At 38.3% G+C, this 72,089-nt stretch overlaps 1 protein-coding gene across 2 annotated transcripts; it reads right to left on the bottom strand.

The window, feature by feature from the left end:
• Positions 1-13,469: 13,469 nt before the first annotated feature.
• On the bottom strand, positions 13,470-68,920 carry LOC145766426 (uncharacterized). Of its 2 annotated transcripts, none has more exons than XM_082578132.1 (5): positions 68,654-68,920; positions 67,863-67,913; positions 38,225-38,326; positions 26,773-26,998; positions 13,470-14,708 (listed from the first exon to the last, which is right to left on the bottom strand). In XM_082578132.1, the coding sequence occupies exons 1-5, from the start codon at positions 68,880-68,882 to the stop codon at positions 14,465-14,467; spliced, it is 852 nt and encodes a 283-aa protein (XP_082434258.1). In that variant the 5' UTR covers positions 68,883-68,920; the 3' UTR covers positions 13,470-14,464. The 2 variants fall into 2 exon arrangements, with proteins under 2 accessions (XP_082434258.1, XP_082434259.1); XM_082578133.1 differs by having other exon boundaries at positions 38,225-38,320.
• Positions 68,921-72,089: the final 3,169 nt, after the last annotated feature.

Below are 72,089 nucleotides of genomic sequence, written 5' to 3'. Positions count from 1 at the left end.
TGCATTTTCAGTTTAGAATTATTTAAAATGGCCATACCGTCTGCGTAGCTTAAGTTGGATATTACATAACCGCCGATGTTGAATCCAGTTGTACACTCATTTTCTGTTTCTGAGATTATTGCAGCAGCTACGATGCAAAACAGGATAGCAGACAAGACATCACCCTGCTTAGCACCATTTTAATATCGATTCGTTTGGTTGTTCCGATGTTTGTTTTGATTAGTGCTTTCGAGTCGTCGTACGTTGGTTTCAAGAGGTTGATGTATTTTTTGTTGATGGAAGTTTTATCCAGAAGTTGCCAAAAGCAGGGTAATTTAACACTGTCAAACGCCTTTTGGAAGTCAATGAAGGTGATATGGACGGTATTGTTGAATTCAATATACTTTTCTATAATTTGTTCCAGCGCTAGGATTTGCTCTATTGTTCCTCTTCCCGGTTGGTAGGCTGCTTGTGTAGGGGGAGGGATGCATATACAGTAGGTCATTTTTTACGCGTGCCGCAATAATAGCGACAAAGAGTTTGTATATATGACTGAGTAGCCTAGACTTATTGAACGGTAATTGCTGCAGTCGTGTCTATTGCCTTTCTTGTAGATTACAATTATTAGGCTAGAGCTTCTTTAAAATTGCTAGGCATCTTTTTGGTTGTTAAGATAGAATTGAAGAGGTGAAGCAATGCTGTGATTAAAGGTTCGCCTTCTGCTTTGAGGTATTCCGAGTGAATGCCGTCTATACCGGGACCTGTCTCATATTTTAAGTTGCTTATAGCATTAGATATTTCGCTTCTTAAAATAAATGGGATTTCGTCAAAGGCAGAGTCATCGATGAGTATCTGTTGTGGGTTGTCATGATAGAGTTCTTTATAGAAATTTGCCCAAAGTTCGAGGATACAGCTTTTGCTCGTGAGAATGTTTCCTTTTGCATCTTTAATTCTCCAACTGATGTTTTTAGGTTTTGTTTTAAGTTTCTTTATGGCAGCATAATAGATTTTGTGTGGAGGTAGGGTGTTGAGTTCATCAATTTTATCTTCTAATTGCTTTATTTGGTATTTTTTCACGAACTTCTTTGAATCAGATTTAGCGATTTTGTATTGTGTAAATGAGGATCCATGTTCTTTTCTAATTTTATGTTTGGATTGAATGCGATGGCTTGTTTAGTTTGTTGCGACATCCAGTTCGGTTGGTCTTGTTGCATTGTTCTGGGGAAATCATCTTCTGATGCTTCCCGTAGTCCTGCAGTTACAGCTTCTTGTATGGACTCTGGGTCTGTCATTTGCTGTAAAGTGGCATATCGGTTTTGTAAATTTACTTGGAAGTGTTCAGCGACTAATTGTTGTTTCATAAGGTGGGGTCTCTGGATTGGTTTCCGCTTGAGGCCATGAGAAGCTTATTCTGAGTTTTGTACGTATAATTCTGTGATCTGATATGCCGGGAGTGTTCAAGGTAGAGCTGTCCAGGACGTTAAGTCTAGAGGGCAAGATGCGTGATAGGATAAAGTCTATTTGTTTTTTGTCTTCCCGTGAGGGGGAGTCCAAGTGAACAACATGTTCTTATTCTTTTGGAACCATGTGTAAGTGACTTGGAGGTTGTTTTTTACGCAGAACTGGCCCAGTAGTTCTCCTCTTGTATTTCCGGACGCCAGAGTGTGTTTTCCAATTGATGACGGGAATGTTTTATGTAGTTGACCTAGTTTGCAGTTAAAGTCTCCCATAATGAAAAGGTGGTCTCTTTTTGGTACGTTGTCAATGATAGCTTGAATTTTGTCATATAGTTCTTGGACTTCCTCATCGCGGTTGGATGAGGTAGGGAAATAGCACTGTATGAGAACTAGTTTTGAGAATTCTCCTTGAAGACGCAACACATCAAGTCTGTCAGATATAGGTTGGTATCCTTCTACAAAGGGAGCATAAGACTTGTGTACCAGGAAGCCGACTCCGTTAGATCGAGAAGTTTCATTACTTGATAGGAACAGTTTGCGATTAGAGATGTTATGAATTGTAATTTGGCTTTTCATGACTTTGGTTTCAGCTAGACCGACCACATCCCAATTCACATTTTCGAGTTCATGTATCATTGTTTCAAGTGCGTGATTGTAGTTATTGATTGTCCTTGGATTGTTTGTGCATAGGTTGAATATTTGTTTATTTTTCTTCTTGTTTCCTCTGTTCACTTGTCTTACATCAGTTCGAGGCTGCTATAACTGAAGTGAAAAATGTAGAAATCATAATCATTATTCATAATGTGCCTTCAGTTGGCCATTGAAATCCAATGTAGCCTAACGGTCATCTGAACTTGGAAAGTTGTTTCGGATTTGCCAAACAATTCATGACGACAGCACAATCCGATTGTTGCTTCCGAGAGCATCACCTTGCAGCTGTACATTCACTGCCAGATTGAATTTTTTGGCTAGTCATATCTTCAAGTGATTTCATTTGTAGATGTGAACCAATTTGAACATTTAATGACTGCAAAAGATAGCTTTTTAACTCTTGCCAAAAGCTACAAAACTAAATTGCAAATAAATAATTGTTACGCTTGTAGGTACTGCAGAACAGCTACAGGAACCCACAAACGTAAAGGAATTGAAAAGAGGTCTTAACACTAGTAGCCTAGATCTATGCAGAGGCTTCGAGAGGGGAGGAAGTCGGGCAACTTTTTCCCCTAGCAAAACATTCTAAAGGAAAAACGAGTTGTTTTTCATTTTGTCACTTTTGAGGGGGGCCCATTTTTTCACTACTAAAATAAAACTGTACCAACTTAAAAATAAACAACCTTTTGAATAAAATGCGTGGTTTCAAGTATTTTTCAATCATGGACGGTAGATGCTACTTCAGATGTTTCTCATCGAAAAGAAATTATTCTCGTATTAAGGTAGGCTATGTTAAACTGCTTCAATACGTAAAATCTGATGCTGTTAAGCCTGCTGATCTCTATATCACTGAACATTTTATGTTGTTCTAACTCAGCGGTTTCCAACCTGTGGGTCGCGAGTCGCGACCCCAACTGGAGTCACCTGACAATTTGCCTGGGGTCACCCGAGGCCTTCTGAAAAGTTTAGAATTTCATTAGTTTAGAAATCTAAAAAGTTAACTCTTAACAATGGGCAGCTCACCACAGAGCGCATTGCGATTTTACTAGAGTCTAGTAAAAATCGCGATTTTACCATGGTTTGTCTAGTAACTAGACAAACCAGAACACTCTGGGCAAAAATAATGCATTTATTAATCAAAAGTTGGACTTGAGGTCGCGATTTTTGTTGATATTTGTGAGAAAAAAGTTAAATTTTCAAACATTGAGCACCTAGGATGCAAGTTGAGAGCTAGGCTATTATTTCTGCATCAGTTAATAGCCTAGGCAAGCCGGTGTAGCCAGGCTTTAAACAGCCACTGTAAAAGAACACTTCAAAATTCTTGAGAAAGAAATTTCAAGGTATTTTCCTAATTTACCTGACACACCATTTGCCCTTGCTAGAAGCCCATTTACCATCAGAGTTGAAGATGTTCCTGAGAATGCACAAGAGGAGTTCATTGAACTCATTACCAGTGATGCAGCAAAAACTGATTTTTCTTCAATGTCAGTTACCAAATTTTGGATCAAAAATTTGCAGCCATATCCCGTTCTGTTTGAGATCGCATTGCGCCTGATTCTTCCTTTTCCAACAACATACCTTTGTGAAACAGGCTTTTCAAGCTTGTTGGTTATCAAATCTAAATACAGGAGCAGACTTGATGCAGAAGATGATTTGCGTTGTGCTCTTGCAAAGGTTGCTCCAAGAATTTCAGATCTGGCTAAAAAGAAGTAAGCACAGCCTTCTCACTGAACAAATTGTTGTGTTGATTTGTCGTGTTGTTTATTTATTTATTTAGAAGTCAAATTTAATATATAGCCTAGCAGTTAGCCCCAAAAGTGTAGTGAAGGAGGATCAACCCAATTAATTTTATCCTTGGGGTCACCGCAACTTGGCAAATGTTATAAAAGGGTCACGGCACCAAAAAGGTTGGGAACCGCTGTTCTAACTTGAAAACTGGTGTGCTTTGACTAAGCGTGTAGGCTACTACTTTTGCTTGACCAACTGTAGGCTACCTTGATATGAAAATCTGCGTTTGCCAGGCATATGATAATGGATGCAACATATCTGAAAAAGTGTACAAGCAAGATGGATGGAAGTAAACCCTTTCTGCTTATGGGTGTCATTCCTTAAATCTTAAATGATTAGAGTTGGAGTTCATGGTGTGCAGTGTTGTACAATATTATATCATTTTTGAGTAGCCTAAATGATCGACTAAGCTTATTTCATTTTCAATTGCAGCCAAGCCAGATAGGAAATTCTAAAGAAAGCTATCTCATTTCCAAGCAGCCTACTTGAGCAGTGTCAAACCTGTCCTTCTCTGCATTATGTAGATTACAGTTCTAAGCGAGATTCACTCTACTAACCTATTTATGCTGCGACAAAGAACTGTTGAACGTTTTTCGGCCCCAGAGGTTCACACGACGACGACGAATGGACAATAAGCTGATGAGTTCAATGAAGTTAAAGGAAGATGTAACCAAAGTTACAGAAAGCTGGAAAGAGTAGGCTACTCGCAAGCTTAAGTTGTTTTAGGAGCTATAAATTAAAAATTATGGGGACGGAACGCTCCAACAACTCTGCTTCACCAGCTCAATTTTACAAACGAAATTTATTCTACCGTACGCTATGTTGCAAATGCTTCCCTAGCTGTTGGTAGTTTATTAATAAATGTATCAAAAAAACTCCAAGATATTATCAATAAGTTTGAAGTCTTATGGAAATATCATCATATAGGCTGCAAAACGTTATCCTACGCTCTACAAGTCTGTCACATTCTTCTTCGATAGCTTTCTTTAGAAAATGGAATTGGTCTTGGTTTAGAAAAAACGGGCTTTGCTTCCGGTTTTAAGTGTATAGACCCCTTTGTTTTAACACATTTCCCAAGATTAGACGAAAACACTCTGGAAAATTTGCAAGTTAAAGCTGAGACTTGCCTTCCCCTCTGTATTAGTAAAGATTCTTCTGTCTGCTGAACTTGTGAGTATACAAGATGTTTTTTCTAGTCTGAAACTTGATCTAACACCGAAATTCCCTGTCTGGTCAAGCCAAAACTGTCACTCCAGTCTAGACCTATTAAATTTGTGCCTTTGTTTCCATTTTGTACGATTAACTTCATCCTTGCTTTTATTTGAAAACTTATTTTTACATTTACAAAGCATTGACTTTTAACATGCAAACGCCTACCACTATATCAATGTAGTGAGGTTTCTGATGGATAGCATGTGGGAGAACATAACTCATGATATCCATCTAACCCTACCATGGAACATGTTGAGCCAGTGTCCCACTGGCACGTGAATGGTTTGCAGTTAACTTCGGCAAGGATCCAAATTTGCTTTCCGATGCGTTGGTAAGCTTTTGAGTTCCACTTTTCCTTCCATGGAGGTGTCTTTTGAATTTGGTTGCAACTGCTTACATGCCCTAGGCCTATTGCTTTTACTCGGTCTTTCTGCTGGCGTTGTAACCCCTTTGCCTGCGCTTGGTGACGTCGTGCCACCCTGTGAGTGGTTCGTAATTATTGCAGCAGGACTGAGTACCGTGCCCACGGCATAGTAATTTGTCACTTGTAGCCTACACATAGCTCTACTCATGTTAAGACCTCAAGACCTCTTTTCCTGGCACACAGATTTGATGTGCCCTTTTTGTCCGCACTTGTAAGTTGTAGCACACGTAACTTTTGAAACGACATTCACCCTTTAAATGTTTAGAAAAACAATCTTGACATGACTTCCACGCCTTGTAGGCTAGTGCAGTCGTGGGAACTTAAAAAGTGGTGTTTGTGGGAACATTTTTTTATCATACAATTTGGGTAGAGAGGTAACTCTTTTAAACCATAAACAGACATAACTAAGCAACAACACTACATTTAACATTATAAAAACAAAAAACAACAAGCGAACGTTTTCGGCTAGTCATATAGCCCTTTTCAAGCCTATAAGCAAAATACATTATTGAAAGAAATGCTAAAGAATCATATAGTATCACAGCAAAAAATATGGTCAAATCTAAACATTTGAGAAACTGCCTCGCTCACACAAAATGATAACTGAAAATTACACAGCGCAACGGGTCAAGTATTTCAGAGGTAAAATTAATTGATTGTTCAGACAAAAACTCAGGCAGATTACGCAAGAATGACAGAAGCACAAGAGATAGTGGCACAAAACAAAGTAATGCGAAAAGCACAAGACGTGATAATTTAATCAAAAAACTGTTAAAAGGTAAGAAGCTCCGCAAGCAAATAATTGCCTGTTGAGCCCTGGGTTTAAAGATTTGATGATCAATGCCTCATGAATGAATTTTGGTTTCGAATTCGGACAAACACTTACGTACAATTTTGAAAGACTGCAATGACGGTTTATTATTTGAGCACGATTGGCAGTTTCTAATATGGTCTTTAATTGCACTGTTTTTATTAAAATTAGCCAAATTCAAATGCTCTCCCACTCTCGTCACCAAATGTCGCGTGGTCATACCAATGTATGACGATCTCGCATCATGCGAGCAAGTGAACTTATACACGACGTTAGAACATAAGCGGAAAGGAGTTTTGGACTTTAACTGAAAATAATAACCAGCTTTAAATGTTTTATAAACGGGAAAAATCTTAACGTTGAACTTCAATGCAATAAATCTGGACAAACTTGTGGCAAAACGTTTGGATTCCTTGCCAACAAACGGGATTGTTAGAAAGTTTTTGAAATCAGGCTCCTCAACTGGAGAAATTAACCGATTATTTTATCAAGCTGATACTTTCTCAGACCTTCCCCATATTATGCAGATGGCTCAGAAAAAAATCCCCATCAATCGGATGATGGGAAACCCCCTTTTGGACCCTTTTTTAAATGACGTCACAATCTCTTTATGAAAATTTTAAGTTTTTCAAAATAGGACATATTATACATCATTTTTTAGCTTGTTTCAAGGGAAACAACTTTTTCTATTAACAAGAACCCTGAAAATGTACAGAAAAAGAGTTATTACCGATTAAGCAAAAGGATAAATCTGTGAATTTCAGGCAAATTTGAAATTATTCGTCACTGTTGGACTTATTCTTCTATATTCTATAACAAAAATTAAACAAAGTAAGCGAAACGTAAATTGAAGCTATCATCAAAAAACGACAAAGATGTTGCTTTCCTCCTCGTCTTGTCCCGTTTCATATCTTCATTGTACGAGAATTCCTTTTCTTCGGTACCAACATCGACGTTATGCAAAAGAGAAAAAAACCCTTCATTCTTCAGTCTTGTCTCTGGAGTATGTCGTTCATACAAATTATTACTTAGATACGAAAAAGATGTGAAACTATCTTTGTATTTCAAGCATACTTAGGCTACTATACTATTACAACATTACATTCAACACCATGACATTCACCACACGAAGTAACACATGCCATTCCATAATTGCGACAGGTGCAAGTTTTCGTTCCACATGGATTCTTCGTTGATTTCTTACATCTGCATCTAATTACTTTGGTCAATGCTTCTGGTGCTACAGGCATATCCGTCATTATTGGGACAAGTTCGTTGTTGCTATTGTTTCTCCATCCCCATTTACAAACATTGAATTTAAATTCTAAAGACGTAACCCATGGAAGTAGGCTGCTTTTTGGCTCGGTGGTAGCTTTTCCGATGCAATTATCCCTTTGCATGCCATATAACTTACATGTAACTTAATTGTCATGTCTAAAAGTAAACAAAGATAAATATTACATACAGGGTATCTAAAATTGGACAATATCTTAAAAGTGTAAACATTATTACATACGGTAATCTCTATGTAAAAATACATACCTGAGTTTAGTAAGCGTTGAATCTTCATTGCCACAATACCAGATCTTGAATGCAGTTATTGAGGCTTCCCGACCTCGTTTTGGGAACTCCAATCCAGACATTGCTGATAATTGCAGAATTCTCTTTCAGCGTTTCTGATTTTCGCAAACTTCTTTTCCCTTTTCCAAATATCGATGACGTTGTGTCGCATCTTGACCATGCATGGAGGAAAAGAAGATCTTCTTTAATATCTTTAATACTTGGGTTGGCTTCTTTGATTCTCCAGGCTTTGTTGAAGCGCTCCTTGGTCGAAGTAAATATCATCATGAGTGTCAGTCTTCCAATGATGCAGTAGCATAGTAACTACATCAGTATCATCAGCAATGACATTTACTGGACCTTTACGAAGAGAAGCATAATCAAGGAATTTCGCTACAATGGAACCGTCAGCATCATCACAGCATTTTGCCTCGCGTAATTAACCGCCATGCGATGTGCCTTTCTCCTCTGCTTTGCAGTTTCATTTTTGTGCATTTTGTTTTTCAATATTCATTGTGTAAATCAGTTATTTTCAATGTAGATGTTATTGTAAAATCATCAGAGCAGTTGTGAACTTCAACTTCGGATTGTCTCAGAAGGGTAGAAACAAACTTGATGAATTCAGCCTTGGTTTCGATGCAGCTGAGGTAGCGATCTTGAGTAAAAGGAAGCGAATTGCTCGGATCAATTTTCACAAACGTGCTCTGTGGAACGGAATTTCGGCGCAAGTGCTCGTGACTTTTAGTACTTTTGTCATGATAGACATCAAACATAACAACAGCATGGGTATAATGGTTTCGCATATATTTCACATACGAATTTCAAACTTCCGAAAACTTCATTCCTTTTTTCCAGCGAACTTTATGTAGTAGGCCTAATGCACCACCGTCGATATAATAGAAGTTGCTTGTTGATTTCCTCTAACTAAGGCATGCGACGAAGAAGCAGGCAAAAGAATTTTTCGAAGAGAGGGTTTGTCAGGCTTTCTCATCATGCCTTCCTTGAACATCGACATTGGCTCTGAAGTCAACTCGAATTCGAAAAATTGCTCAAGGCTTTCCTCGCTTTCAGCAACAGCAAACATCCTATTGAACATGACTTTCGAACCAATACCACTTGCACTATTTTTTGTTTTGTTTACTTCCATTAAGGATTCTAATAGTTTGATCAATTGATTGATGCGATAGTAATTGCTACCCCATCTAAACCTTTTTGGATATTTTGACCAATTTGCTCCGCTTGTTCACAATTGAAGTCATCTTTTCTAGCGATGGACACGAGACCGTTTGAAAAAAAAGATAGGTTTACATCTGGTACCAAGAATGGGATTTTCGTTGTTAACCAGGACAGAAACTTTTGCAATCTTTGTAATCCCTCTTTTTTCTTGAAGCACCCAACTCTTCATGCTGGTTAGCCTACTTCATAGAAACTGAGCCTTATTTAGTTGCGTCATTGCTTCATGAATACTTGCCGAGTGACTCACACTAAAAACCCAAAGGTGTCAAACACTTTCTATCATACTTTTCCTTCCGTCAATCCTCCACGCGACTTAATTGAGCGCATACGAGCTTGCTCGATCGCAAAATCTTTCCAAATTCCGGTGAAGCTTTTTGTTGTTCTCTTTACTATGTGCTGCTCGGTTAGGAGTTGATCATAGGCCTACAACCATAAATGAAAAGAGAATTCTGCAATTATCAGCAATATCTGGAATCATGGTGTTGAATATAATAGTATAGTAGCCTAAATATGCTTGAAATACAAAGATAGTTTCACATCTTTTTCGTATCTAAGTATAATTAGTATGAACGACATACTCCAGAGACTAGACGAAAGACTTAAGAATGAAAGGTTTTTTTCACTTTTGCATAACGTCGATGTTGGAACCGAAGAGGGGTGCTCTTACAATGAAGATGAAACGGGACAAGACGAGGAGGAAAGCAACATCTTTGTCGTTTTTGATGATGATGATAGCTTCAATTTACGTTTCGCTTACTTCGTTTAATTCTTGTTAACGAATGTAGAAGAATAAGTCCAACAGTGACGAATAATTTTAAATTTGCCTGGAATTCATAGATTTATCCTTTTGCTTCGGTAATAACTCTTTTTCTGTGCATTTTCAGGGTTCTTGTTAATAGAAAAAGTTATTCCCGTTGAAACAAGCTAAAAAATGATGTATAATATGTCCTATTTTAAAAAACTTGAAATTTTCATCAGGGGATTGTGACGTCATTTGGAAAAAGGGCCCAAAAGGGGGTTTCCCATCATCTGATTGATGGGGATTTTTTTCTGAGCAATTTGCATAGTATGGGGAAGGTCTGAGAAAAGTATCAGCTTGATAAAAAAATTTTCCCACAAAAAACCTCCCACGACTGCACTATTGGTTTGTGGAACCAACTGAAGGTTTTTTTATACTCTTAACCCTATCTGTAGCAACACGGGGTTTTATGAGGACGTCCCACTCTAGTAGTGAAATATTTCACAGAAGGAAATATGCTAGAAACGTGAAATTTCTTGACTTTTAGTTTTTATTATTTGCGAATTTTCTAAACCTACACTGGTCATTTTCTACCTTCCTGCCTTCGCGGCAAGCATTTCGTCTGAGGTAGCTAGACATTTTCGTGCAATGCTAATTATATATAAGTTAGGCCTATATGTTAATATTAGTGCAATATTAATGTTAGTGCAATTACTTTGAAATGTGAAATCTTCCATGACTAATTTCTGCAGAAAACCACCGCGACAATGTAATAATCCGCTCACTTCAGAAAACTGCAACGTAGATTCTATTTTACTTCTGACACCACTGTTACGCTTGAAGGTACTGCGAAACAGCTACAGAAACTCACCAACGTAAAGGAAATGAAAAGAGGTCTGACGTTTTTTAGAATGAAAGATTCTGAATTTGGAAAAAAATAACGCGTTGTAAAACTTATTTGTGTGGAGGTATATAAAGCACTTTTTGATAAAAAGAAAAGGCAAGTATTTACGTAATTTAAAATCGGCAAATTCCAACAATATGTTTACGATAAAACAACAAGGGTGAACTCGTGGTAAGATTTTGTCATAGAGGTGAATTGCGGAGATATTGAATAGTTGTCATTGTTGATGAAATCACCGATGTGACGTCATGGTGTAACGTTTTGCTAAATCGGAGAAAATTGAAAGCCGTCAATCGCTATTGAACAGAACCATTGGTGAAAGCTGCGGTGGGTTATTGGGTGGAAAACGATTTATCAATTACAGTAGAATTCGCCTATAACGGCTTCGTTTATAACGTCAATTCGCCTATTACGTCACATTTCGTTCGGTCCCGGCAGAATTCCTATCTTTTACGTACATTGTAGTTCGGCTACAACAGCATCGCCTATAACGTCAATTCGCATGTAACAGCACCCTTTATTGGTCTCCAGACGTCTTTTGTTCGTTTATAACGTCACTTTAAGCCATCACCTTCACCACCAACGGTCAGTCTTTTAATCCAGTTAGCGCTGCTGCTTGCAAAATGTCTTCCCTTTGTTTTGCTCCGTCGTTCGCAGCAGGGACTTAAATTAACTGAATTAACTTTTTTCCCGCTTGAAAAACTATCGCGTGTAAAAAGCAGCTCTACACTCTACAGCTGACCTTTAACAACTCAAAGCAACAGTTGTACGTGCAGTACTGTATAAACTATAAGAAACCGCAGTGTTACACAGTAGGCTACAGTTGTCGAAAGAGATCTCTGAAGCAAAATACCATTAATAAAAAACATTGTTTAGCAAAAGCTGAACGCTATGTGGTAGAGAAATCCGTGTCAAAACCGAAACAGCTGAAGATCAATGCCTTTTTTGCTAATAAACAATGAACTTCTCTACTACTGTATGTAACGAGCTGTATTGCGCAAATTTCCTGTAGGCTACCTTTCGCTGTAGGTTATTTTTTTAAAACAGTTTCTTTGTTTACTGTATTTTCTACGTGACTTTTGTCAGTTTGGTGGTAGCCTAGACAGTAAACCTGACTGGATTATACACCTCTTTCTTAAATCAAAAGGCAGTTTTGGAATAGTTTGCGGTAGTTCGTCTACTCCATAACGTCAGTTTTTGCAATCCTCTAGACGTGCCGTTATAGGCGAATTCTACTGTAGTTTTGTTCACCAACAAGTGAGTTTTTTAAGAAACGCAAATTTCATAGGAAAAAAATATTTTCCACACGGTTGAAAACAATGGATATCCATCACGGGTCCCTACAAGCCTCCTGATTTCTGTATAACTGAACGGATTCTATTGTTTTGACTTAAAAACTGGTGCTGCTTTGACAAAGCGTATAGCTTACTATTTTCGCCCGTATGCATTTTTAACACCGAATGTGATGAAACGTCGGCAATATGGCGATACTCGTGTAACATGTACCATCAGTGGCGGCTGCAGTCCCACCTGAAAGGGAGGAGGGAAAAGATAATTTTTTCTGTGTTGTTAAGAATTGCGGATCGAAAATTAAAATAATAAAAGTTTGGCAACACCGATTTTGGGCAAACTTATTTGGTAGCCACTTCAAGTCGAAATTCTGCCACTGCAAATGACTACAATGCAACCGCCAACCAATCAGAACATATTATAAGCTACTGTCCAATTGTGACCCCTCTAGCACTCATTCGGAGAGTTAATGCTTGTTTTGAACTTTATTTGGTAAATACAGAAGAAAAAGAGCAATAGCAGTGGTGGGAATCTAATCCGCGTCAATGAAATGACTACTTTCTAGCCCTAACCCCTAAGCCAACCAGCTGACAAAAAATCCATCACTTAATTTGCTTTCTATCATCTTCTTTTCGCCATTTTTTACGTCACTTAAACTGTAGCTTATGATTGGTTGGCGGTTTCATTCTAGTCATTTTTAGTGGCAAAATTTCGACTTGTTAAAGTGGCTACCAACTTCTTTGCAGCCCAAGATTCTGAATTTAAAGCGCTCTGATTGGCTAAAAATTATCCTTAAAGCTCCACTTCTTTTGGTATTTTACAGCAATTTTTGAATCTGTTGGGACTGCATTGAAAACAGCCCCACCTAACCAAATAACTTTACAGACTTTTTAAAGTTAGTTTTTATTTCACAGAGTGGCGATGAGCCATGAATGTAGAAGTGTTAGCTGTAGAGTTAGGGTATTCAACAGGTTATAGGAAGTGCTAGGGCATCTCAAAATCACTTGAACCTTGTATGCAACGGCTAGGCTAGTCAAGACTAAGCTCAATACTAGTAACGTTTGTCTCCAAAGCAATACTGTTAGTTTTTTTAAAATACAGCTTAGGAATACATCAACTTTTTAACAAAGTTTGAATGCATTTTTTCAAAATTTGAGGTAAAAACATGCTCAGAACGCACCAAATTTAATGCGATTTTTCAAATTTTTCTGGGGGGAGACTCCCCGCGAAGTCGTTTGCAGCCCCACTGCTCACAAACACCACCAGCCGCCACTGGCTGGCATGATGCATGACATGACAGCCGAGCGACATTTCGCAGTAACCAAGCACGAACAAGACTTTCACCTTCATCATGGCGACCTGCCTCAATGACAACTCACGCCTGGTGTGTACCTCGACAAATGACCACCACTTGTGTGTCACGTCACATACCAAATTGTAATGAGCATTCAAGTGGGCACGCAACCATTACATTCTGTAAACATCTACTGGCGTTTATTTAACGTAAAAAGCTCGAGTTTCGAAAAAAAAGTTTAACAAATTGGGCCCTGGGCACATCTTTCACAAGTAACCTTCAACTAATATGCCATATAGTACGTGACACCTTTCAACGCAAGAGCAACAACTTGTGCTCAAGCCCACCAAGTGGTCATCACGTCTTTTAAATCCAGTCAACAAGGGACATTACATAAGATGTCACATCGCAACCAACCCAGAACAGGCAGTTGTTAACGCTGGTCTTGAGGGGTGATAAAAGCAACCTTGCATAACATAAAAAACTGACAAAGTAACGGATCTGCGATGGTTCTGAGGTCATCCTTAGGAACAAACACAACGTCATCACCAAACAAGTGCAATTCCAAAGTGACGTCCGCAGGAAGTGAAGCGGCGAGTTGAGAGCACATATGTACAAATCGACCGTGCTTCGGTCATGAGAGGATTATCGTGGTGGCTCGCGGGGATATAGATTATAGAGGCTTTGTTGCTGATCGCTGTTTTAGGGCCAATCAACAATTTTTGAAATAAAGTTACAAATTAATGTTTAGGATGGTTACTTTGTTACACCGCGCACAACGCCAAGATAACAACGGAAGGGTGCTTCTCTGCTAGCAACGTTGAGCTTCTTTGTAAATCATCCTGAAAAGGCAGCTGCGTAATGTTAATTAGCAAATACATAAGAAAACAAATTGCAGACCAACCTCAATGTACTCGCCACGGGTTCTACATGAAGTCGGTTGCCATAATGAAGCCAACTTCACGTCACTGACAGCCGATTGCTAGTGGGCGAACAGATCTCCACAAATACACGAGTCAGGGTTAAAACGTCCTCAAATTTATCAAATCTTCAATATCAGTTTCCACAAGCCTGAAACACAGAACGCTGGACCGGGTGGAGCATTGCCAGTTCGCAGGTTTAATCGGCATCTTCACTTTGACTGCTCGCTGCTTCAACTTCTTCCTCCTCTTTATCACCGAGTTCATCTTCTGCATTTCTTTCGCCATCTTGTTTAACTTCCCCCTCATGTTCTTCCTCCTCATCATTGCTGGCCTCAACGCCATGTTCGCAGCAATCACGCGCTAGGTGGCCCAGCTGGCCGCAGTTGTAGCACTCGTCGCCGTTGGGGCAGTCTCGGGCGATGTGGCCTTCCTTGTGACACCTGTTGCACACAATGTTGTCAAAACTAGGATTGTATTCGCAGAATCACACAAGCTGTATCGACCACAACCGCAAGTAACGTAAACTGTTAAACGTTTAGTAGAGAGTTTGCTTTTTTAAACCATAGACAAGCAAAACAAAGTAACCTTAGCAGTTTTAATACATTATGTTAAATACTGTATAATACATAAACTCACTTTGTTTTGCTTGTCTATGTTAAACGATTCCTGCTCACATTTCTAACTAAAATTTTTCATATATATTTTTAGCAAACAATAAAATAACTTCTTTAACAAGTGAACCCATCCATAATATATCTTATTATAACACTCTCCCACAGGCAAACCTCAGCATGAAACAAGGAAGCTGTTGGCACTTTGGTCAGGCACCTGCACCGGCAAACTGCACATGAATCTTTCATGCACAAGAACCATGCACGTTGCACAGTGTCAGGCTGTCAGCTAATATCATACTCTTGCCATAGCAGTAAAAAAACACTTCAATATCACTAGTTTTTGTTGACCAAGTAAATATAGAGTTGCCAGGTGATGGTTCAATATCTTACCGGACACCGCCATCCTTTCCCCAAAAGGACAAATAATAGTCACGTGTCACAATCAATATGCGAAGCCTCACGACAGGCTACATTTTGTCTTGATCGAGCGTACTGTTTTTGGTGGTGAAATTCTTATGCAGTATGTTATTATCGGTTACTGTCCGGTAGTAACCTCTGATTGCGAAATCTTTATTATGTGACGTATTTCTAGAACATTTTGTGGACGTGCGAGCCTGGAATATGCTTTTGTTTTTCACAATTGCCAGATGTTGTTTGTTATGATGTCTTCTTCTTCTTGCGTTTGAGGCCGCCACAGATCACGTTGTTACATCCAGGCGCAGCAGCCAATGGATTGTATATTCATCGAGCGTTGTTAGGTCCACATATCTATCCTGGGGTCGGTATACAGGAGAATGGTAGATAATGTGGTGTGCAGTTTGAAAATCTGAGCCAAACGCACAAGATGATGTAAAATTACGTAACCTTCTCGAAGTTATTAGACCAAACAACCTGCTATAAATAATGGTGTAATTTGCGTAATTATTATGCTGGTAATAGGTGCAGAGATTATTGTTGATTGAGAGTTGAAGTAATTGATACAAGTAGATGAGAGTTGGTGCTGATATAAATTGTGATCGAAATTAGAGTTACATGAGAAGCTGTGAGTGAACGTTGTTCTAGTCCTTCAAGAATTTTTGTTTATCATCTTATTAGTAGAACTATCCGACCATTTGATTGACTGCTCTTCGGTAATATCCCATTAAATTACGTCATTGAACCTTTCCAAGTCTCTTTCCTAGTAAGAGATAGAAAGAAACCGTGACATCACGTAAGGTGGTATTGTTGTTGTAGTTGTTAAGGTTGGAAACTTCTACAATTTAAAAAACGAACAAAATTCTTTTCTTTAAAAAAAATTGTGCCTGGTAACTCTGTACTTATTACAAATGTCAAAGACAAAATTGACTACATGTTTAAAATTACGACTATTTTTGCGTAAAATTTTACAGAAATACTCTACATAGCAGTAATCATCTTGTTGTGTGATAACTCAATTTTTGATTTTCACTTCGCCTTAGGGAACGTTCAAATATTACGTAACGCTTTTTTCCCGAATTTTTGACCTACTACCATTCCGTACTCGAAAGCGTTACGTAACGCTTTGCATAAACCCCCCCTCCCCCTCGAAGGCGTTACGTAATATTTGAACGTTCCCTTAATAACTATATCCACTTAATCCATTTCGACACTTTCACAGGCTTTTTGCCCTTTCGTGTAGTGCATGAATATTTCTGTAGTTATTTTTGTGCGAATGGGCTACATGTAAAACTCTATTTCAATCAAAGTCCCTAACGGTAAGATATTTATAATAGGCCTAGCCTATGCAACGCTTCTCCAAGGATAAAATTCGCTTACTACCAGACCGTAAATTGACTACATGTTTAAAATTACGACTATTTTTGCGTAAAATTTTACAGAAATACTCTACATAGCAGTAATCATCTTGTTGTGTGATAACTCAATTTTTGATTTTCACTTCGCCTTAGGGAACGTTCAAATATTACGTAACGCTTTTTTTCCCGAATTTTTGACCTACTACCATTCCGTACTCGAAAGCGTTACGTAACGTTTTGCTTGAACCCCCTCCCCCCCAATGTGACGCTAACGTAACGCTTTGCATAAACCCCCCCTCCCCCTCGAAGGCGTTACGTAATATTTGAACGTTCCCTTAATAACTATATCCACTTAATCCATTTCGACACTTTCACAGGCTTTTTGCCCTTTCGTGTAGTGCATGAATATTTCTGTAGTTATTTTTGTGCGAATGGGCTACATGTAAAACTCTATTTCAATCAAAGTCCCTAACGGTAAGATATTTATAATGGGCCTAGCCTATGCAACGTTTCTCCAAGGATAAAATTCGCTTACTACCAGACCGTAAATAATTTTCCTCAGAACAACGTCAAATTTTCCATGAAAATATTTACGTGAATTTTTTTTAAAAACTAGTTGTTTCATCATGTTATATATGTGTTGTATTATAAAATTACCTTTTAGACAGTGTGAAAAGTTTAATGGCAAGATCCGCTGTAGTTTATGTCCAGGGGTAAGCCTAATGTATGTAAATTAGTGAAGTTTGCTACTATTGCTAGAACAGGAAGGCAATTGCCTGCTCGCAATTACTAAACAAGTCAAATGTGCACCTATGGATATAGGGTCATGACTCATGATAGTCAAAACATTATCTATGGCTGGCCGGGCTTTTGATATGGTGCACGGTCGTTTGGTCGACAGACATTTGGTCGACAGGACGTTTGGTCGACAGGACGTTTGGTCGACAGGACGTTAGGTCGACAGAACGATTTGTTTTAGGGTTAGGGTTAGAGTCAGGGTTAGATTAGGGTTATGGTTAGTTAACTAACCCTGACCCTAAAATAAATTGTTCTGTCGACCTAACGTCCTGTCGACCAAACGTCCTGTCGACCAAATGTCTGTCGACCAAACGTCCTGTCGACCAAATGACCGGGTACCTTTGATATAGGGTCAAGCTGGTTGGTCTTCTGCCGGTGTACAGGTTAACTAAAAGCCGTGGAGCTAAAGCTCTCCATATTTGGCTTGTACTGTAGATCAAAAAACAATCGGGGGAATATGGCAGGTTTTAAGAACAGTTCATTCATTAGTGTTGCATTTTCTTGCCTGGAGTGCAATGACGTGCACTGTGAGAGAATTAAAAAAAGGCCTTCTGAAAGTTCACTCCACAGTATATAACGCATTGTCTATTGTCCTTTTGATAGATCCTTCTCAATAATCCACCTCGCGTCGACAACCATACATTACAACAACTTGCTGTTCGGCAGCAGTAGTCAGGCTGAACTTTTCAATTGATTGTTGCAGCAGAAACATACCAAAGGCAAGTCAATTTACGTGATTAAAGTGAAAATCAGCAGATAAAATAGACAGGTAGATGAAAAGAGTTTCAGCGAAGAATCTCAGAATGAAGGCTTAAATCAAAAATGCAAAATAAATATTTGCACACAGACGCCAAAAACGTTTTATCAGTTATCATAATAAACACAAGCTAAATGTGACTTTATTTTTTGAAAAGTACTTTTCGGAGAAAGGTTTTGGTCAATTTGCGGCGGTTTAAATATAACTGTTTGCATTAATGTTCCGTTTTCTTGTAGCCATGCGCACAATTGAAACTACCACTCTCCCGTGGTTTAAGATGAATCCAAGACCACAAGAAATGTTTGCAGCAGTCTTGCAACATATGTTAAAATTATTTGAACTTTAAATGCCATAAAAAAAGTGACGCACGTATACAATATCAGGTAAAAATTAATTTGATTTCACCCAAAAAATAATTAGAGGTACGGGGGGCGTCGAAATGTCCCGTTTCGGAGAAATCCCGATTCGGAGACAGCCTTTTTCGGAGAAATGAGGCTGAGTGGAAGAACTTCCTCCAACAAACAACGTCAAAGCGGTGAAAAAGCGAGATGTTCTTCAGCTTTTGCAGGCAATGGGGCAGAATGGGAAACTCCAGTAGTGGATTTTTACTAGGCTGTATGTGAAACAACTCGAAGTGAAGTAATTGGGAGTGACTGTGATGATGTCATCGAATTTCAATGAAGATAGGTGGTACATCACAAATCTGAATAAATAGTCCAGGGGGAGAAGTCCACCCCTGCGTTCGCCAAAGGGTTGAAAAATTACATTAAATTTGGATCGTTCTAAGCATGTCTTTACCCCAAAATTTGAAAAAATGCATTCAAACTTTGTTCAAAAGTTGATGTATCCCTAAGCTATAACTTGAAAAAACTAACAGTAGGGGAAGACGGGGCAAAGCGGGACATCGCGACTTCTCACGTTTTGTATTCTTTGGCTCCCTCTAACCGGAAGCACTAGTTAGGCAACTATAAACTGTATTTGCTGTGAAAAAATGGCGACTGGCAGAGCACAACGCGTGTCGTGAGGAAGCAAAATGTGTTTTGGCATGGTTTGTTATAAGAAAGAGATGGAAAAGTAGCTACCGCATTCGTTAGCATAAGCGAATTTGGTGGTAGCTTTGTTTTTATCTTAGACATTGAGACAGTATTTTTTGGTAACAAAAGCAGCTTTTACCTAAAACTTTACGGGTTTCAGCAGAGATGTTATTTTCTAAAGGCTATACTTTGGGGCAAAGTGGGACAGCTGTATTAGGGCAAAGTGGGACAGTGCATTAGGGCAATATGAGACTCTAGAAGTCTAGATTGCATCTGTGGTTCTTCTGTTGATTGAATTTTTGTTTACAACTCTTTTAGCCTTCAAGATTGTAAAATATTTATCAGCATTTATTTATATTGTACCGGTAGGCCTACACAATTTAATTCTGACAATGGTTCGTCGCTATAAGAGAAAAACTGAAATAGGTAAATGGACGGATAGACTATCAATATTAAGAATGGAATAGAAGATGTGAAAAGCAAGAAGTTGTCTTTGAGAGAAGCGGCTAAACAGTACCAAATCATGCAAAAATGAAGTATCCCGCTTTGCCCCAGCCGGCTGGGGCAAAGCGGGACATTAAAAAAAATAATTCTTTTTTGATTTGTACTATAACAGTAGAAAGATTCTGCTTGATCTTCGAACCAAATATGCTGACCAACTAAGGCTTTCGATTAAAAAAGAAATTAACTAAATCCAACCATCACTGTTGCTGAAATTACGTTTTTACGAAAAGAGTCCCGCTTTGCCCCGTCTTCCCCTACCGGTAGGCTATTGCTTTGGAGACAAACTTTACCAGCCGTTGCATACAAGGTTCAAGTGATTTTGAGATGCCCTAGCACTTCCTAGGGTCTGCTACTATTCGGTGAGAGCCTTTTTCGGTGAGAGCCCTATTCGGTGAGTTTTTTTTTTCAAATTATTGTGAGCCGTAGCCTAATTATCATTGCCGTTATAGGGTTAGGGGATAAAGGTTAGGGGATAGGGGTTGGGGGTTTTTGGGGTTGGGGATTTTTGTGTTTTTTTTTGAATTTTTGTTTGAAAATTATCGGGTACCGTAGCCTAAAACCCCTAACCTAAACCCCCAACAACCGCAAACCCCAACCCCCAAAAACTCCCAACCCCAAACACCCCAACCCCTTAACCCCAAAACCCCCTAACCCCAAAAAACCCAAACACCCCAACCCCAAAAACCCCCTAACCCCAAAAACCCCCAATCCCAAAAACCCCCAACCCCCTAACTCCAAAAACCCCCAACCCCAAAAACCGCCCAACCCCCAAAAACCCCTAAACCCCAAAAAACCCCAACCTCAAAAACCCCCAACCCCAAAAACCCCAACCCCAAAAACCCCCTATCCCCTATAACGGCAATGATAATTAGGCTACGGCGCGCAATAATTTAAAAAAAAAAACTCACCGAATAGGGCTCTCACCGAAAAAGGCTCTCACCGAATCGGACTCACCGAATCGGGCCATTCCGCACTTCCTATAACCTGTTGAATACCCTAACTCTACAGCTAACACTTCTACATTCATGGCTCATCGCCACTAGCTGCGAAATAAAAACTAACTTTAAAAAGTCTGTAAAGTTATTCTGTTAGTTGGGGCTGTTTTCTATGCAGCCCCAATAGATTCAAAAATTGCTGTAAAATACCAAAAGATTCACCTTCAAGGATAATTTTTAGCCAATCAAAGCGTTTGAAATCCAAAATCTCGGGCTGCAGAGCAGTTTGCCCAATATCGGTGTTGCTAAACAAAACTTTTAATATTTTAATTTTCGATCCCCAAGTCGTGAAAAAAATAACCGGGTCGGACAAACACAGAGGAAAACATATTTTCCCTCTTCTCTTTCTTTCAGGTGGGGCTGCAGCCCCATGGCACGAGCCGCCACTGGGTAGGCTATAAAAACACCTTAATCTTTATGTTAAGAAACAGAAACCAAGATTGTTAAAACTAACCTTTAAATTGGGTGATCATTCATTTCATTCATTACACTGGTCAACACAAATTTTTTGGCAGACAAAGTTAGAGTGTGCTTGGGGGTTTTAAAGGGCGCTGGTTACGAATATGGCCATAGTTTTCCCGAATTGGCTCTAGTTTTGGAGATATGACATAGGGTCATTTTGAACAAAATCCCATATTTGAACCTTATGCGCTAGATCAAAAAAAAACAACAGTTTAACCATATTAGATATATTAGAAATGCAATTTAAAGTGCCCCTGAAAGGTCGGTACTACGACAGTTTATCGAAACGACAGTGTATCGATCGACCATTAATCGAACGACAGTTTATCAAACGACAGTTAATCGAAAACCTAACCCCTAACCACTAATCCCAACCCCTAACCATTATCCCCAAGCCCTAAACCCCTAACCTCTGAGTATTCCATTGCATATGTGCTTCGTCGTTTGATAAACTGTCGTTCGATGAACTGTCATTCGATAAATTGTCTTTTGATAAATTGACGCGTCACAGAAAGGTCGGATCCAAGTATAGTAACTTTTTTAAGCATTTCCTAGCGCAGAATTATACTAAGCGAACTTTTTATTCTTAATCTCGAAGCTCGACTGGTTAGGACAAAATTTATATCAAACGACTGTTACGCAGCGCCACCACTGGCGATAACTCCATATTGCACTGCTCTGGCACGACTTTGGTGGTGTTACGTCATCCTAGGTGGGCGTCGTTAGCGACGGATGGAACAAATGCTTCCTAGATGTAACTGGTGGATCACAGTTTGGTCAGAGTTGGTACAAGCGGTTGCTTTTTTCAAAAATTTAATGTTTTTTGCAGTTTAATAAAACTGTACTGGATACGTTCCTACAAAACCTAAAATACACTTGAAGTGAAAAATGAAGAAATCGTACGAATCATCATTCGTATTCACTATTCATAAATAAATAAAAGTTCTCTTTCTCTCTCGTATTGTGCCTTCAGTTGGCCATTGAAATCCGGTGTAACGGCCATCTGGACTTGGTAAATTGTTTTGGATTCGCCAAACAATGCATGACGGCAGCACAATCCGATTGTTGCTTCCGAGAGCACCACTTTGTAGTATCCACTCCAATAACCTACATGCATGTAGGCAACTAACCGATAGCCTACTGCCCGCAAGGAAATAAAATCACTTCTTTTAGTGTGCATTCTTTATCGTTTAGGGTATTTTTAGTCTAATGTAGCATCCTTACTCGTTTGATAGGTCTCCCTTTTCTTTTCTGGATTTTATTTCCAGTTCTTCCCGCCCCTCATAAAAAAAAAGTGTCAGAACTGCAGGATGTAAATGTGCCTCAAAATCGGTCAAATTTGGGTACGTTTTTGCAAACGTTGTTGTTTAGAAGTGCTGGAATCATCATCAGCAACTGATGGCATCTGTGCTTTAATAGATTGGTAGGCTATGGCAGATTTCTTCAAAATGTAAAGTTTGCTCAAGCCCATTATACTTGAGTGGTGTTAACAAAATCATCTCCAGTGAAGTGAAAAGAACATATACGACTAGTATTGGTCCATCTCACTTTCAAACACTTGAAGAAAACTTTGACCATTTTCTTCTCAGCACCTTGTTTTGTTTAAAAGCGCGAAAAGATAGCACACAGTCTTTGTCACTGACACATCAACAGCACTTTGCAGGCATTACCTCAACCATAAATTAAGGGTGTGGTTTGTGAGATACTGTTGTTACACTGCCAATGGCTATAGCCAGATTAGTACAAATAAAAGATTATTAAAATTGTAGCCCAGGGATATCTAAATAAGGGGATACGAAGGCTTTTATTACGTCTGACAATAGAAGGGCTTTTGTTTATCATAAATAATCTCTGTTTACCGTAAAATAACAATTGGCACCGATAGTAGTTTAATAAATCTTGTTATGATAACTTGCATTGCGTTATTAGCATCAGGACTGGATGTTCACAACATGCTCATGGTTGCTTGGTAATTCAACTCCCCGTATAGTTGCTTTACATCTAACCTACTGCAAAGGCTTTTTTAAAAAAACAGCTTACTGGTAACTTTTCAACTGTCTTTGTAGACAAGTATTCTTTAAATATGCTCTACGTAACATTTGCTAACTGTCTTGTGTAGCTCATTGTACCAGCTGCACTACAAAACTTTCTGCCATTTTAAAAAGAACTACATGTTTAAAGCACTACAAACTACCGCCCTGGTAGTGTCATGAGAATAAAGCAATCGCTGCGAGCCTTCATATCCCCTTCTCTAGACATCCCTGTTGTAGCCCTACAGGAGTTTAGAAAAACGGCAATTTTAATTGAATTGAGATGTTGTTCGATAAAATAAACTGAATCTATTTGATCTAAACCTGATAGTAATAATAAGTTGACTTTTTCGTTTCGGTAATTCTCATCTTGCACATGCTTTAGACCAACAGAGCCCCACATATTCACGTTTTGCATTAGTCGTACCATACCTTACAAAGTCACAACTGAAAAAGAATGTATTCTTCTCACCCATGGTGACGTCACAGCGGTGTTGCCGTTTTTATTTTCGCAATTGAATGAGTGCCAGATTCGCTGAAAGTGAACGAAAGTTTGCAAGCGTGTAACTTAGTAGTCTGTTGATATTTTTTACGATTTGCTGGTCAGGAAAGTTTGTTAGTGTCATCTTTTTGGTATCTTAGGTAAATAAATTCGTAAAATTTACCTGTCAGAGGCACTTTAATGGTCAATTGTGAACAATAAAGACAGTTTTAAGTTTAAATACAGCAACATCACGACATTTTTAGGGATATTTGTTATACTTCAAAACTTGATGTTACTGATGCCATATACACAGTAGGCCTATACACAATACAGTAGTGTAAGTACATAAAACACTAAAAAATGTTGCATTAAATCAGTCAATCAATCTTGTATCATAAAATTTAGATAAAAGGAACCACATTATCTTTTTTATTGTAAATTGAAAACAACGGTATGAAATACAATAAGATTAATACTATTAACTAATTTTCGCAGAAAAAATGTCTCTCGTAAGATTTTCGCTTGTGAGAAACTTTTGGGCAGTTTCTCGTCAGGTTCCAACAATAGTCTGCCATCATGTGCTCATTCTATCTGCCCTGATATCTTTCTTCCATTGTCTTGGTGGAACCTTTCCGCCTGCTCCTCACTGTAATCACCAAGATTGTCAGGAAATCTGTCAAGATGGCTGAATAGGAAGTAAACTTTAATGCTTATGTTAGCTCCAAGTTTTCCAAATGCAGAGAACATCTTCCGAAATAATTATCTGCAATTAGGTGCTTTGTGATTCCCCAAGAAGTTTTGTACTACATCCTTGAAAGAGTTCCATGCAGTGAATTCATTGCTGTTCATGTGACTGGTGAAATCCGAATCTTTCAATAACGTTCGAATCTGAGGTCCATCAAAGACACCAGCTTTAAGCTTTTCATCGGAGAGTCCCGAAAATTGACTGCAAATGTACTTGAAGTAATTCCCCTCCTTGTTTAATGCTTTGACGAACTGCTTCAATAACCCTAATTTGATGTGCAGAAGAGGAAATACAATTCTATCCCCGGGAACTAAAGGTTCATTGATTACATTGGCTGTCCCTACTTGAAGACTGATGCGTTCTGGCCAGTTTTTCTTGCGCCAGTGCTGGGTTCTCGCCCTGCTGTCCCACAAACACAGGAAGCAAGGGTAGCCTACTTGGTATATCCACTTTGTTGACCAATTTGAATATTGACCATTTTTATGCCAACACAGATGAGCCACTTATGGGTATTGTAGTCAAGCTTTCCAAGGACAAGTTTGATGGCATCATACCCTTCTTTCATCTTGGTAGAATGTCCAATTGATACAGGAGCAAAATTTGTTTCTGTTGTGCAATAGTACAATTTTTTGGCTTGTTTAGAGCTATCTATAAAGAGCCGCCAATCCTCTCAGCGATACGGTGACAGAAAGCCTACACTAAAAAGATTTAGCACAGTACCGTACAGCAGCAGTCCTGGCTGAAGCTGCCAGTACCCGAAAGAACAAAGAACTCAGAATCCTGTAAAACATAAACGGCTAGCAGGCGAGACCAACTGTACACAATAAATAATGAAAAAGGGAATGCGGAATGTAGGACTTTACAGTAATTTTTACATTAGCTTTCGTTACTAAATTATTATGTTATATCAAACAAAATTGATAAGATTTACGTTTTTTTGGTGAGATGTTTAGGGGGTAAATACACTAATTTGGGCTAATCTAGGGATATAGGTATCTTTTAAACTAGAGTCAATCTGGCAAAACCAATGTCATATTCGTAATTAGCGACCTTGAAAACCCCAGAAAACACTCCTAGATATCCTGAAAAAAAAATTCTCATTTTGTTAACCAGAGTTATCATTCATTTCTTCATTGTAAGCTAATTCCTTTCAATATACATATGCCGCTGTAATTATACAATTCTTCGAAAAAGGCTTGTCTCCGAATAGGGATTTCTCCGAAATGGATTCTCCCAATAGTAGCAGACCGGCGTTGGACGAAAATTTCAAAACCGTTTTACAGTACAAGAGATCTTTGAATATATATCCTGTTGTATCCTAAAATCAGGGCTAAAGCTAGATTTCAATAAAAGGATAATTACCCCCCCCCACTGCAAGTTTCTTGTACAAATGTTGTCAGAATTTGCTTCTAGTTCTATGTAAAAGATTCTCTCGTATTTACCATTTAATTGTGTAAGTAGGCTCATGAAGCGACCCATCACAGATTTCAGTATACCGGTATCTTTTTTTTATATATATATTAATGAAAGGTTTACAAATAAATATTGCAGCAAAGATTAAATGTTTCACTAAATATTTGTATTAAAGCCACATTCTATTTTCTTCTAGGATCGTGCCAAACTTCCATATAGCAGCCTGACACAACTAAGGCCGCTGTAGTGCATTATTGCGGCATGTAACTGGGTGCTTATAAAGTATTTAGCTATTGTACTCTTGGTCGTTAGCAAATCATTTTACAGTGACAGCACGCCTCTTGACTGTTTAGGATTAGTGTGACCTGGAAATAAAATTAAATTAAAAACAGACATGGATGGTTGTGGCTTTCCTGCTGTTGAAACCCATGCTGAAAATACAATCCTCACAGAGTGAAATTCCCTGACACGTTTGTTTGAGACTACGAAAAGGTTTGTGACAGCTTGGCTGACGTTATCCGGTTCTTTATATTCGTGCAAATCCCTATTTTCCCTCATGAATTTTTTAAAATCAAGTACACGGAATCATCTCAGCTCAGAAATGAGTACTGCATGGCAGCATGTGTGAAGCTAAAAAATACGCATTACCAATCAAGGATAGTCAGACCTGTACAAAGAAAATGCAGCACCACGTTTCACATTAATCTAAACAACATGTAATTAAATGTATGGACTCACTGTTGTTTTTTGGGGGGGATTAAGGTCTCTTTGTGACTCATACACCCCTGCTTTAGATAATCCCAGGCCATTCCAACACACATACTGCCTCATTCTTGCTCTTACAACACGAAGACAAGTTTCAACAAAAATAAATGAAAGACTTAAAAGATACAGACCGGTAGCAGACAGCCTCAGGGCACTGGGCTTGGATGTGGTCAGTGCTGCGACAGATGTAGCATTCCTTGAAGCCAGGATCTCGTCGTTGGCTGCGATACTCTCCACCACCCTCGACATCTTCAGTGCACCGGCGAGCTAGGTGGCCTATCTTGCCGCACCGGTAGCACTCATTTTCCTCTGGGCAGTCCCTAGCAAGGTGCCCCTCACGGTGGCAGTTGTAGCACGCTGCAGAAGCAATGCATGGTGATTAGCAGCGGGCAGCAACTGAATATAGAGATACCGTAACAGGTTACTCACACACCTGCAATAAACCAGCAAAGTTAAAATGACGCCACCAAAACTGAGCATTAGGGTGTTGCAAGTGCCCAGAGCTGCATGAAAAAGCTCACATTTTTTTCCTGTGGTGGTTTTGTGTAAAAACCCCTGATTTATTTTTAGAAAAATCGGATAAAGTAAACAGGGCCACTTTAGCATTGTAATTGCACTTTCGTCTATATTTTTTATAAAGAAAAGATTTGTGAAATGCCCGATTGCCCGGTTTAAAATAAATTTGAAAGTTCAATTAGCCCCACAGTAAAATGCAAAGAAGAGTGATTAGAGCTTGACAATCTAACCAGAAATCTTTCAAAAATACCTTTTTACTCTTGTTTCACCTCATTTGTGTGATTGTAATTAGAGATGTAAACGCAAAAAAAACATGTTTTTTTAAAAAAAAAACTTGGGCCGAAAAAAACAATCGTTGTTTTGTTTTTTTCACATTTTTCTGGAAAAGTTGCAAATTTTTTACAATGCACGGCTTAGTTTCATTATAGTGCTCTTGAAAAACATTAAACTAGTAAAAATGGTTTTATGGTTGTGCTGAAATTCCTAAGCGTTTGTGCTTGGCAGCAGCATATGTTTTTGTCCTACGTTGTTTCACTTTCTTCTTCATTCTCAGGCATGTTTGTGGCAGTAGACCTGACAAACATTGAATTAATGCAATTTGATACATGACATAATGTAGATGAGTTAATTTCTTTTTCCTTTTAAGGAAGTTAGCCTACAATGTTAGTCTACCGGGACTGGTTATTCTTGTACACACTCAATGGGTTGACAAAATTTTGGCAAAAACAAGATGGCAGTATTCAGAACACACATTACCTTATTTGTGGTAATTTACTAATGCAAGCTATTGCCAAGAGCTTGTTTCAACATGTTTTTTAATTGATAGCTTAACAACGATGTATATATATGCTTTATAAATGTTGAAACAGAAGTATTCTTTTCGTGTGTTGTAACTTGTAAAGTCTTAGACACTTTGTCATTGATGCTTCTTGCAGATCATTTGTGACATAATGCAAGAGATCTTATCACTGATATTTTTAGCTGTCAAAAGTAAGTTCATTTGTCAGAAAAGGTTTAGGTTAATGTTCCTTTCAAATGCCCACCACCCATGTTGACTATTGCTAGTAACTACCAACCCTGAATGAAGAAATTTTCCCTTTAAAGTGGAGTTTTTCAGCACTGCGCAGTGTTCACATAGTGAATAAATGCTTCATAACACTTTTTCTGACAAGTATAAAGTTTTACCCATATTCCCGCAATGCAGGATAAAAATACAAAACAAACATCAAAGATGAAAACTTATTTTATTTGGGAACGTGGCCTACTACTTTTTGAGATAAAAATAAATTGACCTCTTGTCATTACGCACCAATAAAACCATGATGCGTAACTTTAAAACTTGTTTTTTTTATTGGGTAGAGGAAAGATTGACGAAAAGTTTGGCAAAAACAGAAACGTGCTAAAGTCTCAAAGTGCTGCAAACTAGTTGAAATTGGATGGATTAAGTGCAACCATACTTCTTACATGTCTATGACAGCACAATGGTGTGATTAAGCGAAAACAAACATGACTATGACATCACAAAGGAGTATTGAACCTCTTCAGGAAAAATAAAAAAAACATCAAAATGTTTCCATTTTTCACTACATTTAAATGTGATTTGGGCTAAAAGTTGGGACTTTGGCACTCCACTGGTTTTGCCAAACTTTTCATCAATCTTTCCTCTACCTAATTAAAAATTTTTTTTTAGATAGATAATTGTTTATTGGCCGCTGCGAAAAAGATGTATAACAAATCAAAACGCAATGTACAGTAAAACTAGTGGATAAAAAAATAACAGTTAACCTCTCAAGTACATGTAGCTCCACACAGAGTGAAATTTCCATGCCTTTTGACTCTTTTTATTTCTTTAATTAAATGGAATGGAAATTTCACTCTGTGTGGAGCTACATGTACTTGAGAGGTTAACTGTTCTTTTTTTATCCACTTGTTGATTCATTCATATCAGTTTGTATCCTCTGTGGATCCTTCTCTAGTATCATGGGCCAATCCTATAAATGTTTGCTGGTACACCCTTTCATTTTCTTTGAATTTTAATACAGTAAAACTGTTGAAAAGATAACAATAAAAAAACGAATAAAAATGATGATAGCATCACAGCAGCGGGAGGCTGCAAAGTGACCGTTCAAGGTCTTCAAGTCAAGCAGCCACCCTTAACTCATCAATGATAATTATAATTGGATAATTGAGACAAAGAAATAATAATAAATAAATAACGGTGAAGCTGTCCAAGATGATAGGAAATTCAAAAAAAACAAAACAGTTTAGGTAGGCCAACCTAGCCTTTGTTATAATTGCAAGTATGATTAGTAGGTTAATTTAGCATTTGCCTAATATGAGTCAATAATCTTCTTTTCGTACATTCTTTTAAAAGATGTGAAGGAGGATTTGCGGGTTTCAAATTATATATTATTTCTAATTTTTGCACCAGAGTATTTTATAGAGTCACCGTTAATAGTCACCGTTAATACAGTCTTTTGAGGTGGTAAGTTGGTGTTCAACTGCAGCTCGTGGACTCGGCTAACTCCAGTGGCCCTAGCACTTCTGGTGACACTCTTAGTGCTGTAATCGTAGTACCGATCGAATACTAGGTGAACGTCCACAACTTTTAGTCTCTTGGCAATGGCATGTTTTAAGTTGTTTGCGTAGTCTGTAGTGGTGCCCTCCGCAAGCCAAGGAATCACCCAGAGTAGGGTGGAACCATCAATCACAACTACTGAAGTGTCACTTTCTGTTGTCCGAGCAGATACCTCAACCTGAAGTTGTCGCTTTAAGGAAGACTTTGATGTTGCAGCTCTCATTTCTCCTGTAGGGTCAAACATAGACGTTGGTACTTGGGCCACTTCGTAGGATAGGACATCTTTTATGTCAACATCACGCCCACTAGCCTGTTGGCATATGACCCTGGAGTAGATGACATTCATGTCGTACACTTTACTACCTCCCACATTTACATGTTTGTTTGTACCCACCATGGTAGTCATGGTCTTGTGAATTGTTTCATGTAAGCCATCAGGTACATTCTCTCCAAATTCGCACATCTGTTTGAATCCTTTCTGCACAGCCTCCTGCACATTCACTGCCGGAGTTCCATGTTGACCAGTTGCAATGTTCACTAGATCCTCTGGATGTTTCTCGGGATCAAGTGGATCCATACATTTTTGAAGCTTCGTCTTTATGGGTTCTCGGTCCTTGTTGTCATTCTCTATTCGTGCCTTCTTTTCTTCCTTAAATGTCCACTTCCCTGGTCTCCAGAATCTCCAAGCATTTCGCCCAGAGCAGCCTCCACAGTACTACATGTATGAAGACTCAATGCCCAGATCTTGAGCGTATCCGGCTTCAAGGTTATTCCTATGATGCCATTTGGGGCATGGCCATATCTCATGAAAGTAGTTTCTATAAACATATCACTCCACAGGCCACTCCATAGTCAGCGCTGGTGCCTCATCACATGCTCCCCGTTCATGAACCGGACTAGTACCTCTTCTGGGAGGGCTTCCATTGCCCTTAGGTAGCACATACCATACCTTGCATAATGCACATGGCAAGCGAAAAATAATAGGGAAGCATTTGTTTGCATGCCTCAAGATGCAACGGCCAATCAGCCTCCCGCTCAGCTCGGACAAGCCTTATGATAAGGAACACTGGTTTGATTAACATGTCCACTAGAGTGCATCAGTTGCCCCTTTATTTTTGAAAAATTGGAAATTCAACTCGCGCCCTTAGTAGTTTTGTTCCCATTCACCAAAAAACATCATAGCCAAAATTTTATTGAATTTGAACTTCATTAAAGGGGTCAACAGTGAACTCGAAATTTTGGAAAATTAACGCATCCGTTATCACAGTATGTACACTGTACAGCAAGGTAAGGAAAGAAAAGTGGAATAAATACACAGTAACTTCCATATGGTTATGTGTCATAGCAGCTTCTCAGGCTGTTTAAATCGTAAATCAGTGTGCACATAAAACAAAATATAAGAGGTGGAAATGTTGAAGTGATGTCATTAAAATTAGAGAATTGCACGTCAGTGAAGCACTTGACTACTGACTATGTTCCAGGCCTGTGAACGCGTTACATAGACCAAACTAAGTTTTAGTAAAGTCTTTAACTAAGCTTTAACAAATTTATTGTCACACTGACTTTAAACGAGTTCACTGAGAAACTTGCAGCTGGATTCTTTTCCGGACGACTTCTTCTGTTTTAGAAAGAAATTGTTCGCCCAAATACGTTGAGCCAAAAAAAGCCATTTTTGAAGCTATGAATTTTTTCAAATATGAAATGTCATCTTGGTTGAGAAGTTTTCGGTAAGAATCGCCAAGATTCATTTTTAAATACTTTGCTTTCAAATCCGTTTTCTCTTGAAGATCAATCAGTTCGTTGGATATCAGCTGGTGCTTTGTCAATGTCTGTGTTGAATGGCGAAGAGAATAAGATTTGAAGTCCTTGAAACTAGCCAAAAAATCACTCCTCAGGATGCATTCCATAGTCTGTCGAAGTTGGAAAGTGGAAAAGATTTTCTGTCTGTATATGGGCTTTCCAAAGTCGTAATTTGTTTATAAAGCCTTTTATGTGACCATACATTTGATTTGCATAGCCTACACTGATTTTTTCGCTGCAGTCTTGTATTGAGATCATTCAGGTGCGTAGTTATGTCAACCAAGAAAGCTAGATCGCATTTTTTGTCTTTTGTCTTCTGTCTTTTTGTCTAGATCCACTTTTTGTCTTCCATTTCAGCTTTTGGGTACCCTTTAAGTTTCAAAAAATTCACGACTTCTTTCCACAGTTTGTAAAATCGTCGCAACATGCATCCCTTTCTGAACCAATGCAACTCGAAAAAGTAGGCAGTAGCCTACATCTTTACGAGTCGTGTTGAGACCATCAAGAAACTTTTGAAACTGACGATGGTTGAGCTCTCGTGCTCGAAGGAAATTACTGCCTTAACCGAGGGCTCAAGACGTGTTTGAATTTCAAGGATTTTGCGCACAAATTTTGCTGGTGAATAATACAATGAAAAATTGCTATGTCACCATCGATTTTTCTCTCCTTCAAGGCAGACTTCAAGAGACCTATGAATCCAATGCCAGTTCCGGACATGGATCAAGCACCATCAGTTACGATTCCGCATAAGCTGGACAAGTCCAGTTCTAGTGTCACAGTTTCTTTCTATCTCTTACCAGGAAAAAGACTTGGAAAGGTTCAATGACGTAGTTTAATGGGTATAACCGAAAAGCAGTCAATTAAATGTCGAAAAAGTTCTACTGGTGAAATGATAATGAAAATTCTTGAAGGACTTTAACGAACGGCTTCTCAAATAACTCTAATTTCGAACACAATTTATATCAGCACCAATTCTCATCTACTTGTATTCAATTACTTCAAATCTCAATCAACAATAATTTCTGCACCTTTTACCAATCCACAACTCATAACACAACTCTCATAATCAACTCAATAATCAACTCATAATTCACACCACTATTTATAGAAGGTTGCTCGGTCCAGTAACTTCGAGAAGGTTATGTAATATTATATCATAAAGACTCATTGTCCTGTCACATTGCACCAAACGTAAACAAGCAAGTTTAAGAAGTTTCTAGATTGTCACGTAGGAGTAGAAGGTTCTAGAAAACACGTTACATGATAAAGATTTCGCAATCACAGATCTACTGTTAAACATCCTTATGACGTCATGACAAACTTCACTCGGCAATTGTGAAAAACAACAGAACATTCCAGATTTGTTCTGAATGAATGTCCCGAATGCTCTGGAAACACGTTACATAATAGAGATCTCGCAATCAAAGGGTACTACCGGACAATGACCGATGATAACCTATAGCAAAAGAATTTTACAATCAAAACAGCACGCTCGATCAAGGTACAAAGCAGCACGTCGCAAGACCTCGCACATTGATTGTGACATCTAGCTTCTCAAAAGCATCAATTATTTCAGTAAAGATGTCAGCACCAGTTGTCATACCCTTCATAGACTGTAGTGACAGAAGCTCTTCCGTTTCGTTCAAGTCTTTGTCCACTCCTTTTTACATATATGGCCATCTGTGTTGTGTCCTTCTGGTCCGAACTTTCATCGATCGCAAAGCTCCATGAAACAAAGTTCTTCCCTTATTTCACAAGATAGATTTAAACGATCTGTCTTAGCCTGATGCTGCGAGTTTGCTGTGGCAATAGTAAGTTGTACTAGCTTTCGGAACACAGTTCCCTAGTCAATCTTCTTCCATTATCCCTGAGAGCGTCACTGATATCACAAGCAAGATCATAGATACGCCTCGCTATCGTCCACCGTGACACACTTATTTTCTCGAACTCACTCTTCATTTTAGAGCACATTTCTTATGCGACATCGATAAGACACTGCTTCACAAAATTACCGTCAGAATACGGTATTATAGTTTGAGTTGTTCCCCGTGCAATTCTGTGCCTCTGATCTACTGACGATCCAAATAATTAAATACAATCAGATTAGCGGTGGCTGGTGGGAGATTTCTAAAATGGTTAACAGAAGGTACGAAATGTAACCTGCAATAATCCGCTCTAATGAATTCTTCGCACGTAGACTACCAGACTAAACTAAATTATAAACACGTTTCGCGGGCCGCACACAATTCCAAATTGGCACATCTTCGCGGGCCGCATTTGGCTCGCGGGCCGCACACCCCTGGTTTACATCATCATCATGACCCATCCCGTCGGTTTCGACTATGGGTTCAGCATCTCTCACAGTCCTTGATATGAGTTACACAAAGCTTCTTTCTTCTGGTGGAGAATCATTTACACTACATATGAAATCAATATTACGATAAGAAGAAGCTGCTATACTAACAGGTGCTTTTTTACACCAAAGCTGGGGTTAATTATAACACCAGCTTAATATAAGCATAATTTTTAAACAAGTTAATGGATTATTGTATGTGATAACGTAAATACAGAAGTACCATTTCCCAAACGTGACTGACGTGGTGCTTTCAAGTGTGAGGCAATGTTGCGTTGCCTTGGAAAGGTCAAACCGCTTGGTAAAGATTGATCGGTCTGTTCTGTCAATCGGGACATTTTCTCAGCATGTTGCATATATTATCAATTTTTGAGGTGGTGGTCAACCCTTTCGAAACGTTATTGACCAGACCTCGATAAACAACGAAGTATCCCTTTGTACGTTGATCCAATGTCTCATTGCTTGTGATAAACGCAAACATGAAAATAACACACTCAAAGACTTCAACTTTCTAGAAATGCCACTGTGTTTTCAAATCTTTCCTTTGAGTCGTGGAAAAAATTGATCTGTCAGTCGGGAAAGTATCCCAGCATATTGCATAATGTTGTTAACTTTGGAGCTGGTGATAACCTCTGTGAAATGTTTGACTCCACATCGATAGATAGTGATTTTGTATGATGGTTTTTGCAACGTCGTACTCCATTGAGTAGACGCAAAAAGCCCTACATAAATATAACTGTTTATAACTTTTTAATGAGCAGGTGAGAAATCATTTCAATTTAGCTAGAATTTTTTCGTTTTCGGTAAGTATTGAGTAGCTTCGGGGGCGTATCCTCAATGGAAGCAAGGGAAGCCTCAAACCCTGTCAAAATTGAAAAAAGAGAAGACGATATTTTTCAGTGAAACGATTTCGTAATTTCTTAAACTGAATACGAATTAAAACAGCTTCCAACTCAGGCCTCGACACTGAAGCCGGCCATCGCAAACATGGCCGCGCTTTACCTACAAAACCGACATTAGTCCGCTAGGTCTCGCACTTCCGTCGGCAGCATTTGTCCGCCATGAAGTTCCGAGAAAATTTTACGCAAACAGTCTTGTGAAAAAGTACTTTGCCACTTTTAATCACAAAGGATTAGAAAGCAGCCAAAGCACCCTATAAATCACAATACACACTGTCTATGCTTGAATTGTTAACATTATTGATTGCGAACCAGGTGACAATTGGAGGAAAGTTTTAATAGCTACAAAGCGTGGCATACATTGGCCAAGTTTGGCAGCTATTGCTAACACTTTGCTGACTTTTAATGCAGAGAACGCAACCGTACAACGTGAATTCAGTTTGCTTTCTCGGTTGCGAACTCTAACAAGAAATCGCTTGCGTTGTTCAACTGCAGATACCAGTAAACTTATGTGTTTGAGGTTAAATGCTGCATCATATGAAACATTCAATTATGACGTGGCATACGCGCACTGGCACAGTAACGCGAAGCCAGCACGCTACAACGTGAGCGGTGAAATTGTTGAGGAGTTAATTCACTTTGTAATTGCGAACCATTAGAGCGTAACGTGTTTTTCATTTGGTCATTCTTACTTGTTTAGTTGTTTTTATTCCTTTCCGTTGTACCGTATTTTTGTTTTGCGTTATTTTTAAACGTGTGTTTAGTGTGCAATAAAATATGTCTGCGGCCGGGTGTTGCAAGGTTTGTCTGTTCTAACTTTTCTCAGATAAACACGACAACGTTTCTCAGCGAAACTTAATGTTGTAGCTAGTCAGGAAGTGCAATTTTTTTTAAATCAGCTACTTGAAAGGAAGTATATTCATCAGAAAAAATGACCAAAATAAATAAAAAATGACCGAATTTTTTCAAGTCATTTCGGACAAATAACCGAAGTCTCAGCGAAAAAAAAAACCTAGCTGCAAGCTGTAGTGTGTGTACTGTGTAAACTCTTTAAAATTCGTTGCATATGTGGTCATCAACCCATCATGTAACGTAAAGGCGATTTTAGTGTCTAAAACTTTTTAAAACTTTTTGTAGCTAAAATTTAGACTAATAACGGACTAGAAGATTTCTTAGAAAATATTTTGCATGCTTACTACTCTCATTAGTTATAATTCATGGTAGAACCAAAGTGGAATCAAAAATGCATGTTAATATATTTAATTACATTTTCTTCAAAATTGTCAGATGCATGGCCATTTTTGAGATGAAAAATCATTATATTTTTCTGTTCTTATAGGTAAATTTGATCCAACTGAGCTGAAATTTGAACTAAGGTGTTTTTTCATAAAACTACGTCAGGAAAAAAGGTAGGGTCAAGCGGGGTCAAATGGGACGCGGGGGCAAACGGGCCATTCTGTTACTCTGTTTACTTATCACATTTTTTTCCTACTTATTCTTTTCTAAAATCGGAAGTTAATAGCTCATTTTAAAGCTGCTTTCCCATAGATTTGCATCATGTAAAACAAACACAGATCTACATTTGGAAAATATACTTTAGATGATGCAAAAAGTGGCCAAAAAATGTGAAAATATTAAAATTTGAAAATTTACCAAAAAAACTTTTGTATACCACAAAAACTAATTAAGCTGGTATGAAAATTTACTGAACAGCATACACCCCAGAATGCTGAATTAGTATGTTGAAAATATTAATAGTCCCACTTTTTTACTTTTTGTAATTTTTCTGTTTAAATAAAATGGGGTCAAATGGGCCACATTGGCTTTTTGACAAGTTATAGCTCACTTGCATAACTTTTTTAATTCTATTTAATTTATATGGTATTTTTTAGGTAAACAGGCCTATTATTACTATTAGACTTAGCTGTTGGTTGCATGATTAGCTCTAGACATGCCTTTTCTTCTTGAGCAAAAAGAAAATAGAAAGCATAAAACTGAAAGTGGTAAAGGCTTTGAAAAGTCCAAGATTTGAGAACCCTTCTAAACGTGCCATTGTGGACTTGATGACTGTCAATAGGAAAGAACTGCAGGACTTCATCACAGCAAACAACACACGATTTTAAAAAATTATTGAACTGCATTTTGACTTTTTGAGTCAAGACCCAACTCTTTCGGAACCCAATGACACCTACATTGCTACAAAATCGACTCTACTTGGCATGAGAGTTGTGAATGACATAACTGAATGTGGTGTGGCGAATACAAATTTGAGCATGATGTGCGAATACAATTTTCTGCTCACCAATGACAAAGAGCAAAAGCAGTTCCTCCTCATGACAGTCTAAACCTTTAGACAGCTGTATCCAGATAGGAATAAGTCTACACTGATGCAATAACTATAACTAATAACATTCTGGACATCTGTCAACACTGAACTAATTAATTTTGAGTAATTTTGTCATTATATTCCTATCATGTAATCCCGTGTTGCTATTAGTGTATTCCGTGAAGCTTTCAAAGTAGGTAGCAACCTTAAAAATGTTTTCAGTTGCCCCAAAAATTTGACAGGATTATTTTTTCAGGTATTGACACGATGCGAGAGGGTGTCAGACTTGAATTTCAAACTTTTAACTTTTCCCCAATTTATGAATCACCCTATTGTAATTGTATAGTATCCTCTTTTAATTGTCAACTATAGACCCTGCTGTTTGACTTGGCCCTTTTTACTCTGTTTATGACTGCCCGTTTAAAATTGAACATTTGTAAAATGTTTCCTTATTCATATTGTTCAATTTTAGTTGCAAAAAAGAGCAGTGCAAATTATGTGTTCTACCTTTATCTGAAAAAGGCGTAGAAGGCCTTTATTGCTAAAATTGTTGAGCATCACTTGAACAAAATACATGCCACCCAACAGGTATGTGATAAAATAGCAAAATTAAAGTTCTTTCCTTACCATTTAGACGTTTAGAAGTTGTGGCCCATTTGACCCCACAGCTGATGGGGTCAAACGGGCCACACCTACCCCAGCTTAGCACATTTTTTTATGTTTTTGCAAGTTTTCAATTTTTTTTAAAAATGTCTTATTTCATTGCTGAAAGGTGTAATGCTCTGTGGTAAATATTTTTTTTTTAAATTTCATCATAGGTTTTATGTGGCATTCAAAAAACTGAAAAAGTGTCCCGTTTGACCCCGCATGACCCTACGAGTGATCGGACCAAGTCTATTTTTTCGGGTGCATCTGCAACACCCTAATGGGCTTTTAAAGATAGGTTAATCCACAATCCACATATCTAGGAAGGACAGAGGGATCAAAATATATTGTTATAGTTGAGTTAAATCTACTCATTAAAAACATAAGACTAAAACAGGGCGACCACACAACCTTGGAACAGTTTATTTAAGGTCACGATTGTTAGTAAGTTGCTGTCTGCACAAACCGTTTTCATTGGACGAACAGTTTCTAGCCATATGACCAGCTTCGCCACATCGATAACAGTAGTTGCTTCGGGAGCGTTTGTCCTCAGAGTAGCTACCTTCCACTGAAACAATAAACAAGCAAAGTGACACCGCCAGCAGTTTCAAAGGTGAAAAGGTTTTGTGGTTGTTAACCTACAGGTACCAATCAACAAAATGATAACTCAAACAATAACACTGGAATTGCCCGTTTCGGCTAGTCCGATTCGGATAGTTCCCTATTCAGCTACAGTTTTGAATTGTAATTTATTCCACAATATCGTTTCTTTTGCATTCCGACAAAGAAAAATAAATTGAAATGAAATTTGATGCAAAATGTTTGAACTATTAAATTGAAATGTTTGCTCAGCTAAAATCGACATGTATCCTACGTCACCGTCTGTATGCAAACTTAGAATATATTAGAATCCTCAACTATTACAAAATTCCAAATCCAACGACGCCTTCTGTTTATTTAGAGAATGTCGTATTTTATTCCACAATATCGTTTCTTTTATAGTTGAAATTATCGAAGCTTTAGATGAGTGGGGTTTAGACCTAGCCACTGAGAATTTAAATCATATTCATGACACCGGAAACATCCCTAGTGATACTTATTTATTTTATTTATTTGCAATCAGACTCAAAGTCCATAGAATTCAAAATTTCAACAGTCAACACACAAAATATCAGACTAACACAACATCAAGCAGGCTACATCAAACAACGTACAAAATACTGTTGTAGTGAATATAAAATGTAGAATTAAAATAGTAATCAGAAGACATAACATTGCGCAAAAGTGGATTAATTGATCTTTTGCAAAGTTCTACAAATGCATAGCAATTTTTTCTTAATAGAGCATCAAATGTTAACATGTCGTTCTGTACCTGATACACTCTACTCTAGCACTGTCGCCTCTCGACAGCTTGTGGATAATTCTGTACGAGTCGTTGTAAGCAACTCGTATGCGATTTAAAGTAGAAGTTTTATAGTTACACCATAGCTGTGAACATAGCCATCGAAATAGGGTGGGCGGCGCCCACCCTGCCGTGAAACGAGGGTGGGCAAAATATGTTTCGCCCACCCTGTTTTCATGACACTTATGAAGTGTTCGTTACAATTATTTCCGTTTTTGTTAAACGCTGAAATATCCAACCAACTGCAGCGCAACTTCTTGTTTTATGCTATGTCTCTCGCTAGGTAACCGACAGAACAAAGCAATTCCGCAACAACGCTGCGTTGAAAAAAATGCGGTGCTCACTGCATTGTTGTTGCTACGGCAACTGCCACACGCTGGCAATTCCTGGTGAGAGAAAGCCACGTTTGACCTTTTCTCCAAATGGTCTCACTTTCGTTACGTCACAATCAAACTTCAGTTCCGGGTCAGCGTAAGGGAATATGAATATGACATCATAATGAACATGACAATAAAATAACCGATACAAACTAAAGACATATATACTGAAACAATTGCTTGTTACAAATCTTTCCTCACAAATTTGTTACTGGGTATAAATTGAGGCATCGCGCGATGCTGTCATTTCATTATTGAAAAGTTAAACATGAATCAAGGACAAGCATCTATTCGCGCATTCTTAAAACCAGCTTCCAAAAGCCGCCATGATAATGCTGAAGAAGCCACGTCGAGCACAAATAAACATAGAGATGACATTGATGAAGAAAGCAGTGGTGAAATCAATGTCTCAAGCAATGCACCGGCAGTTGTAGAAGACAGCATGAGCAATGGATCTCTATCTGCTCCATTTGACGCTAGCATGCTGCCAGATCAGCTTCAGGCTCGGGAAAGTTTCGTCAGCACTGTCTCCTGTCCGAACATTTTGCGACAAATTTGAAGGCGTCACTTTAAACAGGTCACAAGTCACCCGCTTTTTAGGTCACAAAGGAAAATATAAAAGAAGTTTGTTTAGTTTAACAGCGCTCATAAGATCGCAAGGCGCAAGAAAGCAAACATCAAACCCAGTGGCGACTCGTGCCATGGGGCTGCAGCCCCACCTGAAAGAAAGAGAAGAGGGAAAATATGTTTTCCTCTGTGTTCGTCCGACCCGGTTACTTTTTTACTTTTAAGAATTGCGTATCGAAAATTACAATATTAAAAGTTTCGTTTGGCAACACCGATTATGGGCAAACTTCTTTGCAGCCCAAGATTCTGGATTTCAAGCACTCTGATTGGCTAAAAATTATCCTTGAAGCTCGACCTCTTTTGGTATCTTACAGCAATTTTTGAATCTGTTAGGGTTGCATGGAAAACAGCTCCACCTAACAGAATAACTTTAAAGACTTTTTAAAGTTAGTTTTTATTTTGCAGAGTAGCGATGAGCCATGAATGTAAAAGTGTTAGCTGTAGTGTTAGGGTATTCAACAGGTTATAGGAAGTGCTATCTCAAACTTAATTGAACCTTGTATGCAACGACTAGGCTAGTCAAGGCTAAGCTCAATACTAGTAAAGTTTGTCTCCAAAGCAATATGATACTGTGAGTTTTTTTTAAATACAGCTTAGAAATACATCAACTTTTCAACAAAGTTTGAATGCATTTTTTCAAAATTTGGGGTAAAAACATGCTCAGAACGCACCAAATTTAATGCTATTTTTAATTTTTTCTGGGGGAGACCTCTCAGACTCCCCGTAAAATCGTTGCAGCCCCACTGCTCACAGACAGCACTAGCCGCGACTGATCAAACCTATTAAAGCTTAATTGCTGCAGCGATGCTAAACGCAGTCTTCGTGAGAAAGACTAACCATTGCATATTTGCGAACATACACATTCAATGAAATCTGTTTGAAAACTCTCGCCCACCCATAATTCCTCTCTTCTAAGAAAAAATCGAAGCCTATGGCTACGAACCATACATTAGCATACAATCTAAATCTTTACCAAAGAAAACCGGAGCAACAGAATGTTCACTCCACAGAACAATTGGGTCTGCTACTATTCGGTGAGTCCGATTTAATGAGTTCCTAACCTCTAACCCAGTGTTTCTCAACCCCAAGTCCGCGGACTCAAATGAGTCCCCGGAAGGGCCTGGATGAGTCCGCGAGCACAGTTGCTTTTGCTAGTAGTCAGTTCATATTGTATTACAAATAAAACCTAAAATGCTCCTATTTCACCAACTTTTTCTTAGTGATGTCATAATAAATTGGCTAAAATTCTAAAACTGACTGTGTTTTGCCGGTGAGATCACAGTCAGTTTTAGATTCGATGCCTGGTGAACAGTGTCAGACAGAATTACTTAAAATGGCTAAAAAAAAACAACTTTTTGCATATAATGATGAATACTTGAAGCTTGGATTTACTTCGATTGAGGTGAATGGCAAAGTGAGGCCGCAGTGTGTGTTGTGCTTAACAGTCTTAGCTCACAGCTCTTTAATGGACACGAAACTTCGTTGGCACCTAGAATCAAACCATGGAAATTTTGTTAACAAATCTCTTGAACTATTCAGAGAAAAAGAGCATCACGTGGAGCGAAGTCGCAGTGATCGCCCAACTGCTTGGGCAGAAATAGTATATTCTCACAGTCATGCAGTGCGTGCTTCTTTTGCGGTTGCATGGAAAATCGCTTGTGCAAAAGCACCTCACACAGCTGGAGAAAATTTGATTAAACCAGCATCTGTTGAAATGGCCAGGATAATGTGTGGTGATGCTGTTGCTAACAAAGTGGAAATGGTTCCTTTGTCAAACGACACCATGAAGCGGCGTATCGAAGAACTCTCAAGAAATGTTCTGCAACAAACAATCGCTGCCATGAGATGCTGTGAAAGATTTAGTTTGCAACTGGATGAGACAACCGATATCGAAAGTGATGCACAGCTCATGGTGTTTGTGCGATATTTTGACACAAATGATTTCGTTGAGCAGTTTCTGTTTTGCCATCCACTTGCTAAAAATACCACAGGAGAAAAAATATTCAAGAAAGTGGGCTACTTCTTGAAGAACATCAGCTTGAGTTAGCTGCTTTCCAAGGATTGAACTTATTTGTGGAAGAGAAAGATATCAATTTGGGCGTCATTCTACCCATCTTTCTTGAGCAGCTCAACACATTTCTTTCTGAATTGGATCGTTATATTCCTTCCAACGATTATTGCAGGATCTTTAATTGGGTTCGGAATCCTTTTCAGGTGTCAGCGCTAGAACTTCATTCAGATATGGACTGCATTGCTGAACAGTTGCTTGAATTGCAAAGCCGACAGATGGGGAAAGACAAGTTTAAAAAGGCTTCTTTGACTCAATTTTGGGCAAATGTGCAGTCGATGGAGCCTAGTCTTTCAGATCTTTGCAAGCAAGCTGCAACAGCTCTTTTGCCATTTCCAATCACATATCTGTGTGAATCTGGCTTTTCAACTCTGACGATGATCAAAACGAAGTATCGTAATAGACTTCAACCGGAAGATGACATCAGATGTGCACTGACAACCATAATTCCGGAATTCGATGAACTTGTCAAGCAAGTTCAAGGACAAGGCTCTCATTGAGTGTGTGTTGAGTGAAAAACAGTGCTTGCTTTTTTTGTTGATACCGTATTAAACTCTCTTGGATAGAAATCAAAAAACCTATTTTTTGTTAATATATAGCTTGAGTCCGCGGATGTATAGGTGAGCTTGAGAATAGTCCGTGGGTCAAAAAGATTGAGAACCACTGCTCTAACCCCTAACCCTAAAACGACAATGATAATTAGGCTACGGTACCCAATAATTTAAAAAAAAAAACTTTGAAAAAATCTCCGAATAGGGATCGGACTCACCAAATCGGACTCACCGAAACAGGCCATTCCGCACCAATTAGCCCTGTGAATCATCTAACAAAAGATTTTACTCTGAATCATGATGATGAGATTGAGACCAAAGTCCAAAACCAAAATCGGAAATTTCAACAGCACAGTTTGGATTTATTCCAGACAAAGGGACCACACAAGAAATTTTTACATTAAAAATGATAACAGAGATGTATGTCCGATTCTTCTTGTTTATTTAGAGAATTTTGTATTTTATTCCACAATATCGTTTCTATTGCATTCTTGCATTTTATCCAGTGTTTACCTTTGAGTGCCTTCCCAGACGGCAAAATCCGCCATTTTTACGAATTTAAAAATGACAATTTTTTTTGTCTGGGTTCGTTCAAAATAAGTGTTTTACATCAAAACAACATTTTTCATGATTAACAATAGAGGTTAATGAGATAAAGTCTCAGCGAAAACGTGTCAACAAAAAAAGACAGTTGCCAAATAGCGTTTGACATAAAAGATGAAGTTAAAACCTAAGTGGCAGTTTAGAATAAACCTGGGTTTCGGCGTTACATGACCTAGATTTCCTTTAGTTACTTCCTTCGTTATGAATATAAAACGTACCATATCACTATGTTATGAATATAGAACGTACCATATCACTAGGGATGTTTCCGGTGTCATAAATATGATTTAAGATCTCAGTGGTTGGGTCTAAACTAGGGTGCAGTGAAAAATTAAAATTTTAGAATTTCAACAAAAAGTGTGTCTTAAATGGTGGCTCTACACCTAAAAACAGGTCTGATGGTGTTTTCGAACAAAAAACAGGTCTGATGGTGTTGCACCCCTAACTGTCCGTGCAACGTTGGAAAGTTGTATGTGGGGTAGACCTTCCCAATCTCTGGACTTTCTTTTGTTTTCATCTATATTGTGACTTTTCTGCATGGGTTTTCAATGCTGATTCAAAAATATGCATAATTTCCTTTTTCGATCAACGTCTGGGAAGTTATTCGCTGTTGCTTAGCAACAACTTTTCAAAAAAATTACAAAAATCCCCTTTTAAACCCATTTACTTTTAACCTAGTATGCTGATATCTAGATTATCTGAAAGCATTTCTTCTGCTGAGGAATTTAAAAAAAAATTTATTAAAATTGGACAATCGGTACCAGAGTTATGACCGTTTAAGTACCCATATTACGCACTACGCAGTCACGCATGATTCATTTTTCTTTAATTTATTGCCAAATGATACTAGAAAAATGGTAAAAGTTGCTGTCAAGGGGTTTTTGGGGGTAAGGAGTTAAAAAATATATTAAAAAGTGTCTCAGAGCAACAGAAAAAAAGTTATTAAAAAAGTGATACGAACAGTCATGCATGAATGATTTTGTCGCAGTTGCTTCATTCCTACAACGAGATGTATTCCTTAGGCACCACAAACGTTAAATGCCTGGAGTCATATACAGTATAACGTGGAACCGATTGTCTCAATGTAGCTAACATCTTGGTACCCATTGCACTTGATGTTAGAATACACGCTTCATTGCTCGGAAAGAGCTCTGATCAAGTGCAAGATGGTCACGGTCCGCCACAATTTCAATAGCATCTCTCACCCAGCATAATGTAGTCTATGTATAATATCTAAATCATGTGGCAAAAAATGGATTAAGTCAGCTGAACTTAACGACAACCTTCTGTAATGCATTTCAGGTTTCACTATTGATCAGTTAGCATTTTCTACTGGTATCTTGTATGATTATATAACGTATTGTATACACTTCTACTGTCTAATATTCCGTGTGTATTCATGTATCCATCATGGAGCTGAGGAAGAGTAAAATGAACAATGGTGGTTTGCTTGGTAATTTGCAGGCTTTAAAACATTTTAAGGAAGGACAATTTAGACTAACTACTGGAGATGTTCTTCAGAAATACATATATCATCTTCAATTAAATCCTCGTAACCACCAGAGTGGGAAGCTCGCAGCTTGGGATACAGCAGTATGTCTAGCAAAAGTATGGCAGCCTGCTTGCATCCCACTGATAACAAAACAAAATATCCAAAACAAAATTATTCGTTTGGTTGATGAATACAAGAAATAAAAACAAAATCAAAAAAAATTTTTTGCACGTCCCTAGGTATGTCCAATGTCCATAGGCACTTTTTAAACTCTAGTTCTGTTGTGTTACTTGAAAAAAGTCAAAATCACCCCAGTATAGCCCACTGCTAATTTAAAGTATTATTGAGCCTATAAGTATAATGTTCTGCCTTTATTCACTAGTACACTTTGTTTGCTTACAGTTTCTTTTTAATAATTCTGAAATCCGTTTACATGTGCGAAGTAACATAAATACACAACGGTTCATGCAATATCAATATGAGAATATAAATGAAAGGGACTCATGAATACTACAATCCTCCCCAAGTTGTAGATTTGGATTAAGGGGTATGCTTTTCATATGACGAGTACGATAAATTATAGTTGTCACAATTTTCCAGTCTGATGATAACAAAACGTTGCTTACTCGAATTACAGTTTTACACAGAACAAGAATTAATCAAACATGCTTGTCATCAATCTATACAAAGGTCATTTGTGACTGGTTTGAAGAATGAAGAGTTTCTTGTGACCACATGAGATCCTTTTTTTTGCAGTGATCATCGAACCATTTATGTTGGTCACTTTGTAAGGACGCAATCCATAAGGGAGTGATAGTTTACTTTCTCTTTTAACTTTCAACAAAACCAAGTCACCAATTGAAATATCACAACTTTTAGCATGTGTACGTTTGTCTGCATATTTTTTCATTTTACATTTTGCACGAGTGTCTTTCTTTCTCAACGATTGGTCATTTACAGTAGTGAGAGCTTGAGGAGTAGTAATATTAGCTTTCCTCCCAAACAAGAGTTCGGCGGGACTTGTTCTGGTCGTGCAGTGTGGCGTAGCTCGATAATTTCTCAAAAAGTTATTCAAGTCAGATTGCCATGAATTGTGTTGAACATTTGAAATGCGAACAGATTTGTTAAGTGTTTTCATGAAGCGTTCAGCTTTGCTGTTGCTTTTCGGCCACAACGGAGTTGTCTTTCGATGTTTGAAACCTAAACGTTGGGCAAATTGCTTAAAATCGTAACTATTGAATGGCGGGCCATTATCTGATTTAAGCACAAGAGGAATTCCAAACATTGAGAAAATTTTGTCAACTACCGGTATCACAGATGAAGCTTTGGTAGAATTGACAATTTCTACAACAGGAAATCGCGAGTACTCATCGACAATTACTAGCAAGTATTTATCAGTGTTATACGGTCCAGAAAAGTCAATACACAGTTCAGTCCATGGTGCGTTAGGCAATGGTGACATTTTTAATGGTTCAACAGTGTTTTTAATGGTTGCAGCTTGGCAATAAATGCAATTTTTAACAGCGTTTTCAACAGTTTTGTCAATGCCAGGAAACCAAACTTTTTCTCGAATCAATGCTTTTGTTTTCACGATGCCTTGATGTCCTTGGTGTGCAAGAGTTACGGCTTGTTTTTCTAACACTCGCGGCATAACGATTTTGTTCTGTTCAAGAATCAAATCAGAGTTTGTTAATGTCAGCTCGTTCCTGATAAAAATGTATGGCTTGATGTCTTGATCTGGATTCTTCATGGCAGATTTCCATGCGTTGCTTTTGATGATGTTGATGATTTTCTGCATTGTGTCGTCACCTTTGACAGCATTTGTGACATCATCAATTGTCATTGCTAGTGGAATTGCTGATTGAGAAATAAAGTTCACATATTGTTCAGTCGCATCACACAATGAAGTGCAATGTGTGCTTCCCACGGGATGTCGAGACATGTAGTCAGCAGGGTTGTCTTTTCCCGGTTTATACGTCACAACGAAATTGTAGGGTTGCAATCTTAAATTCCAACGCTCAATTCTTGCTGGAGGCTTGGATGATGCATTTCTGAATATGAGTTCTAATGGCTTGTGATCTGTAATCAAATTGAACGGTTTTCGCATGCCATATAGATACAGATGAAAATGTTCACAGCCCCAAACAATTGCTAGTGCTTCTCTCTCAGTTTGAGAATATCTTTGTTCGACAGGGGTGAGAACTTTACTTGCATATGCAACAATCCAGGCAGGTTCATTAACATTGCTACGTTGAGTGAGAATAACTCCAAGTCCTACGGGACTGGCATCTACGATAAGCTATGTTTCTTTGTTCAGGTCAAAGTATGTTAAGACTTCATTCCCTGTCAGGCTGTCTTTGAGAGCTTGTATTGCGTCATCATGCACAGCAGTCCATTTCCACTCTGTGTTCTGATGTGTTAACTCTCGCAACGGTTGAGTGATTGTTGAAAAGTTTCTGATTGTTCTTGCACAATAGTTTGCTAATCCCAGTAGACTTCGCACTTCACCGACTGATTTTGGCGTTGCAGCATTCTTTATAGCATTTATTTTGGTGTCTTGTGCAGAAATGCCTTTGTCAGAAAATGTGTATCCATAAAATTCCAATTTTGTTTTGTTAAATTCACATTTTCTTTTGTTCAGAGTGAGATTCTTTTCTCGCAATCGTTGCAATAAAGCATCAAGATTCTTGTTGTGGTCTGCTTCAGTCTTTCCATAGACAATGATGTCATCGCTAATGTTGAGTGTACCGGGTAAGCCATCGAGTGCTTGCTGAATGGTTTTTTGAAAGAGTTCGGCTGCTGAACTCACACCAAAGTTTAAACGTTTGTAGCGATATAACCCATTATGAGTTGAGAATGTTGTTATGTATCTGCTGTCATCATCCAACTCAATTTGGTGATATCCTTTGTTCAGATCTAGCTTTGAAAACATTTTGGCTCCATTTAGTGCATAAATAAGGTCATCCACAGTTAGGCAGATGTGTCTTTCACGATGTATAGCCTTGTTTGGCATTCTCATGTCCACACAGATTCTTACTTCTTCTGGGTTGTTTGGTTTTGGTGGTGTGAAAATGGGGGATACCCAAGGTGTTGGACCATTGACTTTTTCAATTATATCATGGTCTTCCAAGTATTTCAGTTCTGTGTTGACTTTTTTCCGAATGTGAAATGGTATTCGCCTGTGTGGGATAGCTGTAGGTATCACTGATTTGTCAATGTGGAGTTTGGCTTTGAAGTCTTTGAGTTTGCCTATGCCTTGAAAACGGTCAGCATACTTGTTAATGATGCTAGAATTTGTACTAGTGACAGTTTGATTGATTATGTGCAACAGGTTTAGATTAACAGCACTGTTGTAGCTCAACAAACAGCCATGTGTTCCTTCCACTACATAAAATGTGGCATAAGTTGATTTATTTTTTGTCTTTATGTCAGCATGACATTTGCCAAGTAGTTTCATTGGCTTGCAAGAACCATATGTAAAAACTTTAACATTGGTTTTGAAAAGTTTGCATTGTATTTTGTTGAAGTTTTCATCATCAATAAGATTAGCTGATGATCCAGAATCAAGCAAAAATTTGATGTTTTTTTCATTGATGTTTAGATTTGCAGTAGGACTCTTTTCTGAATTTATTCTACATACATAAGCAATTTCTTCATTAGAATCTGATGTGTCATTACTGCTTTGCTGTTCAGATGTAGCTCTAACATTTCTTTGATATTGTTTTTGTTTAGTTAAACAGCATTTTTCAAAATGATTTGGTTTTCCACAATTTCTGCAAGTCTTTCCAAATGCAGGGCATGACTGCCTTCCCTTAGCATGAGGATAACTGCCTTTGCAAAAATAGCATTTGCTGATGCTTGTTGACTGTCTGAGTTCTGTTGGCCTAGTAGGTTTTGGCTTGAATGAATGCTGTTTATTTGTTGAGACTTTGTGCATTTTGTTGATCGATTGTGATTGACTGTGAGCCTGTTGTTCAAGATGTTCTGTTTGCTGTCGTGAAGTTTCAAGGGTTTTTCCTATTTCAAGCAAATTTGTTAGATTCAGATTTTTTGCTTCTAGAGCTCTGGTGCGTAGTTTTTTGTCAGAAGTTTTGCTGATGATTTGCCTTTTAATTTCTTTGTCAATTTCGCCACCAAAATCACAAGTTTGAGCCTTTTTTCTAAGTCTGGCGTAAAACTGATTGATGGTTTCATCTGGCAGTTGTGCCATTTCACGAAATTGCAGCACTTCATAGTCTATGTTTATCTGAGGCTTGAAGTAGTTACTGATGGCTTGTTTGGCAGCCTCATAATCATTTTCATTACCAGTGTTAGGCAAAGTTATAAAAATGTCGAACAGCCATTCTCCTGCATAGTGCAGTAGAGATGCTCGTTTGATTTTATCTTCTTTAATTTTATTGACAATAAAGAAGTTTTCTAAACGACAAACCCACTTGTTCCACCATTGTCCAGTTGATGAAGGATCACCCTCTTCAAAAGATGGAAATGCTTGCGAAAGACCAGTCATCTTGCTGTCTTACGTTGATGTGTTTAGCCTACGTGGTTTCTCAAACTCTACTCGTCGCCAGTTATAATGTTCTGCCTTTATTCACTAGTACACTTTGTTTGCTTACAGTTTCTTTTCTAATCGTAAAATCCGTTTACATGTGCGAAGTAACATAAATACACAACGGTTCATGCAATATCAATATGAGAATATAAATGAAAGGGACTCAGAATACTACAATAAGCATGCTTATATGAAATTTTGAGACCTAGAATTATAGGCTAGGTAGGATTTATTTTTACGTGCTGTGCTGGTGCTGCCTACCACTTAGCAGTTTGAAGTTTTGAGATTCATTCTCAACTTCACAAGCTGTGCTTTATGAATATTCGGCACCATACTTTTACCTAACTTACTCAAGTTATCAAATGGAAAAAATGAGCGCAATTCGTGGTAGAACACACCAATATTGGGAATGGGAATGATTCGCTATCAGTTTCTTCAATCTCCTGTTAGCATACAACCCAACGGTCACAAAACTCGCCCATATGCGAACAAAGTCGGCGACAATTAAATTAATTAATAGCCTGTTAGTTTTGAAAAAATCTGCCAGACTTGGGTCGTTTTATTTTTATCCATAGTTATCCAACAAAAATAGTCGTATGTATAGGTCGGTCACCGCTGGTTGCATCATCACAGCGCCCTATTGAGATGAATTTTAAGTAGGCCTATACGTAAAAGAGTAATAGACTATGAAAACAATTTGTCCATGTAGTAGGTCTGTATCCAATAATTATAGACCAAGTCATTTTCTTAATTTAACTTTTACTTGCCCTTTTTAATTCCAAATAATTATAAAAGCAGACCATAAAACAAACCCATTCGAAGAAACAGAAAGTGGGGTTAAAGGAAAAAAGAGACGAAAGTTGCAAGCAGCAGAAGCTGAAAAGTCAAGCAGGTTCTTCGCTTTAATTGGTTTGTAACGGTAGGGCCTAATCTGTATTTAAAACAAGACCAGTATGAGACACTAGCAAACAATTGACATTAAGGATAGGCCTACACACGACAAACCAACGATATTAGCAAACAGTAATAACTAGAAGGTCATAACCAAGTTCTGTCCGATTATGTCCAATAATTTACTTGTTAATAGGCTACAGTAACACAGCGTCAGATGAAAAACAAAGGGGAGGACGCGTTAGCTAGTTTTTATGTGGGAAATAACTTGGAAGGCACAAAGCGCAGCATTCTATCAAATCGATTAGCTCCGCAGTGAGAAGCCTTTGAATTTGAACGTAATAAAATGGCAATAACACATTTATTTTCTTCGTGATTTGTTCATAAAAGACTTGTATGCTAATGCCAGCATTTGACAAATGCAAAATAACAGTACCATCTTTGTATGCAATATTTAACTTAAATTGTTAAAAAGGGCGCACATCTAAACTTTGCCATGGGCGCCATTTTGCATAAGTACGCCACTGGTTAGGTGGGTTATCAAATTCCTGTTTTTTTGGCCCGTATAAGTGTTTTTTTTTCAATTTTCGAATGCTTCTACCACACAAACCAATCAAAATATTTCTCTAAAACCTACGAATTGAGTGCTCGAAAATACAAACTTAACCAAAAAGATTATGAAAATGTTCTGACACTACTTCCACAGTTTCTTAGTCAATAGATGATAGATAAGCTGATTGGAGCTATGCATTTTACATAATGCAGAATTATAGTGCAAACTGAAAACAACTTAATTTTTGAATACGACTTGATCATTTTCCTACAATTCTATTTTCACACCATAGCTCATTGATTGCAGGTGGGTACTTTTTTATGGGTGAGTTCAGTTCAGTTTATTGTTTTGATGGCGATAAACAAACAAAAAGTACATACAAATTCAGTGTCTATCAGCACAACAAAATGGCAACGAAAGACCTGTAAGGTCATCTGAGGTGAAAGCATCATTTTGAATATAAATTAATGGTCAACAGTGTCAGCATTTCAATGTTTATGATCACTAAAAGCATAGTACCTACTTATTTTCACTGTTTTCATGATAAATCATTGTTGAATTTTCTCTGACCTACATTACGGTCTTGAGATTATTTGCTAAAAATTATCAAAATGTTACATTTTAAAGACATAAAATTTATAGTGAAGGAGTTTGATCAGCAAAGATTTTATTTCATAAAATGAAAGAATAAATGTATGTGTTTGTCTGGTATAAATTTTAACATGACCATAAAATGCCCACGCGGTCATTTGGGGCTCTAAACATAGGAGCAAAAATGGGCTATTTCTGCCTGATAGGGTTTTCAGACCCCCATAGGATCTCTGTTAATGGCACCACAACTCTCAAATTCAAGTTGGCAGAAGAAAAGTTTCCCAATATTACAAATAATTAGGTTTTAGAGAAATAGTTTGATTGGTTTGGGCAGTAGAAGCATTTGAAAATTGAAAAAAATACTTATACAGGGCAAAAAAGCAGGATTTTGATGACCCACTTAACACTTATCCATCAAGACATGTTGTTTTCTACTATTAAAGTGTGTAGTATATACAGTTTATAATAAACTAGCACAGAAATTTTTAGTCTTCTACCACAGTTACAATAAAAGTTATCAGGCTCTGAAAATGGCTGAAATTGCTATTCGCTACCCCTAGCCCCAAGTCAAAAACGAGAGTAGCGCCCGAAATTCAAATGGCCGCCATGGGAAAACCGTTTAAGCTATTGCTCTAAAACTTAGGATTCTTTTATTTGGTTGCCTCAGGCATAGTATGACAACTTTTCAGCAACATCTGAGAGGTACTATATTACATTTTCTGTTTATATATAAAATGACCCACTTTTTTAGAGCAAAACCATGAAATATCTCAAAAATTAAAGCCAATTCGTAAAAACCGATGTCATTTTCGGATTCAGCGGCATCAAAATACCCCAAAACCGTTAAAACCTTTTTAGCACCAAAATGTGTGTTGACCAGTGTTATGCATTGAAGAATCGAATAAAGGTAATAAAGTATGAGGTATGTTTATTTCCAGTACGGTATGCTTAACAGCCTAATGATTTTTAAAGTTACATACGTATTAATTTTTGATACGGATGCATAAACAAGACGTTTTTTACAGATAAATGCAGATTTGACTTAATTTATTGGGAAGATGACATCAGAAGATGACGAGGAGAGTAAATTGAGTCCTGAGGTAGATGGCTGAGAATCTGCATTTATCAGTAAAAAACAACTTGTTTATGCATCCGTATCAAAAATTAATAGGTACCGTATGTTACTTTAAAAATCATTGGGCTGATAAGCATACTGGGAACAAACATACATCATACTTTATTACCTTTATTCGATTCTTCAATGCATAATTCTTGAAGCGTTTCAACCTCTTTCTATCAAGGGGTCCAAGAGATGCTAGTTGGTTTGTTTCAAGTAATTTAAGAAACTGTATATCTTCTGCCTTATCTTCTGGTAGCAATGTTTAGTTTTTGTTAATAAGATTCTCGGCATTCTTAGCAGATATCATAAATCGTGTTGTCAGTGCTTCTCGAAATTTAATTAAGGCAGCAGATTCCTTTTTGGCATGTTTTTATTCTTGTATTCATCAACCAAACGAATAATTTTGTTTTGGATATTTTGTTTTGTCATCAGTGGAATGCAAGCAGGCTGCCATGCTTTTGCTAGACATACTACTGTATCCCAAGCTGCGAGCTTCCCACTCTGGTGGTTACGAGGATTTAATTGAAGATGATATATGTATTTCTGAAGAACATCTCCAGTAGTTAGTCTAAATTGTCCTTCCTTAAAATGTTTTAAAGCCTGCAAATTACCAAGCAAACCACCTGTTGTGTTCTTAGCTCATTCAATCAGAGTCATACTGGAATTCTCTTTTATTATAAAATTGCACAACCAAGATATAGTGTGAAACCTGCAAAGTAAGCCCAAAACGAGAAGTGCCAATTGTTGTGATAGTTCCCTTAGGTAACTTAGCTATTTGATTTTCCAGTAGCACCAATTAATAGGAATGAATCAATTTGGCCATCCATCTGGCCTTGTGTGTGGCCCCAGAACGGTAGAATTTCACATTTTGTAGACCAGGACTGATATAAGCAATGCACAAGTTCATAAGTTATTTATAGTCATCTCAAATGAATTTGTATTTGCTTTGTGCAAGTTGAACAACGTCATCTTTGAGGTTCTGAATGAGATCATGTGTTGTTACTGGAAAGCTGTTGATATCCAGTGTACTTAGCAGTTGGCCACTGTGGAATAGAATCCCAGTTCTTGCGGAGTCTCATCAAGATGCTCATTTCTGGTTATTTTGAAACCTCTAGCTCTAGCGATTTCACCGATGTGATGTAAACAAGCTGACCAGAGAAGTTCCTTATCTTAAGAGCTACAGTAGAAGCAGTTTTTGCGTTTCTTTTTTAGAGTGTTTTTGTCGTTTTTCTGCACTAAGAATCCTACTTTCTTTCTTTCTGACTCGTGCGAATAAAATAGAGTCAAATCCGTCTATTGTGGCTGTCCTGTCTGTCATCATTCCTTTTAAGAAAGATATGTCTGCAGGATTTGATATAAGCTCCTCAACAAAACACTAACATACTGATTTCGCCTGAACCCGTTGTCATGCATTTTGTCCATTACTGTAATGCTATGGATAATTGGATGCACAAATTAAAGGCAGCATTTTTGCAATTAACTTCATACGGTAATTGTTTGCTTTTATATGTTTGCTTCAGTGTATTAACAGCAGTACCTTTAGAAGCATTATGAATTTGTTTTTCTTTACCCTATTTTTTAAAAAAACAATAAATTTCCAACTTTTTCAAGCATTTTTGCTGAATAAAGGCTCTGATGTCATTTTGCTAGCCCATAGATGATTTTAAACTGCAGAAATGACTTCCCAAGACTTGATTTAGTGGGGATAGACACCAAAACCACTAGCCTGCACCCACTAGAAAAAAAATTATAGTCAATTTAAGGAATTTTGCCTCGGCGGTCACTAGAGAGCTCTTGGATAGGGGTCAAACGGGGTCAAAAAATGTTTTTTCAAGTACCAATGTAAAAGATAGCCCAAACTGCATCTTTTGGCAGATGCACTAAGCTGAACCTAAAAATTCGTTTTTTTTGATCCACCCTAGCGCGCCTAACTGTCAGCGCCTAGTAGACGTGGACCCTAAAATGATGGCTTTGCAAAGCTTCTCTTTCATGCCGTTGCAAGCGTAAAGCTGAGCCGGTTTGTTTTTATGACATCATATTGCGTGAATAAATGACGGTCTGTTAATATTTTGTATTGCGGTTTATGCGACTTGAGCGTGAAACAAGTTTGGTATGCATAGGACGTAGCTTGAACGGACACACGTTAGGAGTACGTAAATCTCAGTCTAGTTAGTTGTCCCTCTTCTTGCAGTTGCAAATCTTAAAGGGGACTGTCATGCCGACTAGACAGTCCCCCTAATTGCGCCCCTGGATGTACCAATACCAATACTTTGGCCGATACCGATATCACTTTTTTAGGCCGATACCGATATTTTGGCCGATACTTTAGTGTTACAAAAAGAAGCAATTTTGGAATTTGCAAGTAATTATAACAAATGCTAAGTTTTACCGTATTTACATAAAACTATTAAAAAAAGCTTTGAAATGGCATATTATGCCAATTCAATTTTTTTTTAAAAGTTTTATGCAAATAAGGTAAAACTTAAAGAACAAGAGCACAAGATCAAAAGTAAAACCACAAGATCTTGTGCTAAAACACAAGCCGTGGCACCACCGCGACTGACACAGTGACAAGTTAGTCTAAAAACAAAAAATCCCCTAAATTCAAAATTAGTTGTGTTCAAGTTTGGTGCTTACAATAAATAAACCCCAAAATACGCCACAAAACCAACCAAATTTGGAAATTTATAAAGCAGCAAGGGGAACTTCAAATGGGCAACATTAGGTGCCAAAGGGGGCATTAATACGCCATTATGAGTGACAATGGACAGATTTGGAAGTCCTTGGCACTTGAAGATTCAAGAATCCAATCCCAATTCAATGTTGTGTCGTAATAGTAGGTTTTAGTAATGAAAGGCCACCGTGATTGAGAACTGGGGTATAAGGGAAGAAACATAATATCATAATTGGGGTTTCTGAAAAATTAATAAAGGGTTTGCGCAAACTCTCCAAATAGGCAATCATAATTGATAATAAGATGTAAAATGTAAACCAAGTCGCCGCCGCCGGTTTCTTCTAGCCAATTATTTAATTTCGCAATAGAATGATCGTGGATTAAATGTCGAAAATATGTTGTATCAAAGAGTGACGCAGAATTAGGTCAGCGCATTTGTTAAAAAGCTCGTTGTTAGCTCGTTGTTAAAAAGGAGAACTAGGTTAGTTAGTCTGTGGGTAAAACACGTGTCTTCATAGCTGAGAACGCTGTGGGTTAGTGACTTCACACCCTCAATGGAAACATCATAATGGAATAAATGGTCAGGTTATATGAAAGGCGGTATGCAGTTGAAACAATTTACTGAGCTGCGAGAAGTCAAAACAATTTAGGGTCGTTAGATCGTCCGGCAACACAGGATTACAATCCCGATAAAGCATTTAATGCGTGGTACAACGATTCTATTGCAGGACGTCGCCCAGACTTCAACAACGCTAAGTGATCATTTTAACATTGTTGCAAGTTTAATGCTATTTACTTGTGGTATCGTTACTGTATTTTGGCCTCCAAGCATGCAGATTTGGCCGCCAAGAAGAAGCTCTCGGTAGGCCACGATGGCTGCCGGAAAAAAATACGAGTTTTAAGGCCTGCTACGCTGTTCATGATGTCATCAAGGTTGCGTTTCTCGGAACAAAGGAAAAATGCAACTTCCCACCACTGCTATTGCTCTTGTTTGTTGTGTAATTACCAAAAAAAGTTTAAAGTAATAATCAACTCTCTGGCTGAATGCTGAAATGGCCACAATTGGACGGACAACCTAACATCTGATGGTTCAGGTTCGTTTAATTGGATATCAGTATGTCAAAGGTTCTACCCGTTTGCTTGTCGTTTGGTTGAGAAGCTTTTGCCAGGCCAAGACTACTAAGGTAGCAAAAATGTATATTTTGCATCGTTTTTACGTTGCTAAACGTTTAAAAAAACCATGTAACTTGGTTGTTTTTAGTAAGCTGGTTCTATCAGTTTGTGATTTAATTTCCACCTTTCGTTGTAATAAACTCATCAAGCTTAAACAATGTCAGAGTAGGCTAAGTAGGCTGCGCAACAAACTCCCACAGCCCCAGTTATCACCACTTGCTGCTGACAAGTCAAAGAACATAATATGTCTTTTGATGTTGCCTATTTGCGTTGCATTTTTGTGCTTTTTTTTATAGTGATACTTGCTCTTCGCTATTTCTGTTACGTTTAGATGACGTCACATTATTATGCCGATTTGAAATATATGATAATAATTTAATTCATGACGTTGTATGGATGAAAAACTTTTACAAGTTTTATACTCTGCTGAGAGTAAAAAAGAAACACAAATGATAAATATTGGAGAAATTGAGTCTCCTTACACAACTTAAGAATCGAACAACTCAAAACCGCTGAAACAAAATGTTTTGTTTAAGTGAAAGAATCACTCTAAGCAACCAATGTTAAAACTTGCGCGCAAGAAGTCATGAGAGTGTGACGTATCAAAAATTTGAACAGGTTGTTATTTTTCTAGATCAATGTGATGTTAGTTACTACTTTAAAAAAATTATATCTTTGCTTCTGTAGAAAATCCGCAGCAAACGCCTTTTTTTACGTGTTTAGTATCAGCCACAGTATCGGCCAAACTTTGCCAATACCGATACTCAAAAAATGGCCGATATCACCGATACCAATATATCGGTACATCTCTACATTACGACATGTTTTCTCCTTACTAGATGGTTGCACAAAAAGTCCTGACAGCTTTTCAGGTGCAATTAGAAAAGAAATCGGCTTTCCGAATGGCCTATTGCAGAGTTTTAGCCACTTCCATTTTCCACTCTCCCGACTTTACCAAATGACGTTACTGATGATCCAAGTTCAGACCAATTCTACGCTTATAGAATTTGTTGGTGCATCATTTTTGGAGCAGTGGATGAGTATTTGAGATTTATGGAAGTAGGACCTATCGTGCACTCTCGGTGGTTAACTCTTGGATGAAGAATTCTTTGATGATATGTTTCAACTTCAACACCATCCAAGAACCTTAAAGTTTTGGCTGAATTTTGTTTGAAAGTATATTTTTCTTCTTGGTTCGACATCAAACTGAACAACAAGATTTCTGATGGCAGCAAGAATTTCTTCAGAATGTTGCAGCGTGTTATCAAATTTTCAAATCAGCAAGTAAAAGATGAGGCCTTCAAAACTCTTCAAAGAAATGCTTATTTTGGCCACCACGAAAACATCTTGCTTGCAATGTTGTGTGACGAGGATGATGAAATTCGAAGATTGGGTGTAAATAAAATATGAGCATTACGAAATGGCTCTACTTCTGGAAAAGGTTCTGGATGGCATCGAGAAGAAGATGTGATTGTTGAAGATGTTGATAATTCCAACAAAGCAATTCGAAAATTTGTTTTACCAAAACTTAATGTCAAGGCAAAGTCATATCATGAACTTACTGAATTGGCACTCGAAAGCATCACAGAGCCACCTGCTGTCAAGGACTTAAGTGATGCTGATTTAAAAGTGCTGTATGAGTATGACAAACCTTTGAATTTAAAGCATCCCTGTCACAATCAAAGAAAGACATGTCAAGCTTGTTACTGAAGCTGCTGGAGCAATAGCTGGTTTTGAAAAACGAGATGACATGATCCGCCAGCGAATCAAATTAGGGGTAGGCTATACATATGGGGTATCTCAAAGTCAATTGGTGACACCTTGAAGTTATTCAGTATGCTCAGCTGATTGTTTTAAGACCTCAACTGGGTCATTTGAGTTATTTTTCAGGCAGTGCCGGTAAAAACAGTGTTTTGGATTGTACACCATGAAAAATCCCAGATTTCAGGCCAAAAAGCCAACTTTCAGTCTTGAGAAAACTACACACGCATATGCAAAGTTCGCGATTTCACTTCAGATATTTAATCGGCACTTGCAACCACATGTAGCAAATCGGGCATCACAATTAAGCAATCAGGACAAGCTTTCAAAATCATCTCAAGGTCTTTTTACAACCATACATATTACCTAAAGGTCGATGATGTTCCAGGATATGTGCCTCCAACAGATAGAACTATGTCAAAAGCATATCTGGCAACGGGCTATGAATCCTACAAAAACTCCACATGCGGGAGATTTTGATTGCTCACATGCCCGCATTAAAATCTTTTCTCCAGTCCAGCAAGAGTGTTGTATTTGCTGCTTTGGAAGCTCTACCGAAACTGTTTGGCAGTAAATCTAAACTGGCAGTGAATGATGGTCATAAGTCAATCACAATTCGAATTATTTGACAAGGTCGTTGCTGAATCTTGAAAATCAAAGAAGCATAGCCAATTCAAGGAGAGGACATTTGGGAAGCTTGGATACACAGCAGCAATCATCTTGTGTCACATTTATCATCATCATCATAATCCATCGTCAGTTTGTTCCCCACTAGTGGGGGTGGCCGATTGTTTCCGGAATATAAGTCATTGCTCGAAAGCACAAAGTCGAATGGTGCAAACTTGCCGCATATATTTGCAGACTTTGTTGTGTTGGGATTGAAAGTGCTTGCATGGTTTTCTTACCGTTTCACACTTCCATTTTTAAATATGGTTGAAAAAACCGGTACCCGGACATTTTGCCGAAAGACATTTTGCCGAAAGACATTTTGCCGAAACCCATTTTGCCGAATGGACATTTTTCCGAAACTCGTTTTGCCGAAAGGACTAATTGCCGAAAGGACTAAATGCCGAATGGACAAATTGCCGAAATCATACAAATGTATTATATGTATTATCATAACCTAATAACACATAAATGTCATTCACAAACAGATTTCACTCACAAATTATGTGCGACAGCGCGTAAGTATCCAACAGAAGTGTTATATGTATCGATATTCTCCACAATGTGTTTTAGTCTATCGTTCACGACCTTATATTTTTTATTTGGTGGTGCCAATTGAACGCCAGCTGATAACTGCTCCAGGATTAGTTCGTTGTGCGATTGTTCCTTTATCAACTTTACTGTCAGTCGACGTATCATGGGGTGTGTGAAGGAGACTCGTTGGTCGAAAGCATGGTGCCATCCTTCGATGGAATTGTTAGTACGAGGAAGATCATCAACAACTCGATTGTGTATATTCCAAAGCGATGGAACGAAGGCAGGACGACGTCGACGACCACGCTGCAAGATACCAATCAAAGTAGTTTCAAAATATATAACAAAGTCATGAAGTACGTCATCAATGTCGTCGTCAAGCGATGCCAGTAGCTCGTCGAACGCCTCCGTTACACGGTCAGTTGGAATGAATGCTAGCGATTGGAACGTTTTGATGAGAAGCGCGTTGTCTGGGGATTCTCTGTACCACTGCTGAAGACCAAGTTCCCGTACCTTCCTCCACAGGCATTGGCCGAAGTGAAACAGACAACCCTTAACTTCAGCAGCCGGGAAAGCGGCCCTTAGCGATTGGATTGCGGCCATTTCAAAATCCACCATCACCGAAACAGGAGCCAGGTCATTTCGACAATCCTTCAAGTAGGTAAAAATACGGTCGTATGTAGTTCTGTTCTTGTTCTTTGCGAGACAGTACACAACCGGTATTGTTCTTGTGCCGGCTGCGATCATGTGGATGGTGTAAAGCTGATAGCCATTAGGAGCACTGTCAAATGTTCCGTCACAAAACCAGTGGTGTTCGGCAGCTAAACGTTCCAGGTTTCGTTCGGTTGCGAAAATGTACAAATCTAATTCCTCGTCAAAAAGGGCCAGAAACTCCTCTCCACGTGTTGTACGGCGCAGCTCGTCGGGAATGTCGTCACCATCGGGGGCTTTGCGTTTTCTTCTGACCATTTTCGCTAATGTATCGACGTTGGGTAGACTACCAGATGCTGCCAGGGGAAAATCTTGTGTGCATTTCTGGATAACGTTGCTGGTAGATTCTTCGGAATTAACGGCGCGGTGTTGAATTGCTGAAATAGTCTTCACAACAACCGTACGTGATGGATCAGGAGCGTGAGAATGAGGTGAACAATGACCTTGAAGAACGTCGCAAACTGTTTTCATCCTACTTGAACACTCTTTGCGTTTTTCACATCTCCAGTACGACTTGTCATCTATGCGTTTATCAAGAACGTATACAAAACCTTCATGAAGAATTTTGCGGTTGCCTTTAATATTCTGAATGAATTCCATAATTGGCATAAACTGAGCACAAAACAAACTGATAAAAAGCTTCAATTGAATTTCAAAAAACCGGTGAAATAAGCAGTGGTATAATCTAACGTCTAATACTGATGTCCAAAAACTGTGGATACTGCATATATACTCAATACTCATAGATGTGACTTGATGTCACTTCAAACTAATAGGCTACTGATTTCCAAAAACTGTGGAGACTACATATAAAATAATTTTTGAGCAAACAACAGTAGCAAAGTAATTACCGTATTTTACGGACCATAAGGCGCACTGTCAATAAATTGCTTTGATTAGTTTTTTGTTCATACATAAGGCGCACCTGGCTATAAGGCGCACCGGACCATAAGGCGCACCGGACCATATATAATAGTATATCGGTACTGGTTTTGAGTGTAGGCAATACAGCACTACCACACTTGATCCATACATAAGGCGCACCGGACCATAAGGCGCACGATCAATTTATGAGGAAAAAAAAGAATTGAAAGTGCGCCTTATGGTCCGTAAAATACGGTACTATTTCAAAGCCACTGCTTGAATAGTAACGAGACTTGGTGTCACTTCAAAGTAATAAATACCGGTGCAAAGGCACTGCTTGCATGGTAACGAGACTTGCGACTTGGTGTCACTTCGAAATAATTAGGCTACCAGTTCAAAGGCACTGCTTGCATGGTAACGAGACTTGCGACTTGGTGTCACTTCGAAGTAATTAGGCTACCAGTTCAAAGGCACTGCTTGCATGGTAACGAGACTTGCGACTTGGTGTCACTTCGAAATAATTAGGCTACCAGTTCAAAGGCACTGCTTGCAACGTAACGAGACTTGTGTCACTTCAAAGTAATTTTTTTCCAAATTGTTTCGGCAATTTGTCCATTCGGCAATTAGTCCTTTCGTCAATTAGTCCTTTCGTCAATTAGTCCATTCGGCAATTAGTCCATTCGGCAATTAGTCCTTTCGGCAATTTGTCCATTCGGCAAAATGTCCTTCGGCATAATGTCCATTCGGCAAAATGGGTTTCGGCAAAATGTCCGTGCACGAAAAAACCACTCAAACAGAGCTTGTACAAATACTACCAACCAGACTTGCACACTGCCTTGGCTGAATGCAATGCTACTCAGGGGTCGATCTTAACTTTTTTTTTCACTAGCCCACCGGACTAGTTGCTCCCGTTTTTACTAGCCCGCACGATTTTTCACTAGTCCGACCAGTTTACTGACTTTTCACTTGTCTGATGACGTATTAAAATAAGTGTTTTCAGGCCTTAAAACTCGTATTTTTTTCCGGCAGCCATCGTGGCCTACCGAGAGCTCCTTCTCGACGGCCAAATCTGCGCGCTTGGAGGCCAAAATACAAATAACGATAGCACAAGTAAATAGAATTAAATTTGCCACAATGCTAAAATGATCACTTAGCGTTGTTGAAGCCTGAGCGACGTCCTGCAATAGAATAGTTGTACCACACAATAACTGCTTTATCGCGATCGTATTTCGCTATTGCGGGACCATCTAATGACTAATTTGTTTCAACTGCTCTCAGCTCAGTAAATTGTTTCAACTGCGTACCGCCTTTTATAAAACCTGACTATTCTGTTATGATGTCACCAATGAGCGTGTGAAGTCACTAACACACAGCGGGAACATTTCTCAACTATGAAGACACGTGTTTTCCCCTCCGATGTCAACTAACCTAGTTCTCCTTTTTAACAACGATTCAATGCCCGGCAACATTGAATTGATATAAAACGATAATATTGCCAGCCGATGTAAATTAGCACTTCGGATTAACACTTTGTTAAAATAAACGTCGGGAATTGCAAACAAGACTTACAGCGCTGGTGATCGCAGCTGGATACATTCCATATACACAATAGCAAATGCTTCCACGCAATACAACAGTGGCGATTATGACGCGCTGACCTAATTCTGCGTCACTCTTTGATACAGTACTAGGCTACATATTTTTGACATTTAATCCACGATCGTTCTATTGCGAAATTAAATAATTGGCTAAAAGAAACCGGCGGCCAAACTTGGCCGACTGAGGAGGTAGCACCGGCGGTCATTCAAGCACTACTTAGCGGCCATGGACACCGGCTGCTTTAGGTTTTGTGTTTTGGCTTAGACTGAAACTAACTAAAGTAAAGGCTTTCAGCTTTCAGTACGCACAAGTAGGGATGGGCAAAATAGAATAATTAGCTATTCTAGAATATTCTAGAATACTGAAACCGAATATAGAATACAGATATCTATTCTAGAATAATTGACCGTTTTTACCATCAACACATTTTAATGATTTTACAAAAACAATGAACATCACAAAATTGCTTATTGCAGTGTAGCAAATTTAGGCTTTTTAAATGTTCACCTGTCAAACGGGATCTCATCTTGGTGGCAGTTAGTGTTGAGCGATATATCGAATTAAAATTTACGATACGATATCTTTTCAATATTGATATTTATTTCAATTTCGTGCGATGTTTTATCTATCACAGCCCTAACTCGTAACTGCAAACCCTTACAAAAACGTTGCCGAGGCCAAACGGCAAAAGTTGAAATTGCCTCGGCAATTGCTTTGAACGTTTATTACGAAAAAAATTGTACCAAAACATGTAAAACAAAAAGCGAAAAATATGCTAGAGTAGTCCATCACGGCCGCACTGTTTGATTTGTTGTGATGTAATAATGCCAAAAGTAGCGATAATGCGAGCAACGCGATACGCACGCTGTTTACGGTAATTCACGTTAAATAACTCACGGGGAGGAAAAGTAAGTTAGTTTTGGGTTGATTCAACGTTCGAGTCAGCACAGATCGATTTAATTTTCCCGGCGGGGTGTATTGCGTAACAACAATGCCCAGAAAGAAATTTATGTTTGTTTTACATTAATTCGACATCTAGCGACGTTGAATTATCATAAAATAACGTTAATTGCTCAACCAGGTACCGGTAACAAATTAAAAGCTCCCTGCGAGAAGATTGCCTCGATTTACGTATGCACTAACATAGTTTCGGCACAATTGGGATACTGCATGCAACACAAAGTCTATTTGATAAAGAACTAGCTGTCAGAATCGGAATGATCAGATGCTGTATCGGAGGATGAGGTTGTCGCGTCATCACTGGAATCAGACACATCAAGAGGCTCATCGCTTGGCTGTAAATCTACACTGTCTTCGCCGTTCGCAATGAAGCATCCGCGTTTTGCGGCTTTCGTGCTTTGATACCCATCCACACGCCTCTTTCGCAGAGCTCCATCAGGGTGTTGACTAAGGAACAAATCTATGGCTATGGCATAACGACTGGCAGGAATGTCTAACCATAACCTTACAAGTGCTCGTGTGGCCTCGGCATTTTTATTGCCGACGCTAACTTCAAAGACTGAGAAACTCTTTTCTTAATTAGAACAAAAGTATCGAAATATCGAATATTTTTTCAAATGTCGTATCGTTTTGTTTTTTTCAATATCGCCCAACACTAGTGGCAGTTAAACCTGCACTTGAAAAACATCTCTCTGAAGAAGCAGATGTGGCAGTTACACAAAAATATTGCGCTTGACAAGAAAGATCTCTTTAATGCGAACAACGAAACTCGTACGTTTTTCCTATGCCGGATTGTACTAAACTAAACCGATAAACAATTCTACTTTCGCTGCAGCGAATTCGTTGCGACCAGACGGAGCGGTACGGTGTCGATCGTTAAAGCGGTTTCAATTATCCGATTTCATGTGCATTTTGAAACCGGTTAGGCTTCACAACCGGTTATTCTATATTCGGTATTCTATTTTGCCCATCCCTACGCACAAGAGAGCAACAATACGCACAAAAACATCTTCTCGTACTACAGACGCAAACAATGCAATTTTAAAACATAAAAAAAATGTGGCATGCGGTGTGTGCTTAATATTTATTTATGTTGTAATATTACATTGTGTGCATCTGTAGTACGAGATGACACGCCACTCGCAAGGGTGGTATAATACATGCGTTTGGTTAGGCCTCTACCGTCAGACCTGTCTGGCTTGTTGGGTCAGCATAACTCTTTAGGTCACGGAGGCATACAAGCTCTTTAACTACGACAAGGTAGCAATCCAAAGAGGGAAAAAACGAAAAAAGTAGTCACGTGCTCACTGCTCAGTTGACCGACTTTGCAGCCTTCTTCGTGCAATGTCGCCTCTGGCAAGCAAATTTTTGCAATATTTCAGAGTGACGTCGCCAATTGCCATTTTGTAAACCAAAACTTTTCACCGGCTAATATTTTCACTAGCCAATCGAACTAGTACTGCAACATTTCTACTAGTCCGTGCAAATTTTCACTAGCCATTGGCTAGCTGACTAGCGTTAAGATCGAACCCTGTTACTGTTCTCCAGGACTACCAGTACCACGTTCCATATTCAATCTCTGTTGAAGAACCTGTTTCGGTGGTTAAAAAGCATTTGTTTAAAAATTGTTGTTCCCGGGCAGTTAATGACCTTGCAATAGCCTACAACCCGGCAGAGAAGATGGTGTCGGTTCGCATACCAGTGCCTCTTCACGTGCAACTGAAGTACACAAACTGGCCTTTTCATAGCTTCAAGGTTTGCCCAACAATAATCTTGATTGTGAGCGCGACTTAGCCAAATTCGATCATCGGCCGAAAGATCAGCAAGCAGCTCCAACAAAATTTTCACTGCCAAAGTAATCCGAAATGAAATGACTCTTTTTCAGACTGATACAATAGTTATTGATAAAGCAACCTCAACCCTGACAAAGATCATGGACAATCGAGAAGGAAATTGGAAACTCCAACAAAATACAATTAAAAAAAATTGTATAGAGGCTGCACAGAGGGCTGAGGACTATGTTAACATTTTGCTTCACAAATGCAAATCGTGGAATGGCCCCTTTACAACGGCTGTCGAATTGGAACAATGTGTTCAAAACTTTACAAATGACAATTTCCTGAAAAATATTCTTCGAACCAAGGTTTCATTTCGAAAGCACACGTCCACACAGAACGTAGTGACTTGGCCAAATTTGTTCAAAGTAAATCAGATTAACATGGAAGAACTGAAGGCAAAGCTGAACCTGACCTTGATTCTAACTAAACAGTGTGACTCGGTGAGTGACCTTCCAGAAATTTCATCAGAAGAAGACATATTGACTGCACTGCATCTTATTCTTACATAATTATGACAATGGGAGATGCTGATCCACAACGATCCAGAAATGAAGATGTTGATCTTGGGGTAAATGAGCCGTGCATTGTAATTTGGGATGCTGGGAACAAAAGAAATTGGCATCTTGGAATTTGTATGAAGAACAATGGTGATACAACTGTCTTACACAATTGAGTATTTAAAAAGTGCAAGTCATCCCAATGAAAGTGTGAATCAGAGGTGGAGATACCTAAGCAGACCTGATGTCCAATATGCTGCATCTATACAGATAATGCCATGTAATATACTTGGTTCATAAACTTCATGGGATATGTCAGGAAAGAATATGACATTTCTCTTGGATAACTGCCCCATCATTGGGGGATTATTCAAAGCATTTTACTACAAGTAGTTTGCTACGTAGTACTATTATCATGAATCAGTATAATTAGTCTACAGAACAGTATAATTATTAAATACTACCACAGACATTGATTGCTTGCAGTAGCTCTGCACAGTGAACATTGCTAGTAGTAAATCCGATATTTTTACTATGTAAACCAGGCTTGCAAATTCGTCTTCAATGGGGCAAGAGTCAAGCATGCTTTAAATAATGGCGAGAGTCTATATTTCTTTATTTAAGTAAAAAATATCCCTTTTGCGTGAGTCCAGTTGGACTCTGGCGGAGTAATTACGCGAGTTCCGACGAGAGTGCGACTCTAATACTCTCCTCGAGTTTGCAAGACTGTAAACAATGGCCATCTTGAATGTCACCACTGTAAACAGTAAGGCCAATTGCTGGCTAATGGCGACATCATAATGGCCATGTTACTGTATTAAATGCATTATTAACGTTAAAAGTGTCATTTTCGTTTTTTAGGCATTCCGGACACCGTTTTTGCCGGCACTGTCTCAGTTTTTCTCCAAATTTATTGAATTATGGCTTAAAATGCTCAGGAAACAATATACTTTAAAATAGCCCTGGGTGTCACCAAAATGATCCAGAATGATAACTTTTTTAACCATATGTACAGCCTACCCCTAACCAAATCAAGAAAACTTATGAAAAAGTTTCATACTAAGCATCAATTTACTGTCGACGAACTCTCTTAGAAAAAAAATTGACAACACATTGTATTGTGTGTACTGATGCACTGCATTTGATTGTGTAATGTATTGCTTATGATTAATGTCCTAAACGTTGATTAGTCAAGTGACAACACGTACCAGTAATTTGCCCAAACTACAGAGTTTCTTGTCCTAAAGTATTTGAGCGCATCATACACAATTTTGCATCATTGTTTTGTACAGTATACTATAAGCCAGTGCTCCATTATCGAAATTGAAAGTGTAAGCTTAACAGGCAAGCACTGACACATGACAGAAACGAAAATTTTTCTTGTTTAAATTTCGTCATTGGTTTGTCCAAACTTGTTGTCAATTTTGTGATATTTTGCCCACAATATGTCTCAAATTTAGATATTTGAGCATAACTTAAATTCTATTGCTCTTAGAGCTAAAAGTTCTCTTGGAACAAATAAATACATGGTGTTTCTGATTCCACAGAGCCAAAAATTAACTTTCTACGACACATGGATCATGAGTTATGCTATGTTTTATGATTTTGAGCCCCCCGCATACAACTTTCCAAAGTTGCATGGACATTGGACAGTTAGAGGTGCAACAACTCCAAAACACCATCAGATATGTTTTTAGGTGTAGGGTAGGGCCACCAACCACCATTTAATCATAATTTTTGTTGAAATTTTAAAATTTTAATTTTTCACTGCACCCTAGATTTCATTTCAATTTATTTTTGTTTGTCGGAATGCAGTAGAAACGGTATTGTGGAATAAAATACAAAATACAATTCAAAACTGTAGCCGAATAGGGCACTAGCCGAATCAGACTGTAGCCGAATCGGACTAGCCGAATAGTAGCAGACCCGATAAACTCTGCCTAGTGCCTAAACAGTTTAAAACATTATTACAAGTCGAGTTAACAATGAAAAGCTCGACTTACGTTCACATTCTCTGGCAAAGTGGCCATGTCCCCCACAGCGATAGCAGACATCTGTATGAGAAAATAAAATTGATTTGTCAAAGCAAGATCATTGATCTGTCACAGCAAGACTTTTTTTTATAAAAGCTGTGACATTAATCCACTTTATAGCTTGTTACTTGCACACATGGGAACAGCTGATTGAATGAACAAAGGGTCTTTCGCTATTCCTGGCTAATCAGTTTGAATAATTGTTCAACACTGAGCAAGTGAGCGTACTTAATGTATGTTATTGTGATGTAAGCTTATTGTGCACTAGGCCATCATAGAATCTGATTATGCAAATAAAGTTATTTCTGACTCTTTTGTTGAAAAAAAATATCTACGTATCATTGAGAGTCGTGAGGTTCTTGTGGTACCAGTACAGTGAATAAAAATTGTCTCCACTGGGCGACTGGGCGTCTTTCAATGATTGTAATTGATTAGTAATTCATTTAATGAATTTAATTGAGTCTAGGACAGGCTAAAAGTTTGTGAAAATATTATTGCATTGTTTTAAAGGTCAAGGAATGCATTGGTAATCATAACAAAATGCACTCATTGAAATGAAGTTTGACATTATAAACTTCAGCTTGAAATCCTACAGCTGTCAATAAGCATGTGGCGGTTGTGGCCACCTCAGTCAAAGCGCCACCAATAAAACTTATTAATTTGACCACTCCTATGCTACCTCACACACATTTTAAGCTAAAATTTACACATAGGACACTTATGGAGATTAAAAATAGAGTTTGTAAAAAACAGTTCCTTACCAGATGGTCTTTGTCTGTATCCTCCACGACTGTATCCTCCTCTACCTCTTCCACGCCCATAATATCCTACTCCACGAGGTCGTCGTTGATAGTAGTCATCTGCCTCAGGACAATCCCGAGCGAAGTGACCAGTCTTTTTGCAGGAGTAACAGGTATCTCGAGGATTTCCCTGGTCTGAACTTTTACGACTATCATGATCATCATGGCTGGTACTTATTTTTCCAGGCATTTGTTCACAAATATGTTGTAACAATAACAGTCTACTTTTAACCTGTTCCAAATATATTTATTATGGTATATTAAACAGTAACTCAGGACTATTAATACTACAAAAAGCACTTAATGCCAAGCAAAAAGCCAAGCAGAGAAATTTACAATAAATATAGTTATTACTTTCTAAAATCTCTACAGCAGTGGTTCTTAACCTATGGGTAAATACCCACATGTGGGTAATTTCAGGATAGCAGGTGGGTAATCAGCTGAACCAGAATATTTAGAATTATAGATGTAACAAACAATGTCACAGTTGTAAGTGGTAAAGTTGCTTTATCACTTAAACTTTTTTTTGATGCTTTGAGTCCGTTCAAAACAACCAAACAAGCACAGTGATATTTTATGATTTTTAAAATTGTTTCGTCATAGTGATTTATTTTTCGCATCATTTTCGTTGCCGGTTTTATGTATTTCATTTTTGTGTTCATTTACAGTTCATTTACAGTTGTTTTATGAGCAAGCTTGATGGCTGCGTTGCTGTTAGCAGTTGTTTGAAGTAGTTTATACAGTGTAAATAGTGTACATTTAGAGTTAGTGTTGAGACGAGCGAGCTATATTCTTTTGAAGATGAAAGATTGGGAAAATTCTGGGGAATGATGGGGAAAGCATATCCAAAAGTTGTGCAAAACCGTTGACTATGTTCCCTTCCACTTATCTCTGTGAATCAGCATTTTCAAGTGTTGTTGCTTTGAAGTTAAATTTCGAAACAAGCTGTTAGATCTGAAGTCAGATTTGCTTTGTGCAGTATCCAAAATCAAACCCAATATTGCATCGATTGTACACAAAAAAAGCGCAAATGTCTCACTGAAACTATTGATGCCGTTCTTTACATTAAATGTTGTTTTTGCTGAACAACGCTGTTTTATATTTTTAATATGGTAAAATAGATAAAATTAGATTTTGGGTAATGGGACTTTGATCTGGACAGACAAAATGATGAATCGGCGAGGCCTCACTGGAACATGTTGCTGCTAAAACGACCCACTCCAGTCCGCAGGCGATTAAGCTTCACCCATTCCTTCTGGGGTAGTTCTGCTCCAGGTGGGGTGTTGGTATTGGGAAGGACTGTGAATTGGGTTGGTCTCGCAACTTCTCTCCATTCACGGTTTTAAACTTCGGAAATGTGGAAGTTTAATTTGCAGACAGCTGCAGCATGTCGGGAAAACGGGCGTCGACATTTCGAGCGCTGAGGATTTTGGGAGTGCAAGTTTAGGACAATCTGGTTGAGGAGGTGATCATCCCTTGACATAGCTTGTAGGACCAGACTACGTACGTGGTTTTCCCTACAAAGTCTACCTGGGGCGATGCCTGATAGTACCGGAAGAAAGTCAGTGGGAGCTGGAAGCAGACAACCGGTGATTATTTTCATGGTGGTGTTAAGGGGTCTGCTACTATTCGGCGAGTCCGATTCGACTAGTCCGATTCGGGGAGAGCCCTTTTCGGCGAGTGCCCTATTCGGCGAGGTTTTGAAATTTTTGAAAGGAAATTATCGGGTACCGTAGCCTAATTATAATTGCCGTTTTTACATCGTTTTAACGTCGCTAAACGTTGAAATCGTGCAGAAAGGAATAAAAAGAAAATGTTTGAACTATTAAATTAAAATTCTTCATGTCAGTTCAGTTGTTTTTATTTCTGACCATCATATGAAAAACAATACACGTCAACATAGCAAAGGTAGAAGCGACAAAACGCGAACGTTAAAACGTGCTTGAATTCGTCATGTCAGTTCAGTTGTTTTTCTTTCTGATCATGATATCAAAAACAATACGTCAACATAGCAAAGGTCGAGAAAAAGGTAGAAGCGACAAAACGCGAACGTTAAAACGGGCTTGTGACCGAAGTAAGTTATTGAGTTGAAAGAAATTTGGCACGTCGCAACACTTTCAGAAAAATTTAAGATATGAAGGAAAAATAAAACAAAGAAAATGTTACAAAAAAAAAAAAAATAGATCATGTTTATGTCTATAAGTTAGTACTTTTGAATGGTTAAAATGATTAGTTTGGACCAACAAATGTGTGGCCTACAGCTTGGATTGAAAGGAAATTATCGGGTACCGTAGCCTAGTTATCCCGACCAGCAAAAACTTGTTCCAAGAACACAGTTCATTTTTACATTGTAGTAACAGAATGAAAAGGCTAAACAAATGTGTGGCCTACTTTAGCTTGCTCTTCAAAAAGTCATAAAGTTGATTATAAAATGATTTTTTCTTCTTGATTTGAAAGTGACATTCCGTTACGGTATGCGCAATTTTAAAAATTCAAAACCGTGTTTAGACGCTAATCGAAAACCACGAGATGTGCGAATAGGTGAAGAAAACTGTAGACTTTTAGGAAGAATTCTTTCTCTCAAACAGCAATGATTAAACTTGAGATGCTGATATAATTTACTAATCTTCAAATTTCATTCACAAGTTTCCTCGCTTTTCTTAACACGTCCTTGCCATATTCTTTTCTGATAATGCTGAAAATTGAATGAGGCTGTTCACCAGGCATTAAATTAAATGATATGAGATGTTCTAATGGTGCAAATTAAGCTAAACTATCACAAGATGTATACAGTGACAATCTGCTTTTATTCCGACGTTTCGTCAATCAGACACGACTGACTTCTTCAGGGGGCTAGACCAGGTAGTGACTACCTGTCTAGCATGGCAAAACACAGGACATATTGCTGAAAACAACTAAACATGCAAAATGAAAATTCAACTTCTGGACAAAAACTTATCGCGCGCAAAGTTTGAAATAAGTTAGAAAAAAGGGGGACTTAATTGCGATCAACAAGAAACTTAAATAACAACAAGATAGGAGAGTGAACGGCATGAGTCATGAATCGAGTTTTGTACGCACTACTGCACAGTTTTACAATCAGCATGAAACCAATTTTAAAAAACGTCAAATCAGCACTTACAATAGTTTTTTGTAGATAGCAGGAAAAGAGATGCCATCAAAAATTCATCTGAGTTTGTACAATTAATTAAAAACACCTCTGTTGATTGCAATAATTGCTTTGTTTCTTTTGATGTTGTGAGCTTATTTACTTCCGTTCCTCTCAAAGAATGTTTGCAGATTATCTCTTTACTACTTTCGCAAGATAAGTCTTTACACGAACGCACTAAACTTTCTATCAATGACGTCACAGAAGCTTTGAAATTGTGTTTTGAGT

This window comes from Aplidium turbinatum, chromosome 3 (genome assembly GCF_918807975.1).
Source record: "Aplidium turbinatum chromosome 3, kaAplTurb1.1, whole genome shotgun sequence".
Taxonomy (NCBI): Eukaryota; Metazoa; Chordata; class Ascidiacea; order Aplousobranchia; family Polyclinidae; genus Aplidium; species Aplidium turbinatum.
Note: the sequence above shows the minus strand (reverse complement) of the source record. Positions and strands in the feature narration are given on the sequence as shown.

Bases quoted from the DNA above. Each gene is read 5' to 3' on its own strand.
- LOC145766426 (XM_082578132.1), bottom strand. From the start codon at position 68,882: ATGCCTGGAAAAATAAGTACCAGCCATGATGATCATGATAGTCGTAAA. The intron at 38,327-67,862 runs GTAAGTCGAGCT...TTATTGTTTCAG, and splicing joins CTTTGCCAGAGAATGTGAAC to TGGAAGGTAGCTACTCTGAG. The intron at 14,709-26,772 runs GTCTGTATCTTT...TGTGTGCAACAG, and splicing joins CCTGAGGCTGTCTGCTACCG to GTGTCACAAGGAAGGCCACA.